Raw genomic sequence first — 72,089 nt, forward strand, 5'->3', positions numbered from 1 at the left:
CATCCAGTTCTTACTAGGCCTAGGTGGTAAAATCTGCTCCACTCGTGGAATTTGCGGAATTATGGCAATTCCGTGTTCCGCGGAGAACGCGGAATTACCAAAACTTCCGCGATCCTCGGCGTAGCGAAATTTTTTCCTTGTTTGCGCTTTAAAAATGCATTTTCACACGCTCGGTAGCGACTTAATGGGATCCCTGCATTCGCCAACTAGTTTTTCTATCCGTTCGCTTGCGTCACGAGATTTTGGTAGCCTGCCACGCGATCCCATGACAGTGTGCGATCGCAAACACGTCATTCGGACGTGCCATCAGACACCGCAAGAGTGTGCAATCGCGAACACGTCTTTCAGACGCGCCATCGGACATCCGGCGGTAGTTTTGTGAAGCTCGCGATGCCGAACACACAAAATTTGCTATCTGGAGACTAATAATATCTCGAGCAGCATAAAACCTCCTCGAAAATGATGATTTGGATGAAAAAAACTCCTCAGATTGACATTTGGCTGTACTTTTTGGTGCAAGGAGTTGTGTTTTTAAAAAAACTTTTTGGGGGAGAGGAAGGAAGTGCCCCAGAGTCTGCAACTTCCTGTTCCTGTCCAGCAGGCTCCTCCCAGTGCTTTGTCCATGTCCTGTTCACTTTTCATTTGGATTTGGAGCTGACACGATCACTCTTTGTGTCTGCTGCATCATATATCATTGCATTTGAGGACTTTTGGATTAGAGATTTTACAAGTAAGTTGGTGTTGTTTGTTTGATTGAGCCATTGCAGTTGCTGCAACTACAATTTTTTCACTTTTCATCACTTTTTTGGTGTGTGTTAAATAATTGCTTCTGTTGTGTGTGTGTGTGTGTGTGTGTGGTGTGGTTGTTGTGAAACTTGCTCACCTTTTTTTAGCCCTGAGGATTTTCGTTTTTGATTTTATTGCATTAAAGCTGCGTTGTTTAGCATGCCTCCTTTGCCTGGCTATTATAGGCTAGTTTCAGTTCATTGTTTTCCAGGCCTCCTGCTTGTTGCTTGTGACTGTGAGTGTCCATGTGGCTGGTGGCCATTTCTGGTGGTAGTTATGAGTGAGCTGCTTTGGCCATATAGGCCTGCATGTGTTTCCGTTGTTCCTCTTGGCTTACTGCTTCCATCCCCTTTGCCAGCTGCAGCTCCCTGAATGATGTCATGAGCAAATTAATGCCAAACAGGTTCCACTTCCATTCCATTAGTATTTTTGTTTTTGTTCTTCTTCTTTCCTATCCTTCCTGACTGTACACAGTATACCATCAAAGCCCTTGTTGTCAAAGTCTCACAAATGGCTACACTGTTAAAAAATTTTTTATAACTTAAACTGAGTTAAAAAATGCGTTTATTTGTACTAGTATTAATTGAACCACAATAACAAATGCAACATTTCACAGATGTTCCTCTGGCTTCTTTGTTTTTAGGTGCACAAAAGACTGAGGAGGAGGTGTCACTGCCATCATCATCACCCGTTGCACTGCCAGACAGAAGTCCTGCTGAGCACAACATCACATGATGTGTGGCCACAGACATCTCTGCAACTTGTGCAACTGCGTCCTGCTGACATCTGAAGAAGATGGCCCCAAAGAAAGTTACCTGGTCCTCCAGTACCAAGAAAGTTGCCAGTGAGAAGAAAGAACAGAATAAGGAAGTGGCACTTTCCAAGACTGGTGTGCCGCCCAAGATGTTTTTTGGGAAACAAAAAATTATGCCTGCATCAGCAGTGTCTGGGGACCAAGCTGGGAGCAGCACCTCCGCATCAGTGGGCCCACCCCACCAACCTAGGCCCAAGCCCATGAGTGTCGCAGAGGTAGCCAGTCTACTTGTGCAAACGCCAACGAGCAGTGATGTTGAAATATCATTATCGCAAAGTTGTACCCAATCAACGCAGGTGGAAACTCAGCAAATAAGTGGGCAACAAAAGCTGGAACAACAGCCGGAACAACAGCCGCAACAACAGCCGGAACAACAGCCGCAACAACAGTCGCAACAACAGCCCACAATAGCAGTTGTTCTCCCGAAGTAGGGGCAGTTCAGGAAGTCGAGCTTTGTGCAGAGGAAGAAGAGCAAGCCACTCTTTCAGAAGATCCATTGTCTTCCAGATCCCCAGCAAGGAAAAGGAGAGTTAGTCCATCAACTTTTTCTTCAAGCCTCCCTTCTGATGATCTAGATACCACTTGGAAGCCACCAGCTCAGTCTGAGGGTGAGGCACACTACGCGGCAAGGCTAAGGAAAAGGAAGGTTCCAGAAAACCTTAGAGTTATGGAGGAAGATGTAGAAGAGGAGGATGATGACGAGCCAGTCATCATGAAGATCACTCCCGCCAGAGTGGAGATGGAGACTGACATTATTATTACCCCATCCCAAATTGCAGTGAGGGATGTTGCACGGATACCACCAACACATGTAACACCAACACAACCTCCAGCTTCCATATTTGCATTTGCTAAGGCCCGGCAGGGACCTACATCCAGCTCAACCACCACCTCAGTAGGTAGTGGTGCTGTAAGTGCACAGAGTTAAATTTCACGCGCACCCTCCAGTTCATCTGAAATTGAAAGTGGCACCTCTTGCAGCGTCAGAAAGTTCACCTCCCCAGTTTGGGTCTTCTTTTCGGTTAGCAGTAAGGAGGAGAACGTTGCTATACACTCAAGTTGTCGACATGCTGTTAGTTGGGGTAAGCTTGGTACAACCTATGGTACCGGAGGCCAAACAAGTAGTCTAAAAAAACACCACATGATTCAGTGGGAGGCGCACCTACATAGTGTACAAAAAAGTAAAACTGCACCCATTGCTGTTGGAGGGGATGAAGAAGTAGAAGGAGATATGATCGCGAAGGAAGGTGAACAACAGGGAGACATTTCTAGCCCTGTCCCCAGCAGTGTAGTTGTACCGCCCACATCCTCAGCATCATCTCAGTGGCACCGTAGTAAGAAGACTCAGAGTCAGACTGAGACACCAAAGCAACAGAGTACTGCAATGAAAAAGTGCGTTGTCGAGCCTAACTGGGTTCAAGAAGTCACCTGCATCAGCTGCATCACAAAGGAAAATAATCCAGCCTACCATTGACAGCATGCTTAGGTCGAAGGGGCAGTATGAACGCAACCACCCAACGGCACGTTTGTACAATGCGAAGCTGGCTAAAATGTTAGCGCTGGACCTTCTCCCTTTTTCTTTTGTGGAAGGGATGGCTTTCTTAGAATTTGTGTCAGCAATCTTCCCTAAATGGAAGGTTCCCAACCTGTCCTATTTTTCCAGAATTGCTGGTCCAGCACTACATCACGATGTGCTGGAATTGCTTGGACAAGCTTTGCAGCAGAGTGCTGTTCACACTATTCACCTGACAACAGACATGTGAACCATTTGCCAAGCCACTGATTACATGTGCATCACTGCACACTGGACCTCTTTTGTGGGGGTTAGAGGAAAGATATCTGAAGCAGGTGTTGTTGACACTGCTGAGATTTTCCATGCTGCTCGGAAACATGCAACTGTAGCTATGTTCGCCATGGAGAAATCTCATACTGCTGCAAATATTTTGGAAGAGTTTAACAGCAAGGTCTTTGAATGGCTGTGCACAAGAGGGCTTAAGATTGGTTTCATTGCCACGGATAATGGCAATAATGTACTTAAGGCCATGGAGGATGGTGCCTGTTTCAGGGTCCCGTGTTTGGCTCACTGCATTAACATTATTGTTCAAGACTTTCTTAAAAAAGAAGCCATAGTCAGCAACTTACTGACCACCTGCAGAAGAATATGCACACATTTCAGCCATTCTTTTAAAGCCCGGAAGCAGCTGAGGATCATTCAACGTGAGTATAGAATGCCAGTCAAAGCACTCATCCAGGAGGTAGCAACACGCTGGAACTCAGCTTATTACATGCTTGACCGTCTGTTTGAGCAGTACAGACCAATCAATGAATATGTCATGCAAAGAGGGGATGCTACTGTGAAAGACATGACCCTTCAGATGGACCAATGAGACCTGGTTAAATGCCTGGCAGAGATGCTTCTTCCTTTCAAGGTCTTCACACGTGAAGTCAGCAAGGAGGACTGTACTATGGGCCAAGCTATCCCATTGTTGCACATGCTAGAGCAACAGCTGAAGGAGGTGTCTGAAGCGTACATAGGTGTGGAGGAAAAAAATGAAGCATATGAGTTGGTGGAGAGCTTATCCAGTTGCTTAACTGATAATACAAGGGTACAAACTCGCATTGTTTCAGAAAAATATTACATGTGTGCCACAACTCTGGATCCACGGTACAAAGTGGCATAGAACAGTAAGACATTAATTCCTTTTTCAGAAGTGAATGTTGCGCGGTACAAAACTTGGATAGCTGAGGCAGCCATTGACTTTGAAAATGAACAACTGGTAATTAAAGGTCTGCTACTCAAACCCATAACAAGTACTGCAGCAGGGCCTCCGGCGTCAAGTTCCACTTCAGAGCCTGAGGACAGTGCGTTTGGCTCAGAGCGGTCACCAACACTATCGACAACAGCAAGAAACGGATCATCAGCCCCAGTAAAATCGGCACAGGATTGGTATTTACAGCAAGGGCTTGCCAGGTCCAGTGTTGATGCAAAGACAAAAGAGGCCAAGCAAAGTGTAGCACCCCTGAACATTAAGCGGATGGTCCAGACCTATCTGGATGACCCAACAGAGGTCTACATTGATCAAAACCCATTGCGGTATTGGTATGGGAAATGGGGCCAATGGCCAGTGCTCAGGAGGCTGGCGATAAACTATCTGGCTTGCCCTGTCACAAGTTTCTCTTCTGAACGTGTTTTAAGTGCTGCTGGTGCCATTGTAACAGTGAAAAGGACAAGTCTCTTGCCCAAAAACGTGGAGAGGTTAACCATGATCAAAATGAATCAGCACTTTAAACCACCGAATTACACAATACATGAATCAATGCAGGAAGATGAGGACAGCGACTTAAGTGACGGAAGTAGTGTGTTAGATGATTACCTACTTCTGGTTGAACCCCCAGAGTTTGAAGACGAGCTATACTTCCCTGACAACTAGGCTCGAACTTCTTACTTTCTTCCTTCCTTATTTACTTTTATTTGTGTGTGTGTCTGTCTTTCTGGTTCGAAACTTCAAATCACAACAAATCCATCACCACCGTCTTCTAGTCTTTTTATTGCAATATTACAGGTGCAGCTCTCTGCATATTGAAGTTCACTAATCCGAGTCCTGCTCCTCCATCCTCCTGACTCGCCCTAAATCCATTTCCCTCAAGCCAGATGATGATTGGATGTAGAATAATAGGAGTACAAGCAAGAAAATGTTGCCTCGTCGATTCCCTCCAAAAGAAGTGGAACATTATGACTACTATGGCTTTCCTCCTTTCTGAGCCGAGAGAGGCTGCCCCTTAACTTAAGATGAAAAGGAACAGGTAATGAATGATTGCATGCATTGGACGCTGACTTTGAGAGGGATTGGTGTTTGTGTTGTTGTTTGTTGTGCATAAAGTGAATTCATTGTGTACTATTATTATTTAATATACACACTAAAAGTAACTCAAGTCAATGTTTCCCTTCTTGTAGTTTAATAACAAAATTGTACTTCTACTGCAGGCCGATCCATTGCATTTTTCAATATGGAATCTGGACTCACTATGTACACTGCACACTGAGTTGAACAACACCATGATGATGACCACAGTGACATAATATCTTCACAGTCACTCAGTAGGATCAGAGATGATTGATGGAATAACTCAGGGCGTTTCATGACTGGCAGAAAATGTAAACAAGTCAACACTAACCACAGCAGACCTACATGTCTGTATAGTGGTGGAGTCAATTCACGAGTGTAGTAGTGGTGGTATGACTGACAGCTGTGCATGCCATTGATTTAGTTAACTACTTTGGAAAATGCTATGTTGCTGTATATGTGACATGTGTGCTCTGTCTGGCTCAGTCAAAATCTAAGCTAAGTGGATGTTGGGTGGGCGCCGTGGGCCTGTTCTGTCCTGTTGCTGTTATAGGATAATGCTGTAAACAGACAACAGAGTAGACATGATTTAGCCATGCTGCTCTGAAAGTGTTTGCACTCCTCCGTAATTTATGCTTTTTTTCTCCTTGATTTTTAAATACCCCTTTTGTTTTTCCATCTACACTTACAGGCCGGCCTTTACCCTGTGCTATACTGGGAAAAACAACTCACACTCACCTACGAATCCACATCCGCCAGGCAGGCAGTGGCACCCAAGATTGACTGGCGCAGCATGGACAGGAGGACCAAGAAGAACGCCGAGTTGCAACTCCCCAATTTGACCAAGATAACATACAGTAATACTTTAGTATCAACATTCATAATCTTTTAAATAATTTGATTCATGTTTTCTCTTCAATCATTAATACTGTGTGTTCTTGTTGTTTGCTCTCTGCTTATAATTGATCTCTACAACTATTTTTTAATTTTCTTTGCTATCTCTAACAATTAACCCCGGTACAACAGAAGATAAAAATGTATGTAATTTGGGTCTCTCTGAGGGCAGAGAGTCTAGGCAAATTGCATAATAAATAATATTATACTGCTGCCCTGTACTGAGTTTCTACTAATCTAGTTAGTAAGTACTCCTTCTCATTAACCATCAAGTCATCATCATCATGCATGCATTTCTTTTATCTCCCTTAACAGATTTATGGATATGATGGTCGTCTGCCAAGATTGTGTTTTGTTGTTTGTCAATGCGTAGTGTTTTTCTTTGTTAAACCGTTCCCCAAACCCCCCTTCCCCACCATTCATCAAACCCTAACCCTCTTCCCCCGGGCTGTGTGATTTATTGAGGTGTGACTAAATTGAATGTACACCAATAATTGATCACACACTTGCTGGGGCGAATGTGGCAAAAGCAACACTAATTTAATTTCAAGGCAGGGCGAGGAACTTCTTCTGCTTGCCCACCCTTGATCAGTATATTTGCAAGGTAATTTTTTTTCCAAAGAAACCTAATCCATCATCATTAATTGCCGGCATCGATTGGATTAGTCATCCTCCAACACAGCACTAAAGGTTATGCTTGTGTCGAGTGTAGGCCTAGTCAAGTGACTCAACACAACTACAGTGTGTAACTTGTTGTACTAGGCTATTATTATTATTATTATTATTGTTTGGCAGTCTTCTTGTGTACTGTACTTTGTTCTACTACTCCTCCCACAGTCTCTTTCAGGCTACTGACTGTCTCATTTTCTGTTTTTGCAAATGCTACTGCCAGTGTCTACTACTACCAACACAACCGTGGCATGTTGGCAAACCAAACCATCATCACCATGCAGCCATCGCTGTACCTAAGTTAAACATCAAGCACAGGTACGAGAAGACGTTTGGGAGAGGCATAATTAATAATGGAAATTAATTCATTAATTCACACACCCCTTGAGCCCAGTTGCAGAATGCACAGACTAGGAGGAGAGACTGACAGTAGTACTAGTAGGACAAGTCACTCAGTGAGGGGTACCACATCTATCTGTTTGTGTCTTACAAAATCAGCCGACTATTTAAATCAAACACTGGCTGTGGCCCTGCAGCAGCAAGGAAACAGTGTGACATAAAACAGTAACCCCCCCACCAAACAACATTCGCCCAGTGCCGAGGATTCTGGGGTTTGTAGTCTCAATAGCCGTTCCCCCCACGGCGTCGGCGATGCTGACCTGCAACAGAGCGTCTCCCCCTCGCTGGCCGTTGCCCTCACGGCAGGTGAACAATGCAGGGATCAGAGGTAAGTAACACCCAAGTGTTCGGTGCGCGTCCCGCGCTGCGGGGCACCTGATGGGCTTATCAAGGGCCTAGGCACTTCCAGATGACATCATCAACATTCGCCCAGTGCCGAGGATTCTGGGGTTTTTAGTCTCAATAGCCATTCCCCTCACGGCGTCGGCGATGCTGACCTGCAACAGAGCGTCTCCCCCTCGCTGGCCGTTGCTCTCACGGCAGGTGAAGAATGCAGGGATCAGAGGTAAGTAACACCCAAGTGTTCGGTGCGCGTCCCACGCTGCGGGGCACCTGATGGGCTTATCAAGGGCCTAGGCACTTCCAGATGACATCATCAACATTCGCCCAGTGCCGAGGATTCTGGTGTTTGTAGTCTCAATAGCCGTTCCCCTCACGGCGTTGGCAATGCTGACCTGCAACAGAGCGTCTCCCCCTCGCTGGCCGTTGCCCTCACGGCAGGTGAAGAATGCAGGGATCAGAGGTAAGTAACACCCAAGTGTTCGGTGCGCGTCCCGCGCTGCGGGGCACCTGAAGGGCTTATCAAGGGCCTAGGCACTTCCAGATGACATCATCAACATTCGCCCAGTGCCGAGGATTCTGGGGTTTGTAGTCTCAATAGCCGTTCCCCTCACGGCGTCGGCGATGCTGACCTGCAACAGAGCGTCTCCCCCTCGCTGGCCGTTGCCTTCACGGCAGGTGAAGAATGCAGGGATCAGAGGTAAGTAACACCCAAGTGTTCGGTGCGCGTCCCCCACCAAACATTACCAACATTTTATGTAAAGTATAAATATAATTTAATCCCCTAACAAAAATAAACTATGTAAAAAATCCCTCAACAGCACCTGACCCACCCCTCTCCCTAACCCCAACCAATGTCCAAAACGAAAAATTCCAACCAATTGTTCATGTCCATAAACCCAACGCCCAATTCCCACCCACCAAAAGAAGCAATAAATAAGGGACAATCCAACAGGGTCTTAAGTTCAACTCTCATCGGCAGGCTCGCTTTTCCAGGACATTTATACGCTCCTCTAGGCTGGCCATGCGGCACTTCAACGCCCGACAATTGCACCTACAGGGGGGGCAGCAGTGCTGGATCAAGTGCGGCGGCATGCGGCTGCCAGACGGCGGCACCGTAACGACTGAGGGGCCTGGGCCTGGCTGGGGCCCGGGGCATTGGAGGAGGCTGCAGCTGCTGCCGCCTCCTCCTCCTCCGCCAGAACCACCAGCCACCAGTATTCAGTTTGTATGGCCTCCAGCTTCCGGTGCCAGGCCCTGGCTGCCAACTCCTTCGTGCCTGGATTCCCTTAGAAAAGAGTAGCTATATCAAGAAGAAAAAAGACTATTGTAACAATATACTCTTAGCAAAACAGTAAGACAAATTAATTCTACACATAGCGGCACAGTAGCACTAGCAAGCACAGTACATAACATTTGTGTTATGTATCTATCCTCCCTCTTCCGCGGCCTCTATCATTTGTGGGAGTTTCAGGCATTCAACTACCCATGCATCTGATTCCTATCAGCCACCCATGCATGCATCCCATGTTTCCTTCTCTGCCAGTCATAAATATTACATCTCGCCTGTCCTTCCTCCTTCCACCCTTCTTTCCCTTTTCGTTCAACCCATCCATCAAGGTCATCTAATCTGATCTCATCCATAAAACTTTCACAGCTGAGTTGAAGTCAGATAGAAGAGGCTATTGGTTACCCAACAACACTCCCGCCGCTAATGCTATTGCTAATGCTAAGTAAAGGGTGTCTTCTTCAACCGTTGTTCACAACAACTTCTTACTTACTACGGGCCCGGTTCACAGAACTAATCTGAGACAAAATACTAAACTTACTACTTTTGGTATGCACAAAAGACACTTACTACTTTTGGTATTCTCAGAATGCACTTACTACTTTTGGTTAAACTTACTACTTTTGGTTAAATTTACTACTTTTGGTATTCACAGAAGGCATTTAGTAAGAGTAAAGTTAGGACTCCTAACTTTACAACTAGGATTGCAAAGATAGAGGGAGGATAGAAAAGCAGGCCCAGAACCATAGCAATAGAGTGAAAAACAAGATGGCCATTTGCCCATTGCGACAGCATGGGCAATGCGACAGCATGGGCAAATTCCCGCGATATTCCCACCTGAGCACGCAAAAAGCTTCGCGAACAGGTAATACGCGTTCCCGAACAGGAAATACTCATCGCGAACGGGCGGGAGCACACAATATGCGACCCATAACAGGAAATAAGCATCGCGAATGGGCGAGACAAGTGAAAAACAAGATGGCCGGGCCCATTAGCAACCGCAAGGGCAAGTTCGCGAGATATTTCCTCACGAGCACGCAAACAGCGTCTCCCAAACAGTAAAAACACATTGCGAAAGGGTGGAACAAACAATTACGCGCGCTCGCGGAATTCTGCGTAGCTCGCGGAGATTTTTTACTGTACTTTGCGTAATGCAAATTCCTCCCGCTCCTATAACTTCTTACGGCCAGCGACTTTCACTGCAATGCTTGATAGCAACAGGACTTGCTCTGGCCTCTTCCACCGCGGCTCCAAGCTCTTCTTCCGCTGAAAATTCCTGATTGATATAAAATCTCCAGGCTGAATGTCATGGCTGGGTCCCTCCGGGATAGGAGGCAGGGAATCCCGGACCTGTTGGTGAATAGAATGTAAACTTTTGGTTAACTGGCCAATATAATCCAGCAACACAGGATACTCAATATCAGAGAACCAACGAGGACGTGAGACGCCCCAGACATTTGCTGGGCGTCCAAACATGTCCTCATACGGTGACAATCCTGTTTTGGAATGAGATGTTCTTGTTGACAAAAGTGCTAATGGTAAAGCATCTGGCCTTTAACCCTGTAGTCTCCTGTATTTTCGCCAGTTTGAGCTTGAGAGTACCATTGTATTTCTCAACCAAACCTGCTGACTGTGGATGATTGGCAGCATGAAATGTTTGCTTTATGTGCAAACCTTCACAAATCAATTGAATCACTTTTGCATTAAAATTAATCCCTTGTCACTCCAGATAACTTAGGGCATGCCAAAAAAGGAAACTCTTTCAGGAGTACCTATGCAGTCGTAATGGCCGTATTGTCTTTAGGGGGGTAAGCCTCGACTCATTTACTGAATGCAAAAACAACCATCAAAACATACCTCAAATTTTTGCATCTTTTCAACTCTATATAGTCCATTTGAAGGGCCTCAAACGTGGAAGGTGCAAAGTTACCAGGGGGAGTAGGGGTGCCTTTCCCAGGATTATGCATCATGCATACCATGCAGTACATCACTAAGTATGTGACTGTCTTAGCGATATTATCATTCTGCCATTCGGGATCTAAGAATTTACAAATGCCTTTGGCACTAATATGAGCTGGACCATGGGCCATAGTAACCACAGGAAGAACATATGCATCTGCAACTTCCATCTATGTTTCCCTGATTTATCGATCCAACATCCTTCATCATTGAATTTTAATGTACTTTCCTGCCACACTGGTAATTCTTCTATTGTGGCTTCACTTTGTATCTCCTATACACTTTCAAGAGTGTCTTCAAACATAACATCTTCAGGAACCCACCTAGCTGGACCTGCTACAAACATTCTTTTCATTTTTTTTGGGCTCTTTCCTTAGCTGTCTGATCAGCAAAAGCATTTCCCCAAACCACATCATCAATGACCTTCCGGTGGAAGCTACACTTCACTATTGCTGATTTCTTAGGAAGTGACAAAGCAAACAAAAGCCTCAATATAAGGTGTCCATGTTGAATCTTTGTGCCATGGGATGTAGGAAACCCTCTCTCAGCCCAGAGTCCCCCAAAATTATGTGCGACCCCAAAGGCATACTAGCTGTCAATATAGATATTGACAACCATTCCCTCACTCAATTCACAAGATTGAATAAGGGCTGCAAGCTTAGCAGCTTGAGCCGATTGATTAGGGACCCGTAATGTCTCTTCTACTGTTCGCAGTGTGGTAAAAGAATACGCTGCAGTTTTAGTGACATCTGGTAATTTAAAACAAGAGCCATCGACATATAATTCCCCTTGCGAGTCAGATAAGGGAACATCAGTCAAGTCTACCCGTCCTTTTGTCACTTCTTCCGTCCGGAAAATACAGCCATGTTTGTCGACCTCTTCACTCTCAGAAGGGATGGGTAGTAACGTGGCTGGATTCAGAGTAGCACATCTTTTGATCGTGATATGTTTAGCAAACAATGTCAATTCATAGCCAGTAAAACGTGCACTGGTAAGGTGCTGTGTCTTTGTCTAATTCAAAAGCGTGTCCAGAGCATGGGGTACCATGACTCTGAGATCAGTATCCAGTACAAGTCCAGCCGATTGTCTGATCGAGGTGGCCACAGCTGCGACCACTTTTAGACAACTTGGGAGGGCTCTCGCGAAGGGATCAAGCACTACAGAGAAATAAGCACAGGGCAGTTGCTTATCCCCAGATTTTTGTGAACAGAAAGTGCGCAACCAGCCATCTCATGGACACACAACACAGACAGTTTCCCATAATTAGGTGAGAAACAGAACTCTTTGTTGCACCTGTATCCACCAAAAATTCCTTAGTCGAGCCATGCAAATCTACAGTGACATAAGGACCACTCTGATTTACAGGTAACAGAACTGGTCGCTCAAGCTGTCCTAGCTGTAAGACATCCCTGTGACCTCATCTGTATCATAATCATCACGATAATACTATCCATCATGAGGGTCATCAAAGTAATTGTTATCAGAATAACCCTGTGAGACTGCAGCGGCCTGAACCCTATCAGCCCCTTGACCTTGTAACCGAAAACCTCACCCTCTAGGAAACGCCACCTTCTGCAAAAGCACAGGACACTCTCTCCACCAATGGCTTACAATATGCACACTGATTGGGCCTCAAAGGTATCTTGGTGGGCAACCTACTAACGCAAGGAAGCTGCCTGGCAAGACCACAACGTCCTCTACCATTTCCTCTAAACGCTTGCAGCAACAGCACCATTGTCTTTAAATCCTTATTCTTTTATCTGTCTTTTCTTTCTATTCCTGATCATGATGTTCATAATATTGAGCCATATTCAAAATAACAGAGGGGGAAGAGGTAGTCCAGGCACCTTTAAATGAGTCGCAATTTCAGGATGCAAATTAGAAACAAACCTGTCGACAAACAATCAAACACCTCCCTCAATAGACATATCCTGCCCACTATAATCAAAAAACGTATCTTCAAAACGAGAAAAAAAATCAGACACACTTTCATCCTGTCATGAGCGCGATTCAGGTAGCGCACTGTCAATAGATTGGAACGCTTCGTTGGGCAATTCCGTTTCGATTCACAGAAACTACATTACCCATGAACCCTCGCGCGTCACGTATGACATCGCAAGAAGACGGCATAAGGAGGAAGTGGTTCCCCGAGCCATTGTCGGAAATTCCTCATCCACACCGGGTCTCCTGCAGCAGTTCCTGGTTTCAGCAGTGGCTGTCTGGTAAGGTTGCTCTGCACCAATCTTTGTTCTTCCCTACCATCCTCCGTTGGTGAGCGTTCTGCTCGTGCGGAGGCTGGCTAGTTCCTTGGATATATTACTCGGCCGGCATTTTTGTCTGACGGCGAGGGAATTAGCATTTCCTTGAGGTGCTCGGCCTGCATTATTGGCCGGCGGGGGGATTTGTGTAGAGCGGTTCTGTTACGCTCTTATCTGGGAAATTACTTGGTTCCTTGCTGCCATATTCTTCAAAGGCACAACCCCTTACGATCTCTGTACTTTTGCATTACCGCATTACTTCGTATACTTCTATGTAAGACGTATTACACAGGAAGTAATTTTCTTATACTTTCTAATGGATCAACAAAGCTTTACAAAAGGATAAAGTTTCACATGTCGAATTACCTGTCCTGTGGGTGAGGTTACACAGGAGTGTGTGTTGTGATATTACGTGGAGGATTGATAAGTCTTGTAACAAGTGTTATTCTGGCTCTATTTTAACAGGGGTTTATACGAGTGGTAGAGGACTGCGCTCTATCCCTGTGAAGTATAGTGGAGTCTAGATACAGGTAGGTTCATGGTGTATGTCTGGTGTACGGTTGCTGTTATGTTTTGTTCCTATAGAAAAAGAGTGAGCTCATGAGTATGTGGCTATATGTTCTTTTTCATTCCTGCAGATATAACATGACAAGTACCATCCACACAGAAGGTACCACCTTCTATCCAAGCGACAACCTCTACAAGGGTCATTTATTTTGTTTTACTTCTATGTATTCCATGATTTGACAGTAAGGAATAGGAGGTGTTCATCTGTGTGTTTTTTCTTTTTACAGATCTCCCTCCCTGCTGTTCCCTTCCTTTCCTTCCCCCACTTGATTCTTCCGATGACCTGTGCCGTAACGGCTTTTAGGCTTGGGTAGATCAAGAGGTGGACCACTCCTGGCTACAAACCAATCCTGAGGACTGACCACTGTTACACATCCTTCTTCTGTCGATAAGCCGTCAACTTGTCCCAACTTACTTTCTTTGGCGAAATTAGAGAATGCATATATGTAATAATGCGGCCCGGTAAAGCAAGTATCTTGGCTTATCATCTGGCTTTCTGATCCTATCCTTTAATTACATCCCATGTACCACCCAGCTCCGCAACATGGTCTTGAGTATGAACTTGTATCCAAATATCAACCAGAATAAGAAGACCAAAGATTAAGAACAGTTCAATATCAGCAAGAGTCATTACAGTAGAAGAGGCAGCTTCAGTCAGTTCTTTATAATAAGCAGTAGGGGCCCGATTCACAGAACTAACTTAAGACAAAATCCTAAACTTACTACCATTTTCGTATTCACAGAAGGCACTTACTCATTTTGGTATTCACAGAAGACACTTACTCACCTCGGTATTCACAGAAGTTAGGAGTCCTAACTTTAGGACTCCTAAATGCCTTCTGTGAATACCGAAAGTCTTAAAATTAGGATTTTTCTCAGTTTAGGAGTCCTAAAGTTAGGACTCCTAACTTTACTACTACTAAACTGAGAAAAATCCAAATTTTAAGGCTTTCGGTATTCACAGAAGGCATTTAGGAGTCCTAAAGTTAGGAGTCCTAACTGTACTACTACTAAATTGTGAAAAATCCTAATTTTAAGATTTCGGTATTCATAGAAGGCATTTAGGAGTCCTAAAGTTAGGAGTCCTAACTATACTACTACTAAACTGAGAAAAATCCTAATTTTAAGGCTTTCGGTATTCACAGAAGGCATTTAGGAGTCCTAAAGTTAGGAATCCTAACTTTACTACTACTAAATTGAGAAAAATCATAATTTTAAGACATTCGGTATTCACAGAAGGCATTTAGGAGTCCGAAAGTTAGGAGTCCTAACTATACTACTACTAAACTGAGAAAAATCCTAATTTTAAAGCTTTCGGTATTCACAGAAGGCATTTAGGAGTCCTAAAGTTATGACTCCTAACTTCTGTGAATACCGAAATGAGTAAGTGCCTTCTGTGAATACCAAAATGAGTAAGTGCCTTCTGTGAATACCAAAATGGTAGTAAGTTTAGGATTTTGTCTTAAGTTAGTTCTGTGAATCGGGCCCTAGGATTTTTTCTAGGGTCAGACAAATGCGCTTTAAGGGATACAACCTCACTCCTCTTCAACGGAGTATACATTCATTGTCCCTGAAAATGGACCGCTACACCCGGTCTGGTAACATTACCGCGCTGGTCCGTTAACTCTGGTATTTCTGGGTGATATATGGGATGGACCTCCCGCATCGGAAACTGAGATACAGAGGTAGGACTCTTCTCATGCAACCTACCCCTATAAGCAATAAATGTCGTAATATTCCCAAAGACTTAGCCAGGCTCCTTACTGCTAGTATATACGTGACCACTGATATCAAATAAAATTTGGCGTGCATCATCCCTAAAATGTTGCTGCCAGAGATTAATTAACGTAGCAGACAGATGATTAAGGGCGTGCTGCTGTACAAAGGGCTCATAATCTCTCATTACTCCCCAAACATCCTCTACACTGTAAATGGGATTACAACCCCACTGCACAGCCTGATTGGCTATTAATTTCTTTTCCTCATCCCACACCTCAGATCGAACAAATGGGCCCATATGCTCCTTAAATTTTGTCAAATCTCTATCCTCAAATCCACTAACTGGCGTTTCACTACTTAAAAATGTTGGGGGATGAAAAACCATAGATGGAGAAACAGCAGAAGTACCAGGTAGAATCGTCACTGGCGGTGTTGCCAGGGGCGAGAGAGCAGGAGGTTTAGGAGTTGAGACAGTTGGTGTGCTAACAGTCACAGTTGCCACAAATGGCAAAGACAAAGAGGGGTCAGGGGTGCTGAAGCCAACACCATCGAATCAACAACAGTAGATACAGGGACAGTTGAAACAGTAGTAGCAGGCTGTGGTGACTATGAGGGAACAACGGGATATATCCTCTGTAAGGTATACAGAGGTGGGGGTCGAGTATATATTAATTCTTCCACAAAAGTGTCATTTTCTTCTTGAGCCAAATACGATTTATCAATTTGCAACAGAAACCTCCAATCTGCACATTCAACTCCTGTCTCCTGTTTTTCTTTGTCATATGCTATAGCTTTCTGAGTCAGCGTCTGCATCATTCCCTTTCGTGCATCTTTTTCCATTTTGAATCTTCTCTGCCTAGCTGCTTTCTGCCACATTCTGAGAGAATCAAAATAGACTGTCTACTTCGTCTCTTAAATAACTGTTCCTGTAAGAACACAATCAACGGCCACTGTAGCTCAGCATTGCCTCTCCTATATTTGTGCCATAATGTACTAAACATAATAGGGCCAAGACCATGCTTCACATACTTATCAAAATTAGGAGTGCCTTCTGGAGGCGCTGGCTGTGCTTCTTCTAATCGAGCATCTGTAGAACAACAGCGATAACAAAAAGAGAAAATCTTACTGATGCCAGGCATTTTCAAAAGGAAAACAAGTTCATTATTTTTGCCTGGCAAAGCAATTGCAAATGCTTTTATCCAAAAACGGTCCTACGACCGGACCAAATTCAAACCACAATGGTACCATATCTACAAAGAATCAAAACAAACTCACCTGATATGAGTAGATCAAATGAACCATTTCTCCACTGCCGGCTCTTCAAATCCAAGGGTTTCACCGTTCAGGACTCCAGTCAAGATGACCACTGGGTGAGTCACCGTTCAGCGGGACAGTAGGTGCAACTGTGAGTATCATGAACTCTTCGCACAAGGATCCCTGATCCGTCAGTCCGTGTCATGGTTCTCAAGGCTCAGGAACGCTTTGCTGACATTCACAAACCCCTGACATTAGCCCCACTCACATACTCACAAATGAATGGTATGAGAGTATGAATGTGGAGGGAAACACGAGGTTACAGTGAAGCCCACAACTCCCACAAGCCACCACGCTGGTATATCGTCAGCACGAGCGGGAGGGAGGAGCATGAACCATATAAGCTGCTCCCTTTCCTGAAGCCGGTGCCTGTCAATCTGTATCCTGTCGAGGTAGAAAAGCAGCCGGAAGATTGTTTTCCATGTACTTGTGTTATCCAGGAGAGGAGCTGAGAAGAAGCCATTCACACTCCCTCCCGCTTTCATCAGACCGTGAAGCCGCGTTCTGAGTCCTGCAGCCATTTTGCTGAGAGCGCTACGATTGCCCATGCATCTTCCACCATCTTCCACCAGTTCGGATGCCGGCTTCGGTATGGAATCAGTAAGTTCCAAAGAGGTGGGGCGGTTGGCGTGGGAGTAACTGGCAATAAGGAAATACAACGGAAGTGTTCTGGTACGAAACTCATTTTTTTTTTATAAATACTTGGAAACTCGTGTGTTGCGGTGGTAGCGACCGTGTTTGAAGGAACCAGTTGGTGAGTCTTGACACTTGTGCTTTAACAAGGATTACCTGAAGGCTCTGGGTTTCCGATCTGCTTCGCTGTGGAGTAACAGCAGGAGCTGCATAACCCCAGGATCAAACTCTTTCTTGCTGCTTCTGTTATAGCTTGGTTAATTTTTAGTATCAGTTCATTACTTTTGACAGCCTCCTGAGGGGTACTTCCTCTTCCAGTTACATTTGCAGAATAGCTCTGAGTATGGTCTTATGAAGAAGAGCTGATGTGAGTGAGGTATATGGGGTGGATGACCTACATTTGTTACCTGTAATGCTATACCTATGTTTGCCTGATAATTTGCCCCTCCTCTCTCATTCTCACTACCACAGATATTTTGTTCCCAGTGAAGAGGCATACACACCGGAGAGACCAGAGTGGAGAGGTCTCCTCAATTGTTTATTATTTTGTCCCTTTTCCCCCTTTCCCCTGAGGGCAGCCTTGCAGGGGGAGTTATACTCTCTTCTCTCTTCTGGTCTGTGTAGGAGGGAGTGGGGAAACTAGTCATCGACCCTGGTGGTTTGTTCAAGAAGTTTTGTGTCTTGTATGGTCTTATGATCTGACAGTCTGAGCAGATGATAGCCTCAACCTCCCTCCCGTCCGTGGAAAGGGGATGGGTCACTCACCCGAAGGAGTACCTATTCGGGCTGCAAATAAAGGAAGTGGCCCGATTAGGGTCACCCGGGTCACTGATGACCACCTCTCAGCCTTCCATACCAAATGTCTGACAGTAGAGAATACAAACCAATAATTGTTTATTCAAAGTACACTCGGAGCGGAGCTCTGTCTGCCCAGTCACTAGGAGTGCTGCAAAGGGACTGACATCAGCAAGCATTGAGTTACATTATGTACATTTCATAACCAATGAAGGCACGCCCACATTGGAATTTTCCAAGCATATGCAGCTAAACAATGAAGTACAGAGAATAAGTTTTGATTCTGAGGCCGGGCACACACTATCTACTACCCAAGGTCACTCTGCCCGTGCCCACCACTGGACTAGTGGGAGAAGGCCTCTATCTAGTGGGAACACCAGGGCATGTCCCAGCTTTCACATACACTGCACCCTGCCCATAGGGGTACCTTGGGCATACCTGAGGGGTGTCCGGCATGTAAGAAAAGGGAAGGTTAGGGACCGGCCAGTGTGTGCACTGGTCAAGTCGACAGGGCAGTTACAAACTGTGCGCAGACTCTGCAGTGGCAGGTTTGAGTTACCGTTTTCAGGGCTACTCACGGGGGTGGCACAAATAGTGCTGCAGGGCTCCGAGTAGCATTCGATTCACCGGCCCAAATAGAAAATTGTGCCACTAATGCTACTTTACATATGATAACACACAAACAAAATTATTTCTATTCTAACACCAGTTATCAAAGCAATGTCATTGTCAGTGAAACACATCATTACAGGGAGTCATTTTCCTGTTTACTTCAGACATTTTCCCCCCAAACTGCAGCTGGGTAGGTCTGATCAGGCAGAGCCTTGGAACATAGATGTCATTTAGGGGTTGCCAGGGGTCGCAGCTGAGACCCCTGACTTGACCCTTGTGACCCCTGGCCTCCAAGATGGCAAAATAGGTGCTTGGAACGCAGAGTCAGTTCATCCTTACAAACATTGATTGGGACTCCACTTTCCTTGGATTTGCTCATTTTTGAATCTCATTATCAGTAAATAATGTTATATTATTCACTATTAATGTAATAAAAATCAAGAAATAGGTTTAGTCTCCGTAAAATATACTGTCATTGTCAATTGTATTAAAGACATGTTGCACAGTGGCACTGACTGCTGTACAACATGGCTTAAATTTGTTTTTTATAAAGAGCAGTGCCGCAGACAGTGTTGACCCCGCCACAGTCCTTTTTTTTAACTTTAAAGCATGTGGCACAGCGCTGCTGTGTAACATGCTGAAAAAACATTAACATTGCCAATGCTTGTTCTCCATGTAGCCAAGCTGGGCATATTTCTTTTTTTCTGTGTTGAAAGGAAACAGTGGTTCAGAGTGGACAACGAGAAGGAGTGGGGGAGGAGTGAGGGAGCTGAACAGTGCATGAAGTGAATGAGATAGGATATGGCGTATGGGCTAGTCCGGCTAACTCTGAAGTGGGGGACCCAGGTCTGAGTGCCTCAGAAGGGTCAACATCCATTGATTTTGGGCAAATCACTTAATCCCTCCATGCCTAAAAAGGAATGTGTCCTCTGTAATACAACAGGGACTGTATTACACATTATCACTGTTTGCACCTGGCAAACCCTTCAAAAGGTGCGCCGGGCGCAAAGAGTGATAATGCGCCCCATTATGGTGTATGCGCTGCCCCCAGGGCAGCCACGGACTCGCACTGTCCTGTGCGCAGTTCATTTATGTGAAAACATGGAGCAGCTGCTCCGTGTTTTCACAGTGCAGGCGGCACACACCTGCACCTGCAAAGGGGTATAGAGATCCCCATGCAGGTGGGTGTACTCAGTGACTACAGCTGCCTGCAAGGGGATGTCTGGGGGTTTCATGGGACCCACTTGACCCCATGCAGAGGGCTGCTCTCAGGAAGCGCTTTCACAGTTCGCCACCTTTTAAATGGCACACTGTCAGCGCGCATCCTGAGGGCTTCTTTGACTCTGGCCAGGGTGCACAGTCAAAGGATTTTTATGTCAAGACAGGAGGCTAGCATTATGCATAATTAACTTTATTTGCTGCTTCTGAGCAGCAATAATTAAAAGCTTAATAGAACCCAAAAAACATCACAGTAACAAAACATATAGTTCAGTCCCATCAATAGTCTGTGCCCTCCATTTTCCTCATCTTTTGTTTGCTGCTTCTGAGCAGATAAGTATTTGGACATTGTTGTGTGAATTTTTTACACAGATAGTATTTTAGGTTTGAATGTTTGCTTAAGATTGACTGGTAATACCCAATTTATGGGTGTATGCGGTATTTAATTGGTTAATAACGGATTGTTTCAAATTTAAATGACGCTTTATTCATAATGACACTGCATCATCGAGCACACAGTAACATTGCAACAGAGTTAATATTAGAAATGTGTATATAGAGCACTGTACCATAAAATTGTGTCACTGTATCAAGCACACAGTAACATCGCTACAGAGTTACTATTAGAAATGCAGATCCAGAGCACTGTAACAAAACATAATGACACTGTATCATCGAGCACACAGTAACATTGCTACAGAGTTAATGTTAGAATTGTGTATACAGAGCACTGTAACATAACATTGTGTCACTGTATCATTGAGCACACAATAACAGTGCTACAGTGCTACTGTTAGAAATTTATATACAGAGCACTGTAACATAACATTGTGCCACTGTATCTTCGAGCACACAGTAACATCGCTACAGAGTTACTATTAGAAATGTGTATATAGAGCACTGTACCATAAAATTGTGTCACTGTATCAAGCACACAGTAACATCGCTACAGAGTTACTATTAGAAATGCAGATCCAGAGCACTGTAGCAAAACATAATGACACTGTATCATCGAGCACACAGTAACATTGCTACAGAGTTAATGTTAGAATTGTGTATACAGAGCACTGTAACATAACATTGTGTCACTGTATCATTGAGCACACAATAACAGCGCTACAGTGCTACTGTTAGAAATGTATATTCAGAGCACTGTAAAATAACATTGTGTCACTGTATCATCGAGCACACAGTAACAATCCTATAGAGTTACTATTACACATGTGTATTCAGAGCACTGTAACATAAAATTGTGTCACTGTATCATCAAAAAATGCAGATCCAGAGCACTGTAACAAAACATAATGACACTGTATCATCGAGCACACAGTAACATTGCTACAGAGTTAATGTTAGAATTTTGTAGTAACATAACATTGTGTCACTGTATCATTGAGCACACAATAACAGCACTACAGTGCTACTGTTAGAAATGTATATTCAGAGCACTGTAAAATAACATTGTGTCACTGTATCATCAAGCACACAGTAACATCGCTACAGAGTTACTATTAGAAATGCAGATCCAAAGCACTGTAACAAAACATATTGACACTGTATAATCGAGCACACAGTAACATTGCTACAGAGTTAATGTTAGAATTGTGTATACAGAGCACTGTAACAAAACATTGTGTCACTGTATCATTGAGCACACAATAACAGCGCTACAGTGCCACTGTTAGAAATGTATATTCAGAGCACTATAAAATAACATTGTGTCACTGTATCATCGAGCACACAGTAACATCGCTACAGAGTTACTGTTAGAAATGTGTATACAGAGCACTGTAACATAACTTTGTATATCTGAATCATCGAGCACACAGTAACATCGCTACAGAGTTACTGTTAAAAATGTGTATACAGAGTACTGTAACATAACACTATGTCACTGTGTCATCGAGCAAACAGTAACATCGTGAAAGAGGTACTGTTAGAAATGTGTATACAGAGTGCTGTAACATAACATTGTGTCACTGTATTGAGCACACAGTAACATTGCTACAGAGTTACTGTTAGAAAGGTGTATAGAGAGCATTGTAACATAATATTGTGCCACTGTATCATCGAGCAGACAGTAACATTACTACAGAGTAACTGTTAGGAATGTGCTTTCAGAGCACTGGAACATAACAATGTGTCACTGAATCATCGAGCACATAAGAACATCAATACAGAGTTACTACTAGAAATGTGTATACAGAGCACTGGAAGATGACATTGTGTCACTGTATCGAACACACAGTAACACCGCTACAGAGTTACAATTAGAAACATGGATACAGAGCACTGTAATATAACATTGTGTCACTGTATCATCGAGGACACGGTAACATTGCTACAGAGTTACTGTTAGGAATGTGCTTTCAGAGCACTGTAACATAACATAATGTCACTGTATTGAGCACACAGTAACATTGGTACAGCGTTGCTGTTAGAACTGTGTATACAGAGCACTGTAACATAACATTGTATCACTGTATCATCGAGCACACAGTAACATTGCTACAGAGTTACTATTAGAAATGTGTATACAGAGCACGATAACATAACATTGTATCACTGTATCATTGAGCAAATAGTAACATCGCTACAGAGTTACTGTTACAAATGTGTATACAGAGTACTGTAACATATTGTTGTGTCACAGTATTGAGCACACAGAAACATCGCTACAGAGTTAGTGTTAGAAATGTGTATTCAGAGCACTGTAACATAACATTGCGTCACTGTATCAAGCAATAAGTAACATTGCTACAGATTTACTGTTAGAAATGTGTATTCAGAGCATTGTAAAATAACATATTGTCACTGTATAGAGCACACTGTAACATCGCTACAGAGTTACTGTTAGCAATGTTTAAACAGAGCACTAAATCATAACATTGTGTCACTGTATCATCGAGCACGCAGTAATATCCCTAGAGAGATACTACTAGAACTGTATATACAGAGCACTGTAACATAACATTGTGTCACTCTATCATCGAGCACATAGTAAAATTGGTACAGAGTTGCTGTTAGAAATGTGTATACAGAGCAGTGTAACATAACATTATGTCACTGTATCATTGAGCACACTGTAACATTGCTACAGAGTTACTGTTAGGAATGTGTATTCAGAGCACTGTAACATAACATTTTGTCATTGTATTGAGCACACAGTAACATCAGTACAGAGTTACTGTTGCAAATGTGTATACAGAGCACTGTAATATACAATGGTGTTATTGTATCGAGAACACTGCAACATTGCTACAGAGTTAGTATTCAAAATATTTATTCAGAGCACTGTAACATAATAATGTGTCACTGTATCGAGCACACAGTAACATTGCTACAGAGCTACTATTAGAAATCTATATACACAGCACAGTAACATAACACTGTGTCAATGTATCGAGCACACAGTAACATTGCTACAGAGTTACTGTTAGGAATGTGTATTCAGAGCACTGTAACGTAACATAATGTCACTGTATTGAGCACACAGTAACATCGGTACAGAGTTACTGTTGCAAATGTGCATACAGAGCACTGCAAGATAAAATGTTGTCACGGTATCGAGCACACAGTAACATCGCTACAGAGTTATTGTTAGAAATGTATATTCAGTAGGCCTGGGCCAAAATTCCGTTCCGTTCGCGGAAATTGCGATATTTTGGCATTCTCGCGTTCCGCGGAAAGCGTGAAAATGTCAAAATTTCCGCATTCCGCAGCTTAGCGATCATTTTTTTCTTGCTCGCGCTGTAAAACAATACATTCTCGCGCGCGCGCGATCGCCTTACCTGAATCCCTGCGTTCTCCGACAAGTTTTCTTGACCCGGTCGCGTTCTCCACGAGATGTTGGATTTTGGTAGCCATTTTGCGCTGTCTCGCGAGAGTTCGCGGCCGCATTCAAGTCATTTTTCACGCGATCACGTCATTTGTCGCGCGATCACGTCTTTCTTCTCGCGATCATGCACCGCGCGAGTATGAGAAGATTGAGATCTCGAACATGTCATTCTACATCGCGAGCCAGAGAATGAGGACGCGGGCACATGAAATCGAACGCGAACAGGAGAAAGAGACCGCGAACACGTCATATCCAGCGACAGGGACAAAGAAGAGAACGCGATCATATCGTTTTCGACACGCCGGCGGAAGTAATGTGAAGCTGGAGAACTCAACAACGTAAAATTTACAATTTGGAGAGGAATATCGGCTCTAGCAGCATGAAACCATCTGCAAATACTGATTTTGGATGAAAAGAACTCCTTACATTCACATTTGGCTTTCCTTTTTTGTGCAAGGAGTCATTTTTTTTTTACAAGGTGGAGAGAGGGAGGAAGTGACACAGATTCTCCAACTTCCTGTTTCTGTCCAGCAGGCTCCTCCCAGGGCTTTGTCCATCTCCTGCTCATTCTGCCTTTGGATTTGGAGCTGGAAAGATCACTCTTTTTGTCTGCTGCATCATTGCAATTGGATTTCAGGATTTTTGGAATAGGATATTTTACAAGTAAGTGGTTGTTGTGTTTGATTGTGGGCATTGCAGTTGTTGTGTAACTACAATTTATTTTTGATAATTAATTATCATCATTCCTTTTTTTTTTTTAATTTATTTTAATTTTGTGGGTTGTAGTAGTAGGCCCGAGCTAGCCATGGGCATGGCCTCATGGGTGTGTGTGTGCATGATGAAGCAACTGTTCCTTTTGTTTTTTGAATATATTTCATTTTCAATCACATTTAGGGCATGGATGGCATTGGATTGAGTTGGGGAAGTGTGTTTTTTGGGGTGGCCTTGCTGATGTTGTTGGGCCTGGACATGTGGCTGGTGGCCATTTTGAGGCCTAGGCCTGCAAGCTTGCCTGGCCTTGTCTGCCAGCAGGCCTGCTTTCATCCACTGCTACCAGAGCAGGTAGCCACAGCTTTAGTAATCTACTGTTTTCTGTGTGCTCTGTTGAATTTAGACATCATTTTGGGCATGGATGGCATTGGATTGAGTTGGGGAAGTGTGTTTTTTGGGGTGGCCTTGCTGATGTTGTTGGGCCTGGCCATGTGGCTGGTGGCCATTTTGAGGCCTAGGCCTGCAAGCTTGCCTGGCCTTGTCTGCCAGCAGGCCTGCTTTCATCCACTGCTACCAGAGCAGGTAGCCACAGCTTTAGTAATCTACTGTTTTCTGTGTGCTCTGTTGAATTTAGACATCATTTAGGGCATGGATGGCATTGGATTGAGTTGGGGAAGTGTGTTTTTTGGGGTGGCCTTGCTGATGTTGTTGGGGCTCCCCATGTGGCTGGTGGCCATTTTGAGGCCTAGGCCTGCAAGCTTGCCTGGCCTTGTCTGCCAACAGGCCTGCTTTCATCCACTGCTACCAGAGCAGGTAGCCACAGCTTTAGTAATCTACTGTTTTCTGTGTGCTCTGTTGAATTTAGACATCATTTAGGGCATGGATGGCATTGGATTGAGTTGGGGAAGAGTGTATTTTGGGGTGGCCTTGCTGATGTTGTTGGGGCTCGCCATGTGGCTGGTGGCCATTTTGAGGCCTAGGCCTGCAAGCTTGCCTGGCCTTGTCTGCCAGCAGGCCTGCTTTCATCCACTGCTACCAGAGCAGGTAGCCACAGCTTTAGTAATCTACTGTTTTCTGTGTGCTCTGTTGAATTTAGACATCATTTTGGGCATGGATGGCATTGGATTGAGTTGGGGAAGTGTGTTTTTTGGGGTGGCCTTGCTGATGTTGTTGGGCCTGGCCATGTGGCTGGTGGCCATTTTGAGGCCTAGGCCTGCAAGCTTGCCTGGCCTTGTCTGCCAGCAGGCCTGCTTTCATCCACTGCTACCAGAGCAGGTAGCCACAGCTTTAGTAATCTACTGTTTTCTGTGTGCTCTGTTGAATTTAGACATCATTTAAGGCATGGATGGCATTGGATTGAGTTGGGGAAGTGTGTTTTTTGGGGTGGCCTTGCTGATGTTGTTGGGGCTCGCCATGTGGCTGGTGGCCATTTTGAGGCCTAGGCCTGCAAGCTTGCCTGGCCTTGTCTGCCAACAGGCCTGCTTTCATCCACTGCTACCAGAGCAGGTAGCCACAGCTTTAGTAATCTTAATCTACTGTTTTCTGTGTGCTCTGTTGAATTTAGACATCATTTTGGGCATGGATGGCATTGGATTGAGTTGGGGAAGTGTGTTTTTTGGGGTGGCCTTGCTGATGTTGTTGGGCCTGGCCATGTGGCTGGTGGCCATTTTGAGGCCTAGGCCTGCAAGCTTGCCTGGCCTTGTCTGCCAGCAGGCCTGCTTTCATCCACTGCTACCAGAGCAGGTAGCCACAGCTTTAGTAATCTACTGTTTTCTGTGTGCTCTGTTGAATTTAGACATCATTTAGGGCATGGATGGCATTGGATTGAGTTGGGGAAGTGTGTTTTTTGGGGTGGCCTTGCTGATGTTGTTGGGCCTGGCCATGTGGCTGGTGGCCATTTTGAGGCCTAGGCCTGCAAGCTTGCCTGGCCTTGTCTGCCAGCAGGCCTGCTTTCATCCACTGCTACCAGAGCAGGTAGCCACAGCTTTAGTAATCTACTGTTTTCTGTGTGCTCTGTTGAATTTAGGCATCATTTTGGGCATGGATGGCATTGGATTGAGTTGGGGAAGTGTGTTTTTTGGGGTGGCCTTGCTGATGTTGTTGGGCCTGGCCATGTGGCTGGTGGCCATTTTGAGGCCTAGGCCTGCAAGCTTGCCTGGCCTTGTCTGCCAACAGGCCTGCTTTCATCCACTGCTACCAGAGCAGGTAGCCACAGCTTTAGTAATCTACTGTTTTCTGTGTGCTCTGTTGAATTTAGACATCATTTAGGGCATGGATGGCATTGGATTGAGTTGGGGAAGTGTGTTTTTTGGGGTGGCCTTGCTGATGTTGTTGGGGCTCGCCATGTGGCTGGTGGCCATTTTGAGGCCTAGGCCTGCAAGCTTGCCTGGCCTTGTCTGCCAGCAGGCCTGCTTTCATCCACTGCTACCAGAGCAGGTAGCCACAGCTTTATTGATGAAGTGTTTTCTATGTGATCTGTTGAATTTTTAGACATCACCTTCCTGAGAGTGTAGTGTGGCTGTACACAGTACTAGTAGTATAACATAGCTCTAGTTAAAAAAAATTCATAAATGGCTAGACTATCTTTTGTTTGCACTAGTACAGTACTAAGCAACTGAACCACAAAAACAAATGCAACATTTCACTGATGTTCTTCTCCTGTCTTCTTTGCTTTTAGGTGCACAAAAGACAGAGTAGGAGGTGTCATCGGCATCACCTGGCTACCCGTTGTACTGCCAGCCAGACAGAAGTCCTGCTGCGCATCACGCCCACGTGTGACCAGAACTTGTTGTGCATCTGCCTCCTGCCAGACGTCGGAATAAGATGGCCCCAAAGAAAGGTACCAGGTCCAGTACCAAGAAAGTTGCTGGTGAGAAGAAGGAACAGAAAAAGGAAGTGCCATTAACCACGACTGGTGGTGTGCCGGCCAAGGTTTTTTTTGGCACCAAAGCGTTGTCCGGGAACCAAGCTGGGAGCAGCACAGCGGTCCAGCAACCCCACCAACCTAGGCCCAAGGGCTTTACTGTCGCAGAGGTAGCCAGTCTACTAACGGGCAGCGATGTTGAAGAAATGTCATTACCGCAAAGTAGTACACAATCAAGTTCAACGCAGGCGCAAACTCAGCAGATCAGTGTGCAGCCGCCGCAACAAGAACAGCAGCAGCAGCCGCCGCAACAAGAACAGCAGCAGCAGCCGCCGCAACAAGAACAGCAGCAGCAGCCGCCGCAACCAGAACAGCAGCCGCCGCAACCAGAACAGCAGCCGCCGCAACCAGAACAGCAGCAGCAGCCGCCGCAACCAGAACAGCAGCAGCAGCCGCCGCAACCAGAACAGCAGCAGCAGCCGCCGTAACCAGAACAGCAGCAGCAGCCGCCGCAACCAGAACAGCAGCAGCAGCCGCCGCAACCAGAACAGCAGCAGCCGCCACAACAGCCCACCATAGTAGTTGTTGCTCCTGACGTAGGGGCATTTCAGGAAATCGAGCTTCCTGCAGACAAAGCGGAGCGAAGTCAAACCACTGTTTCAGAACATCTATTGTCTTCCAGACCACCAGCAAGGAAAAGGAGGCTTAGTCCATCATCTTCTTCTTCAAGCCCCGCTTCTGATGATCGTGATGACACTTGGGTCCCACCAGCTCGGTCTGAGAGTGAAGTACGCCACAAGACATTGCTTCTGAAAAGGAAGGTCCCAGAAAAACTTAGAGTTATGGAGGTAGATGTAGAAGAGGGGGGTGATGATGTTGATGAAGACGAGCCAGTCATCACGCACATTACTCCCGCCCCAAAGGGATTCGAGACCGACATTCTAACCCTATCCAGAAAGGCTGCTACTGAGCGGGATGTAGCACGGATCTCACCAACACAGGTTACACCACCACTACCTCCAGCTGCCATATTTTCCAAGGCCCGGCAGGGACCTACATCCAGCTCAACCACCTCAGTAGGAAGTGGTAGTAAAAGTCACAGTGTAGGTGGACAGGGTCACATATTTTCAAGCACCCCCTCAAGTTCATCTGGTGTTGAAAGTGGCACATCCAGCAGTGCCAGAAAGTTCTCCTCCCCAGTTTGGGACTTCTTTTCTGTTAGCGCCAAGGAGGAGAACGTTGCTATATGCGCAATTTGTCGGCAAGGTGTTCGGCGTGGTAAGCTTGGTACAAACTATGGTACCGGAGGACAAACAAGTCATCTCAGAATACACCACACTATTGTGTGGGAGGATCACCTACTTAAGTTAAAAGAAAGTAGGAAAACTAAACCCTTTGAAGTTGGTCAGGAATCAGGGAGCGATATTATTGTGGTGGCAGGTGAAGAACAGGGAGGCATTTCTAGCCTTGTCTCCAGTAGTGCAGTCACTGCAGTGGTAACGCCCACATCCTCCTCAGTAACATCAGAGTGGCACTGCAGTAAGAGCCATACTCAGAGTGTGGGTGAGACACCAAGGCGACCGGCGAGTACCTCAATGAGACAATCTGTGTCGTTGAGCCTTAGTGGGTTAATGGCACCACTAAGGAAAGTAAGCCAGCCTACCATTGACAGCATGTTTAGGTTGGAGGGGCAGTTACAACGCAACCACCCAACGGCACGATTGTACAATGCGAAGCTGGCTAAAATGTTAGCGCTGGACCTTCTTCCTTTTTCATTTGTGGAAGGGGTGGGTTTCCTTGAATTTGTGTCTGCCATCTGCCCGAAATGGAAAGTTCCAAGCCGGTCCTATTTTGCAAGAATTGCTGTTCCGGCACTACATCATGATGTGCTGGAATTGGTTGGACAAGCTTTGCAGAAGAGTGCTGTGCACAATATCCACCTGACAACATACATGTGGACCAGTTGCCAAGCCACAGATTACATGTGTATCACTGCACACTGGATCTCTTTTGTGGGGGTTAAAGATCAACTATCTGCACGAGGTGTTGTTGACACAGCTGCGATTTTTGAAGGTACTCGGAAACATGCAACTGTAGCCATGTTCGCCATGGAGAAATCTCATACGGCTGAAAACATTTTAGAAGAGTTTCGCACCAAGGTTTTGGAATGGCTGCAGCCCAGAGGGCTTGGTATTGGTTTTGTTGCCACAGACAATGGCAGTAATGTACTTAAGGCCATGGAACTTGGTTCCTATTTCAGGGTTCCGTGTTTGGCACACTGCATAAACATTATAGTGCAAGACTTTCTGAAAAAAGAACCCATAGTAAGCAATTTACTGTCCATCTGCCGAAGAATATGCACTCATTTCAGCCATTCTTTTAAAGCTCGGAAGCAGCTGAGGATCCTCCAACGTGAGCGTAGGGTGCCAGTCAAGGCACTCATCCAGGAGGTGGCAACACGTTGGAACTCAACGTATTACATGCTTGATCGTCTGTACGAACAGCACAGGTCACTCAATGATTATGTCTGGTACAGAAGCAGTGATGCTAGTGTTAAAGGCAGGACCCTTCAGAGGGAGCAATGGACCCTAATTCAATGCCTCACTGAGATGCTGTCTCCTTTTGAGGTCTTCACACGTGAAGTCAGCAAGGAGGACTGTACAATGGGCCAAGCTATCCCATTGTTGCAAATGCTAGAGCATGAGCTGAATAATGTGTCTGAATCCTACAAAGGTGTAGAGGACAGAAGGCAAGCCCATGACTTGGTGGAGAGCTTATCCAGGCGCTTATCAGAAAATTTAAGGATACAAAATAAAATTTTGTCACAAGAACATTACATTTGTGCCACAATTCTGGATCCACGTGCAAAATTAGGACTATTCCATTCTTTTTCCGACACTGATGTTGCCCGCTACAAAAGTTGTATAGCTGAAGCAGCCATCAAGTTTGAAAACGAAGGGCTGCTAATTAAAAGCCCGCCACATCAACCCACAACAAGTACTGATACTGAAGCAGGCCATGCAGAATCAAGTGCAACTTCGTCGGCTGAGGGCAGTGCGGTTGGCTCACAATCGCAACACTCACCATCACCATCGACTACAAAAACAATAACTGGATCATTCTGCCGAGTACAATCATTATCAGATTGGTATGTAAAGATGGGCCTTAAGCACAGTGCTGATGCACAGAAAAAACAGCACAAAAGCTTACCAGCAGCAACCCTGAACATTGAGCGGATGGTCCAGGCCTATCTGGACGACCCAACAGAGGTGTACGTTGATCAAAACCCAGTGCAGTATTGGCATAGGAAAAGGTCTGAATGGCCACAGCTCAGCAGGCTGGCGATAAGCTATCTGGCTTGCCCTGTCGCAAGTGTCTCTTCCGAACGTGTTTTCAGTGCTGCAGGTTCCATTGTAACCTTGAGAAGGACCAGTCTATCTCCCAAAAACGTGGAGAGGTTAACAATGATCAAAATGAATCAGCACTTCATACCACCGAATTACACAATGCATGAATCAACAGAGGAAGATGAGGGCAGCGGCTCAGGTGACGGAAGTATTGTGTCAGATGATTACCTACTACTGGAAGATCCCCCAGAGTTTGAGGATGAGCTATACTTCCCTGACAATTAGGCTCGCACTTACTGTCTTCCTCCCTTTTTTCCCCCTTTGTTTGTGTCTGTTGTTCCGGTTATAAACTTGTGAATCGCAACCAATGCATTATCACCGTCTTCTAATCTTCTAATTTAAGATACAAGTTTCAGGTGTCTGCCATTTGACACTACAGTCCTCAGAATCCAGCTCCTCCGCTCGATCATACTGCATCTCCTGGTCATTTCCATTTCCCTCATGAATGATGATTGGATGATGGTAACAACAAATTCAAACTTTCCTCGTCCTTCCAAAACAAGTGGACCATGAATCTGATGACTTCTATAGCTATCCTCCTTCAGAGCCGAGAGAGACTGGCCATTAACTGAAAATAAGATGCAACAGGTAATGATTGATGCCATGCATTGTCCGCAGAAAAGCAGACTGAGTGATGTAGATTTTGTTGTGTGTGTTGCGCATGAATGAATTGATGTAATTGTGCACTGCCACTAATCAACATTCTACAGAACACACTAATTTTCCTCTTCTGGCAAACAAGAAATGTGTACTTCTCCTGCATCTTGGTGATACATTGCTTTTAATTCAATACAGGAAGGGGACTCACTCAATCGGCGCAATGCAAATGACTGTGACTTAACAGCACCGTCCATCATGATGATGGCGAAAGAGACGGCCTGCAGCGTTAACGAGATGAGATGCGACAGGTAATGATTGATGCCATGCATTGGCCGCAGAATAGCAGACTGAATGATGTAGATTTTGTGGTGTGTTGCGCATGAATTGATGTAATTGTGCACTGCCACTAATCAACTTTCTACAGAACACACTAGTAATTACTAATTTTCCTCTTCTGGCAAACAAGAAATGTGTACTTCTCCTGCATCTTGGTGATACATTGCTTTTAATTCAATACAGGAAGGGGACTCACTACATCTGCGCAATGCAAATGACTGTGACTTAACAGCACCGTCCATCATGATGATGGCGAAAGAGACGGCCTGCAGCGTTAACGAGATGAGATGCAACAGGTAATGATTGATGCCATGCATTGGCCGCAGAATAGCAGACTGAATGATGTAGATTTTGTGGTGTGTTGCGCATGAATTGATGTAATTGTGCACTGCCACTAATCAACTTTCTACAGAACACACTAGTAATTACTAATTTTCCCCTTCTGGCAAACAAGAAATGTGTACTTCTCTCCTGCATCTTGGTGATACATTGCTTTTAATTCAATACAGGAAGGGGACTCACTCAATCTGCGCAATGCAAATGACTGTGACTTAACAGCACCGTCCATCATGATGATGGCGAAAGAGACGGCCTGCAGCGTTAACGAGATGAGATGCAACAGGTAATGATTGATGCCATGCATTGGCCGCAGAATAGCAGACTGAATGATGTAGATTTTGTGGTGTGTTGCGCATGAATTGATGTAATTGTGCACTGCCACTAATCAACTTTCTACAGAACACACTAGTAATTACTAATTTTCCTCTTCTGGCAAACAAGAAATGTGTACTTCTCCTGCATCTTGGTGATACATTGCTTTTAATTCAATACAGGAAGGGGACTCACTCAATCTGCGCAATGCAAATGACTGTGACTTAACAGCACCGTCCGTCATGATGATGGCGAAAGAGACGGCCCGTTAACTTAAGATGAGAAGTAACAGGTAATAAATGATGATAATTAATGGCATGCATTGGACACCTGACTCTGAGCTATTGGTCTTTGTGTTTGCTTTGTTTGTTGTGCACAAAGTGATGTCAAAGTGTACTAGTGTTAATCTATCTTTCTGTACACAATAAAGAATGACTCAAGTCAGTAATATTTATATTTCTACTCTTGTTGTGTTATAAAAATTACACTTGTACTGCAGGCCGATCTTCAGTCAGTAGAAGTATCAGAGCTGATGATGAAGTCAGGAGGATGTTTCATGAGTGGCATAAAACGGAAAAGCCTAAAGGTAAACACGTGAACCACAACCACAGCACACCCAAATGTCTGTGTAGAAGTTGAATAGAGTGTAGCGGTGGGATGACTGCAGTGCATTGATTTTACTAACTTTAACTGTAAAATGCTATGTCTGGAATGGATAATGTGCTTTGCGTTTGTCCAACTCTTTGAGAGAAAAAAAAAAAGGACTCTAAAGTGTTAACGTAGGATGTGCTAATGGTAAGCACTGTGGGCCTGATCTCTCCTGTTACTGTTGAAGGTCTATGCTGGAAACAGACTACAGTAGAGATGATGCATATGCATACATGCCACCTCGGAAAGTGTTCTTGTTGCACTACACCATCACTTGTGCATTTGTTTTCACTTTCTTTCTGAATATCCCCTTTGGTTTTCAATCTAAAATTACAGGCCGGGCCTTGTCCAAAACTTTGTAAAACATTACAATGCATATTAATTACCTTACCAATCAATCACCTTTTTATTCCAGCCGGGCAGTGGCGAGTGGTGAGGCGACACACCCAAGATTGATGGACGAGAGGAGCAAGAGGAATGCCGAGATGCAAAAAACCAGTCCACATTTTTGACCAGGATAAGACAGTAACAGTATCCACTTTTCACTTCTTTTAAATAATTTGATTAATATCTTGTATACATTCTTTACAACAGTGTGTTCTTGGAGTTGTTGTTATCAATCATCATTACGCTTGCTCTGTGTTTACGATTCTTCACTACCAATATTTTAAATTTCTATTTGCTATCTGTTAAAGTATTAAGGCCGGAACAGAACAAGAAATAGAAGTGTATGTAATCCGGGTCTCATCATGCATGCATTTCCTTTTTTATACCTTAACATATGGAATGGATATGGTATGGTAGTCTTCAATGATTGTCGTTTGTTTGTCTATGTATGCATACTGTTTTTCTATGTCAAACCTTTCCCAAAATCCCCCTTCCCATCCAATCAACGGACCCTAACCCTCTTCCCCCGGGCTGTGTGACTTATTGTCGAGGTGTAACTAAATTAAATGTACACCAATACTTAATCACACACTTGCTGGGGCGGATGTGGTGAAAGCAACACTACTTCAATTTCAATGCAGAGCGATGATCTTCTTCTGCTTGCCCACCCATGAGTAGGATATTTCACAGGTTATTTTATTTAACAAAGGAACATATACCTCAGCATGAATTGCCGGCATTGATTGGATTTGTTTGTTGTCATTCCTCATATACAGCACTAACTGTTAGACTGTAGGCATAGCCAAGTCGACAAAACTATAGTTTGTAACTCTGTCTAGTAGGCTATCCTCATAATAACCAGCATTCAGTTTTTTTGTCAAATATTTGAGCATATAATTGTTGCTCGGTAAATTCTGTGATGTACTTCATTCAACTACTCCTCTAACAGTCTCTCAAAGGCGATTGACTATCTCCTTTTCTTTTTTTGGAAATGCTGCCACCCTGCCAGTGTATACTACTACTACTATACTACCACCACCACCCCAATCATGGCATGTATTAAAAAGGAAACCATCTTCACCATGCAGCCAGTGCTGTGCCACAGTTGGACATAAACATCAAGCACCGGTAAGAGAGAAGTTTGGGGGAGGCAGAATCAATAATGGACATGTTGTCAATGATGTCAGTTTCAAACACCACTCCAAAGAATGCATAGTAGGACCAGTCAATGAGTGAGGTGTGTCGCATCTATCTGTTTGTGTCTTATACAGTCAGCAAATTATTGAAATCAAACACACGCTATGGGCGGCCATGCACCAGCAAAGAAACAGTGTGATGTAAAACAGTTACCCCACCTACAAAACATTAACAACATTGCATGTAACATAGAAAAATATATTTAATTGACCCTAACAAATAAACTAAACCCACAAAAGCTAACCCACCCACCTCCCTAACCCCAACGACTGTCCATAGAAATAGAGAACGCCCAAACGAGTGAAGAACGAACAGGAATTAAAAAAGGGGCAGTGACAGGGACTAACTGGTGGGGCGGGACTGGAGGAGGACACGAATCTTGTCCTCTAAATGGGCGACGCGGCGTCTAAGGCCGCGGCAGTTGCAGCCACAGTGGGGGGGGGCACCGGATATGGCACGGTGGCGGCGGGCAGCCGCCAGACGGTGGCGCCGTACCGCTGGAGGGCGGTGGCTGGGGCCCGGGGCACTGGAGGAGGCTTGAATTGCTGCTGCAGTCTCCTCCTCCTCCTCGGCTAGGACCACCAGCCGCCGGTATTCATGCTGGATTGCCTCCAGCTTCCGGCGCCGTGCCTTGGCGGCCAACTCCTTCCGGTTGATTTTTGGAGTAGCTGTGTATCAAAAAGAAAAAGCAAGACAATTGTAAAATATAGTCTTAATAAAACAGTAGGACAAGGTAATTATTTACACACATAGTGGCATGGTAGAGTAGCCCTATAAAATAAAGCACAGTAGTACATAACATTTTAAATGTCGCCCGTCCTTCTTCCTTCCACCTGTCTTACACTTTTTAGTTGAACAGTGCACCAGGTGCTCTTCTCCATAAAACTTTCAAAGCGGAGTTGAAATCAGATAGATGAGGCCATTGGTTACTCAATACTCTGGCTCCTAGTCCTATACCAATTAAAGGAAATTCTAGTCTTCTAGTTCACTCTTCAAACGTCCCCAAGAACTCATACTTACTTACGACATCGGATAGCGGGCGGACTTTGTCCGCCCGCCATCCGACTGCTAAAAAAGGGTGGGGGTCCCGTGGGGACAATTAATTAGGATGATGCGCCCGGCACAGTGGCGGGCGCACCCTGTTATTTTAAATTTAAATTCTGGTTGGCTTTGCTGAAAGCAATGCTAAAATGTTGTGCTGCTTTTCCAAGCACAACATGACGGGCCTCGCACGGAGCCTGTCACGTTTTGCTTTGAAAGTCGGGGGGGTACCATAGCATCGGTAGGTACCCTCCATGGGGGCCCCCAAGCATACTCTGCAATGTGTGCATGCCTTTCCGTGGCGGACGGTAATGCCGCCACGCAAAGGCATTCCAAAATGCAGATTATATGGCTGCCGGTGTGGTGAGAGAGACACCACCGCCATATTGAACCCTTTTCCGCCTAGACATGTCTGAATATTTTCTACAGGGATGGCAGGAGGTTTGCCCTTGCTGTGACGGCAGTGAATTCCAGCCAGCCCGGCGGGGGCAATACGCCCACCATCCTAATGGGGCCCTAATTCACAACTTTACAGTATACATATACATACAGTACACCTTTGCAGTGAGTGTGCTGTCAAGTTCAACAATAGTTAAAGATTATGAATCTAACTTACCACCGCCTGCCACTGGTGCTGCCACTCCCCCTCCGTTGCTATCTGCAACTGCCGCATCCTCGCCCTCTGCGTCGCCTTCGCTGGCCCCAGCAATGGTGGTCGGTAGTGCGCCTAGAAAACATTACACATTTATTAGGCAACATATACACCTCCCCCCTATTGATCAGTAGCAAGGTTGAAAAATGAGTTAATACTAACATAAATCACTAGTACAAATCAGGTAGTAGTAGAGTAGACACTAAGTTATATGATCATTGTAGCATTTGCTTGATTAGCCCTAGCCATGCACATGTGACGTTACCTTTACCTTGCAGCTTCTTAAGACACCTTTGAGCCCACATGACCTGCCTCACACTGCTACTGTCTAGTCTACGCGCTGCGTACAGGCGGTCAACAAACATTAACAAGCCACTTTTTTAGGAAGAACTGGTGTACTACTGTTACTGTTAGTCCATATTGCTTATCCATAGATGCTACACTTTTTGGCACGGCTGAGAAATGCTTGCAAGTTGCAATATACTAACGCACACCATTTCTTTTTTCGCATTACAGACGCAAGATTCGCTTCTACGAACCAGAGCTTCTGAACGATGCACCAACTACCAGTACTAGGTTCTTCTGAGGTGAGGGGTCCCTTCACTCACATCTTCATTTATAAATGTATATAAACTAAATTGCTATGGGATGGTGGTGCTGCCTTCCACCACTTCAGTTATCATGATTTAATTCCCAACTGTATAAGTGTAACAATGTATATTGTTTTAATGTTATTGATTTGCCGGTTGGTGCTGCTAAGAAAACAGTGTACAGACCTTCTCAAATCGAAATAAAAATTTGAAACTTACATAGACTTTGTGGTATTTGGTGTGGAGTGGACTAACTTACACGATTGAGCAAATTAAAGTAAGGGTGTGCATGTGAATAGCTTCCACGACAGAGGTTGCGTGTGTTAATGTTCTGGGTTGTCTACTTGTTGGTTATCTTGGGGGGAGGGTTCCGAGACCTAATAGGTATGACAAGACAGTACTATAGTCAAGCAGTGGAATTGTGGTGGGTGCGGAATTTCTGATTGAGGTGTGCAAGGAAGGTCCAACCTACCATCACCAACATCCTATTTTCTGGTGCAAATGTATGTGCAAGATCCCTACAACAGTTGTATGTCCTATAGGGTATCATATCAACATATTAAGAAATCTGGTAGGGCTGTTGCTGTGAATTTTCAAAGCCTAAACATCAACAAGAGTAAAAAGTAGTACAAGACAACAACCCAACGGATTGTATGAGCTACTGGTGAATATGAGTTTTATATTACAACCTTTCACAAAGAGTGGCACTGGCCAACTGGGCAAGACTAGCTACTACAGTACAGACAGACAGACTGATAGTATGTAGTAGTACTCAGTCATCATAGCGGAGGCAGGGATAAGCTTTTTGAAACCGTACAGATCGAAGGATAATTGGTGGTAAAAAAATAGCATTTGGAAACACACTATAGTTCGGGAGAAATGGGGCAGTAAAAGTTATGGAATAAGAAATATTATTAAAAACAAGAAGACTTACTGGGGCCAGCAGAGGAGCCCTCAGCGGTGTCCTCCTCGTGGTGTTCCTGTCCCGCCGACTGCCCAGTCCCTGCCCGTCTGCCCCTGGGTGCTGATGAACAGGAAAGATATAAGAAAGAGACAAACATTGATGGATGGTGTCAACTTAAGCAAATACAATATTTTTCAACAACGGTCAAAAAACACTTATGTAAACAATTGCAATAACTACATTGACCGATCTCATCTGGTCAACATGTAATATCGGGGGATTCGCAGTTCGACTACTTAAGTTACTATTTATCAACAGTAATCCATTCTTCCATTCTGATTCCAGAAAACTAAGTTACAAGTAAGCCTAAGAATTAGTACAACGTACCACCCAACCTAGCCCACCTATTCCAGGCATGCCAATTGTACATTAAGTATGCATTTCGACTGTATTCCTCAACAATGTGTATGATCCAATCATGGAGGACACATGAACATGACTACATTTTTTGTATACACCAAATTTTGGTTTGATTGATGCTGATCTGCTACTGCTAAGTAACTGCAAAGCCTACCTCCACTCATTGAACAAACTAGAAAGGTTCTAAAGACTGGCGTACTAGCAGCACGTCACGTAACTGAGTGAGGGGGGCATCACGCATACCACTAACCAATTAGAAGCTCATACAAAGTACCTAAACCTATGTATCAATCCGCCCCTATCTATTAGTGACAGGACAAAGTAAGGAGTGGACGTGAGTCACTGTAGCATTACGTAACTTAATTTCTCTAAAATAAACTCGTAAAGAATCACGCTAAGCAAGCGCAAACGGAAAGCTGCAAACAAGTAAGATTAGTAGTAGCGCAGAAGAGCACCTGTGTCATAATCACAGAAGACTTTTAAACATTATTAACCTGGAATGTATTGCAAGCAGCAACATTCTAGCTGGTTGGAAGGAAAAAAAGTTATTCGCAATATATAACATAGAGCAGAAGAACAGACACAAAGTTGTAATAATTAAATAGGTACTCACCAAGCCCCGGGACCTCCACTCCTAGCAGGTCCAGCAGGTCCTGCTCACGGTCCAGGATGTCAGACCACCGGTGCGTCAGCTGTGCCTGGGTGCGCCGGACCCCAGAGATGCGCGACACTGCCCGGCGCACCTTCCCCCACCACTGCCGACGCTCCCGGAGGCCGTACCCGGACCCAGGCCTGCCACCTGCTGCCAGGGTTGAGGGGAGGTGGCGCTGCACAAAGAAAATTAGTGCAGCCAACTCCGCCTCCCCAAATAAGGCCCGTGCATGCACCCCTTGTGGGCGCCGCCTTCCGCAAGGAAGGCGGTCGCGGCTCTGGCTGCGCCGGCGAACAGCCCTGCCCTTGGACATGGTTCTGGGGACGGGGCGGGAAAGAAAAGGTAAAATAAATAAAGGAGTAAAGGAAATAAATAGCGGGCAATACAAAGAGAAAAAGTAGCTAAAAAACAAAAAAAAAGTACACAAAAACCAAAAATATAGAGGCAGGAAAATAGTTAGAGAAATAATAAGTAATAAAGATCCAAAAAAAGTGGCTATAAACAAAGGATTGAAAAGATTTAGGGAGGATTGAAAATCAGGCCCCAGAACCATGCAATAGAGTGGAAAACAAGATGGCCGCGCCCGTTGCGACCACGTGCGCAAGTTCGCGCGATATTTTCTCCCTGAGCAAGCAAAAAGCAACGCGATCAAGTAAAAGCGATCGCGAACAGGAAATATCGACCGCGAACATGCATTGCGCGACCCGGAACAGGAAGTAAACAACGCCAGAGGGCGGGACAAGTGAAAACAAGATGGCCGCGCCCGTGAGCGACCGCATGGGTAAGTTGGCGACCCGCGAACACGCAAAAAATACCGCGAACAGGCGGCAAAAAAACTTCCGCATCTTCGCGATATTTCCGGCGTGTTTGCGGAGATTTTCTGCATTCTCGCGATAATTTGCGGAGGTTAATTCCGCAAATTCCGCCCACCCCTAATATTCAGAGCAATGTAACATAACATTGTGTCACTGTATAGAGCAAACAGTAAGATCGCTACAGAGTTACTGTTAAGAATGTGTATTCAGAGCACTGTAACATAATATTGAGTCACTGCATCATCGAGCACACAAGAACATCAATACAGAGATACTGCTAGAAATGTATATACAGAGCACTGTAAGATGACATTGTGTCACTGTCTTGAGCACACAGTAACACCGCTACAGAGTTACAATTAGAATTATGGATACAGAACACTGTAACATAACATTGTGTCACTCTATCATCGAGCACATAGTAACATCGGTACAGAGTTGCTGTTAGAAATTTGTATACGGAGCAGTGTAACATAACATTGTGTCATTGTATCATCGAGCACATGGTAACATTGCTACAGAGTTTTTGTTAGGAATGTGTCTTCAGAGCACAGTAATATAATATAATGTCACTGTATTGAGCATACAGTAACATCGGTACAGAGTTACTGTTAGAAATGTATATACAGAGCACTGAAACATAATATTATGTCACTGTATTGAGCACAAGTTGCATCGCTACAGAATTAATGTTAGTAATGTGCATACAAAGCACTGTAAGATAACATTTTGTCACTGTATCGAGCACAAAGGAACAACGGTACAGAGTGACTGTTAGAAATGTGTATATAGAGCACTGTAACCTAGCATTGAGTCACTGTATCATTGAGCACACAGTAACATCGCTGGAGAGATACTGTTAGAAATATATATTCAGAGCACTGTTACATAACATTGTGTCACTGTCTCATTGAGCACAAAGTAACATCACTACAGTGTTACTGTTAGAAAAGTGTATTCAGAGCACTGTAACATAACATTGTTTATCTGAATCATCGAGAACACAGTAACATCGCTACAGAGTTACTATTAGAAATGTTGATCCAGAGCACTGTAACAAAACATATTGACACTGCATCATCGAGCACACAAAAATATCAATACAGAGATACTACTAGAAATGTATATACAGAGCACTGTAAGATGACATCGTGTCACTGTCTTGAGCACACAGTAACACCGCTATAGAGTTACAATTAGAAATATGGATACAGAATACTGTAACATAACATTGTGCCACTCGATCATCGAGCACATAGTAACATTTAAGGGTGGGCGTAATGTGCGTAAGGGACCTACGTGGAGAGGCACGGAGATGGAACCAATCTCTGCACTCTCTGCATAGTTCCGTTATGCACATCCCACCTCCCGCCTGTCTCCCGCCCGCCTCCCGCCCGCTGTATTAAATACATTAAAAAAGCAATTTTTAAATAACCTTACCTTATTGGCGGCGTCCCCGGGCTTCCATCCTCCTACAGCGCGTCTTCTTCTGGGAACTGCGCATGTGCGGGCTCCCATGCATGTGCAGTTCCCAGAAGAAGACGCGCTGGAGGAGGATGGAAGCCCGGGGATGCCGCCGATAAGGTAAGGTCATTTAAAAATTGCTTTTTTAATGTATTTAATACTGTGGGCGGGAGGCGGACGGGAGGCGGGTGGGCAACTTCCGTTATACCCGAGTGTGCGGAGATTTGCCTTGTTTCTCCGCCTATTATCGCGGAAGGCAGAAGGGCGAATCTTCGCACATTCCGTGGGCGGAACGGAGTTGTCCGCCCACCCTTAGTAACATTGCTACAGAGTTTCTGTTAGGAATGTGTGTTCAGAGCACTGTAACATAACATAATGTCACTGTATTGAGCACACAGTAACATCGGTACAGAGTTACTGTTAGAAATGTGTATATAGAACACTGTAACCTAACATTGAGTCACTGTATCATTGAGCACACAGTAACGTCGCTTGAGAGATACTGTTAGAAATATATATTCAGAGCACTATTACATAACATTGTGTCACTGTCTCATTGAGCACAAAGTAACATCACTACAGTGTTACTGTTAGAAATGTGTATTCAGAGCACAGTAACATAACATTGTGCCACTGTATCATCGAGCACACAGAAACATCGCTATAGAGTTACTATTAGAAATGTGGCTCCAGAGCACTGTAACAAAGCATATTGACACTGTATCATCGAGCACACAGTAACATTGCTACAGAGTTAATCTTAGAATTGTGTACACAGAGCACTGTAACATAACATTGTGTCACTGTACAATTGAGCGCACAATAACACCGATACAGTGTTACTGATAAAAATGTATATTCAGAGCACTGTAACATAACATTGTGTCACTGTATCATCGAGAATACAGTAACATTGCTATAGAGTTACTCTTAGAAATGTGTATGAAGAGCACTGTGACATAACATTTTGTATCTGAATCATCAAGTACACAGTAACATCGCTACAGAGTTACTGTTAAAAATGTGTATACAGAGCACTGTAACATAACACTATATCACTGTATCATGGAGCAAACAGTAAGATCGCGAAAGAGGTACTGTTAGAAATGTGTATACAAAGTGTTGTAACATAACATTGTGTCACTGTATTGAGCACACAGTAACATCCCTACAGAGTTACTGTTAGCAATGTTTAAACAGAGCACTGAATCATAATATTGTGTCACTGTATCATCGAGCACACAATAAGATCGCTAGAGAGATACTACTAGAATTGTATATACAGAGTACTGTACAACAGAGCAGTGTAACACAACATTGTGTCATTGTATCATCGAGCACACGGTAACATTGCTGCAGAGTTACTGTTAAGAATGTGTATTCAGAACACTGTAACATAACATTGTGTCACTCTATCATCGAGCACATAGTAACATCGGTACAGAGTTACTGTTAGAAATTCGTATCAAGAGCAGTGTAACATAACATTGTGTCATTGTATCATCGAGCACACGGTAACATTGCTACAGAGTTGCTGTTAATATGGTCCGGTACGGCCTACCGCCCCCTCCTCCCTTCTTTTGTGACAGACATCAATACAACCAATTTGTTTGGAATAGGGGGTCGTTGACCCCCGATCGTATTTATTAACAAACACACATATTTGCACACAAATATATAATTACGCAGAAATGAAATGATAAGACAGGATTCGGTACATTTGATTCATTCCTAGCTTTAACCAATTTCTAATACATAATGTTCCTATCCTAGTCTAAATATATTGCTGAGCACATTTCTGCATATTACTTTTGGGCCTACGGCAAGGTCAACACGCTGGCCCCTCCCCCTTTAATCCAAATTGTCCAGCGCACCCTAACCAGAGTGCGCATGCGCAGGAGGCCCAGCTGACCCGGAAGTGGTTCTCTCCATATTTGTCCCGCGCCCCCCAACCAGGGTGCGCATGCGCAGGGGGCCCAGCTGACCCGGAAGTAGTTCCTTCCAGGCAACCCCCATGCGTTCAAGACTTACTCCATAAAGGGGCCATGCAGACAGCGCAGCTTACTTACGCCCGCGTGCGGGGTGGCCAACCAGCCAATGGAAAGCGTAACCCCCGTTTGTCCCCACACCGTTGCAACCAACCGGTTGTAACTGCCCCTGGAGTCAGGTGAGAGCCACATGTCCCTCCCCTCTGGGCGCCCCATTTAAGAAGGCGCCCCAAAAGATTAGTCAATTTAGTCTGTCCAACCGATGACCTTACCGCCTGACCAGAAATACCGCCTAAAGCACGACAAAAAGGCATTTACATACACATTGTTTTCGTAATTGACATCCTGTGGAAAAACACACTAACATAGTTCACTTCAACAAACATTTATCTCAGGGATGGTGGGTGGGGAAAAAACGTTAAAGGTCCTCCCGAGGGAGGAGGCACACGCGTCGGGTGTGCTGCCGAGGGGAGCGGAGAGCAAAGAGACTGCTCTTCGCGCTCCCCCCGGCTTTAATACTAAAGCACCTCCACCAGTTGGAACTGGTTCTTGCTGAGGGGATCACCCACGCCCTGGAAGTGATCCGATCACTTCCGGGGCGCGGTGGAGTCTCCCATGACCCGGAAGCGATCCGATCGCTTCCGGGGCACGGCCCCCAGCCAATGCGGGGGCCAACGGAACGGGAAACGATACGGGGGCACGGCCGACCACCATAATGGCGGCGGGGCCGATGCTGGCCCCGCCTTCCTCTATGGTCCGGTACGGCCTACCGCTCCCTCCTCCCTTCTTTTGTGACAGACATCAATACAACCAATTTGTTTGGAATAGGGGGTCATTGACCCCCGATCGTATTTATTAACAAACACACATATTTGCACACAAATATATAATTACGCAGAAATTAAATGATAAGACAGGATTCGGTACATTTGATTTATTCCTAGCTTTAACCAAGTTCTAATACATAATGTTCCTATCCTAGTCTAAACATATTGCTGAGCACATTTCTGCGTATTACTTTTGGGCCTACGGCAAGGTCAACACGCTAGCCCCTCCCCCTTTAATCCAAATTGTCCCACGCACCCTAACCAGAGTGCGCATGCGCAGGAGGCCCAGCTGACCCGGAAGTGGTTCTCTCCATATTTGTCCCGCGCCCCCCAACCAGGGTGCGCATGCGCAGGGGGCCCAGCTGACCCGGAAGTAGTTCCTTCCAGGCAACCCCCATGCGTTCAAGACTTACTCCATAAAGGGGCCATGCAGACAGTGCAGCTTACTTACGCCCGCGTGCGGGGTGGCCAACCAGCCAATGGAAAGCGTATCCCCCGTTTGTCCCCGCACCGTTGCAACCAACCGGTTGTAACTGCCCCTGGAGTCAGGTGAGAGCCACATGTCCCTCCCCTCTGGGCGCCCCCTTTAAGAAGGCGCCCCAAAAGATTAGTCAATTTAGTCTGTCCAACCGATGACCTTACCGCACAGTCCTGCATAGTCGACCGATTATCAGGCCCCCCACAACAACCCAAGGTCATACTCACCATTGAAAATTGGTCCAGCCAAGCTAACATGTCGTCCAGGAATATCCCGCTCTCCCACCTAGAGAGGTGAACCCCGTCCCGCAAATAGCAGACATCCCCTTTTATGCACCCATGAGCAATAACTCTTAATCTGGAGAGACCTAAACCTGTCTACTTTACTCTTGATCCTCCGAACCGAGTGACTGCGAGCCCTCACTGATTCCCCTCCCTGCCACTGAACCCTTTGGCAGCATGTGCAACCGCACAATAATCACACCTGGGCAGCGCCTGGCCAGCCATGCTGACTCTAACAGCACTGATCCACTCAGGATCCTCCGATTTAGGTGCACCAAGTTGTTACCACCAAGATGTGACATGATAGCGTCCGGTGGTCGGGTGAACTTGTCGAAACGTCACCCCCCGTGCCCCAAAAGGAGACCCCGCAACCTAACCGCTTTCCGCACGCTGCCCCATTTCCTGCAATAAAAGTTACTTGGACAGGAGACATACGAATGGCCGCAGATACACGCATGACACTCCACCTTGGCGTCCAGACAAAAATGACTTTCTTCGCGGTTGTATCTTCTTCTTGGTGAGGTGTCGCTGTCTCTTCCTGCGTGACAGGCCGAGGGAACTTATGAGCTTTTCCGTTGATCGCCCAACAGCCTTGACTCCGCTGCTTACGATTGCCGTCCTGGACCCACCGGTCCCCTTGCCTGCCCACATCTCGCAGAACTCACGGTGTGAAGCGCTTCCTCACGCAGCAGTCATGGATCCAGTCATACATAAATGAGAATGAAAACAGATGATTAGTGTTGTCTCTTGGTAAAAGATAGTATGCGTGACACCAAACCAATAAGCACGATATCATATGTACCAAATGCACTATAAATGCACACACTTGCCCAGGCCATGAGCGGTCGGTAGAGTGCATCGCAGGAAACGAGTGCAGAGATACCGCGTGACAAACAATAAGTCTCTAATGGTTGATCTGTTATATAGGGCGGACCGGTAGCGAGTGCCCCCACACCACTACCCCATGAACCAGTGTGCTGGCACCTGGGCAGAGAGCTATCGTATAACACCATGACCTAGCAGTATGCATACCTACAGGTAGCGCACATGGGTGCCCCGGTACCATGGTGACCAATGGCGTATATTACTGCACCGTCCTTGTGACCTAACAGGTTTAGACTTTATAGTGAGGCTTAGCATAGCACCAAGTGGAATAACATAGCACTGTACGTGGCGAGTGCATAGCATAGCACCAGTTGTATTAAAGGATGTGCTCAGGTAAAGTTTTGCATGACTACAGCCCATGGAATGCCAGAATCTGCGCATAATGCTGCTAAATAAGTAGGACCGTCTGGGAAACCTAAAATGAATAATTGCGTCAAAACGCATTCCCCCTGAAGCGTAACAGTAACATGATAAAGTGATGGATCTAATCCTATCCCTGTGTTTGCAATCCCATGGAATACAGCTAAGGCACAGACCAGAGAATTTCTCAGAGGTAGAGAGTGCGATCGCTGGCCGCATGTAGGCTTCTCACACCAGGCGGCGTGAGATTTAGTCATGGCTGCCTCACTTGTGCAACCAACTAAAAATTATTGTTTATCCTAGTTATGGATTGCTACCCAACTCCATGGTACTCATTTTCTCCATCTCTGAATGAGACACGGCTAGATGGGCTCACGGGGATCTGAAACTGTGGCCATGAGGTCACACACAGGACACTATAGTGGCCCCCACTCTACCATTCGCAACGCTTATGGCACCCTTTGTTGTACACGCTAAACAAATCTAATTGGTATGTAACGTGGGGGCACTCAGCATAGAGCCAGTTCAATAACATGAGGAACGATGGACCCTGGAGAAAACCCTTGTGGCAGCCCAGGTGAAAACTTTATTTCCACTATGTGATGCATGCGAATGCGTAGGTGCCATAACCGTTTTCCCAAGACAGTTCACTCAAGTAGGAAAGAGGTGTAGGCAAGTGCTTATATAAGACTGGACGTTCCTCTTACCCCCCCAGTTGCAGCTCTTGTACACGTGTAACTTATTAACATCAGGCTTTCGTTTAATTGAAAAGCTACACTTATAAGCAGCTCGCAATCCTTCTTACAATCTAGTAAAGATACCTTATTTTTCTAAAAACGGTGTGGAGTAAATCTGCGGCGTTTTCACTGTGTTACTGTGAGTGTTGATACAAATACTGTACCCCATGCCTTTGATAGACTAGACTGCTCAGGCCAAGCTACCTAGAGGGTGAGCAGGGGTTATCTTAACAGTGCATCCCCCTTACCCTGACTATAATCGAGGGTCCCTACCTGGACAGTGGGCCCTTCATAGACAATAATAAGTGTACTGCATAGCTGCAGATACTTTAAATTTTTATATACATTTAAGGAATGCCCCAGTATCAATGCCCATGTAATATAGTGCTATAACTACCCGCACCAACGAGCTACAGACCCCAAAACCCGTTTGATCGTTTCTGGATCATCTACCTCACCTGCAAGAAATCGCCTGAAGCGAGCCATGCCGAGACTCTGACCCAGCTCCAGAATAGCGATAGCCATTCAGTATCATCGTTGGGGGAGACTTGTTCTATCCTCACATGAATCTACTTTACATTGAAGGACTAGTAACTTTTACTGGCCTTCATTCAATCCCTGTTGTTACTAAGCCCTGGGCATCTCATCTAATCAGCCTAACTGACGTTTGTATTGTTTGCACTAGACCTGAAGGATAGTCCAACATCCAGCTGAAAGCATTAAACAGAGCATAGTGCATAATGTTTAACAGGGCCTAGATAAGCCTTATTGTAAGCTCTCATTTAGTTACGAAGGCAGTTGGTATTAGGATATGGCTTATTATAGTGCTACTCAATCCACTAGCCGCTATGCGACAGCACCCAAGCACCTTCAACACATTAAACAAAATGTTCCACGCAATCTAATAGTTACCCCTCTAAAGTAATCCCTATTACAATGATGCGATTAAACCTTCCTTTCATCTAAGCACAAACCAGGAGAGAAAAAGCCCGTCTATTCTTCTATCACTATACCTATATCACGGTCTTATCAAGTTCAGCCTAGGCTTGATTACACCAATGCAATTGATCTGTTGTCCCAGAGCAAAGACTTAAAACATTTCTAACTATGTACCCCTTCTTTACTCGCCAAGTCTAATCTCTGACATCTTTCGTCAACACTTGTCTTTGGTTTGCATTGCCAGGCGTCACCAAGCATGCACTTTACCTTGCCATTCTGCACTCTACTAAGGCATGAACATGACATAACAGTGAAGATTCCTGGGGAGATCTGAATTTACCGAAGACCTCGCATTGCAACAACCACTGATGGCATAGCTTTTTATATAGGCCAGCAAAATCACCATGCCTTTATTAATGTCGTCAACATTCTAAATCAATAACGGTGAACATCACAATGAATGATAGCACTGCTTTAATACTAATGTCACAATACAATGACCAATAACTTCTCACCCGTTCCTATTAAAGAAACGCCCTTCACTACGCTTGGCTACTGTATTCCAAGCCTGGACTCGAGTAGCCTCTAAGTATAAGTGAAGTCTGCCGTCAGGGCAGGCAGTTTACACCAGAGGCACGGCGAGCCTGCAAGCAATTAGGAATTCAACTTCCTGCGCTACCAGTTTTTATGAGCAGACGGAAAAAACGAGTTTATTGCGTAAAACCCACATATGGAGGGAGAGAGAGGCTCGTTCTCTTTTGTACCTTGCAACAATCTCGTTGAGCTTCAGACGAGTGAAAGTTCACATGCTTCTAAGGACAACAGCGGCTGTAAAGCCCGCGCACTGATGGCACACACGTGTGCAGATTCTTCCAGATACTATAGCTAAGACATTACACGGTTTTTACGAACTATGTACTTCCTGCCTCGCAGTTAAAATAGAAATCCAACAGCTTCTAAGGACAACAGAGGCTGTAAAGTCCGCGCGCTGATTGCACACACGTGTGCAGATTCTTCCAGCCACTTTAGCTAAGGCATTACACGGATTTAGCAAAACTATGTACTTCCTGCCTCGCAGTTACAATAGAAATCAGAAAGCTTTTAAGGACAACAGAGGCTGTAAAGTCCGCGCGCTGATTGCACACACGTGTGCAGATTCTCCCAGCCACATTAGCTAAGGCATTACACGGATTTACGAAACTATGTACCCCCCGCCTTGCGCTTAAAATAGAAACCAGAATGTTGCTAAGGACAACAGAGGCTGTAAAGTTCGCGCGCCGGTTGCACATACGTGTGCAGATTCTTCCAGCCACATTAGCTAAGGCATTACACAGATTTACGAAACTACGTACTTCCTGCCTCGCAGTTAAAATAGAAATCAGAAAGCTGTAAAGTCCGCGCGCTGATTGCACACACGTGTGCAGATTCTTCCAGCCATTTTAGCTAAGGCATTACACGGATTTAGCGAAACTATGTACTTCCTGCCTCGCAGTTACAATAGAAATCAGAAAGCTTCTAAGGACAACAGAGGCCGTAAAGTCCGCGCGCTGATTGCACACATGTGTGCAGATTCTCCCAGCCACATTAGCTAAGGCATTACATAGATTTACGAAACTATGTACCCCCGCCTTGCGCTTAAAATAGAAACCAGAATGTTGCTAAGGACAACAGAGGCTGTAAAGTCCGCGCGCTGGTTGCACATACGTGTGCAGATTCTTCCAGCCACATTAGCTAAGGCATTACACAGATTTACGAAACTACGTACTTCCTGCCTCGCAGTTAAAATAGAAATCAGAAAGCTGTAAAGTCCGCGCGCTGATTGCACACACGTGTGCAGATTCTTCCAGCCATTTTAGCTAAGGCATTACACGGATTTAGCGAAACTATGTACTTCCTGCCTCGCAGTTACAATTGAAATCAGAAAGCTTCTAAGGACAACAGAGGCCGTAAAGTCCGCGCGCTGATTGCACACACGTGTGCAGATTCTCTCAGCCACATTAGCTCAGGCATTACACGGATTTACGAAACTATGTACCCCCTGCCTCGCGCTTAAAATTAGGGACCAGAACCAACCTGTGCACGCGGGAAACGGCAGGCACCGTGGCTTTAGGACCAGGGCGATGGGTCTAATCATTCAGGGATTGGGCTTTCTTTGAATGTCCATTGCTCAGGCACCATTCACACACAAGACCGCCTGTTTTAATAAGCTTCCAAGTCCGAATTGGACGGAACCCTCAACAGGAAATTTGCCACGTGCATGGAAATTGTATGCTCCCGCGTATAACTACCAAACTTTTTAAACCTGTATTAGCTTCAGGGAGGGGGCACATTAGTACTGCTCACATGCTTACTGACCGAGACCAGCGCCTCGAGTAATAACACCCCTCCTGCTTTAATCGTTTATATAAGCCAAGCAGGCTGCACTGTACCAAAGAGCGTAATCGCACGACTTAACTTAGCCTGGAAAAACCACTGATGCTCTCCAGGGCTCCGCAGCTCCAAAACCGGCTGGCACACGTCCATCGACGAAGACAGAAATTCCTCTGGTGCTCTCCCAGGCTCCGCAGCTCCCCACCGATGATGACGCTTCTCTCCCGACGAAGGCGCAAACGCGGATCCTCGGCTTCGGACTCCGGTCCTAAAAGGCAAAGCAGAGAAGGAAAAAACGTTAAAGGTCCTCCCGAGGGAGGAGGCACACGCGCCGGGTGTGCTGCCGAGGGGAGCGGAGAGTAAAAGAGACTGCACTTCGCGCTCCCCCGGCTTTAATACTAAAGCACCTCCACCAGTTGGAACTGGTTCTTGCTGAGGGGATCACCCGCGCCCCGGAAGTGATCCGATCACTTCCGGGGCGCGGTGGAGTCTCCCATGACCTGGAAGCGATCCGATCGCTTCCGGGGCACGGCCGCCAGCCAATGCGGGGGCCAACGGAATGGGAAACGATACGGGGGCACGGCCGACCACCATAATGGCGCGGGCCGATGCTGGCCCCGCCTTCCTCGAATGTGTATTCAGAACACTGTAACATAACATTGTGTCACTCTATCATCGAGCACATAGTAACATCGGTACAGAGTTACTGTTAGAAATTTGTATAAAGAGCAGTGTACCATAACATTGTGTCATTGTACCATCGAGCACACAGTAACATCGCTACAGAGTTTCTGTTAAGAATGTGTATTCAGAACACTGTAACATAACATTGTGTCACTCTATCATCGAGCACATATTAACATCGGTACAGAGTTACTGTTAGAAATTTGTATAAAGAGCAGTGTAACATAACATTGTGTCATTGTATCATCGAGCACACGGTAACATTGCTACAGAGTTACTGTTAGGAATGTGTATTCAGAGCACTGTAACATAACATAATATCACTGAATTGAGCACACAGTAACATCGGTACAGAGTTACTGTTAGAAATGTATATACAGAGCACTGAAACATAATATTATGTCACTGTATCGCGCACAAAGTTACATCACTACAGAATTAAGGTTAGTGACGTGTATACAAAGCACTGTAACATAACATTTTGTCACTGTATCAAGCACAAAGGAACAACGGTACAGAGTGACTGTTAGAAATGTGTATATAGAGCACTGTAACCTAACATTGAGTCACTGTATCATGGAGCACACAGTAACATAGCTGGAGAGATACTGTTAGAAATGTGTATTCAGAGCACTGTAACATAACATTGTGTCACTGTATTGAGCACACAGTAACATCGCTACAGAGTTTCTGTTAAGAATGTGTATTCAGAACACTGTAACATAACATTGTGTCACTCTATCATCGAGCACATAGTAACATCGGTACAGAGTTACTGTTAGAAATTTGTATAAAGAGCAGTGTAACATAGCATTGTGTCATTGTATCATCGAACACACGGTAACATTGCTGCAGAGTTACTGTTAAGAATGTGTATTCAGAACACTGTAACATAACATTGTGTCACTCTATCATCTAGCACATAGTAACATCGGTACAGAGTTACTGTTAGAAATGTGTATAAAGAGCAGTGTAACATAACATTGTGTCATTGTATCATCGAGCACACGGTAACATTTCTACAGAGTTACTGTTAAGAATGTGTATTCAGAACACTGTAACATAACATTGTGTCACTCTATCATCGAGCACATATTAACATCGTACAGAGTTACTGTTAGAAATTTGTATAAAGAGCAGTGTAACATAACATTGTGTCATTGTATCATCGAGCACACAGTAACATCGCTACAGAGTTTCTGTTAAGAATGTGTATTCAGAACACTGTAACATAACATTGTGTCACTCTATCATCGAGCACATAGTAACATCGGTACAGAGTTACTGTTAGAAATTTGTATAAAGAGCAGTGTAACATAACATTGTGTCATTGTATCATCGAGCACACGGTAACATTGCTACAGAGTTACTGTTAGGAATGTGTATTCAGAGCACTGGAACATAACATAATATCACTGAATTGAGCACACAGTAACATCGGTACAGAGTTACTGTTAGAAATGTATATACAGAGCACTGAAACATAATATTATGTCACTGTATCGCGCACAAAGTTACATCACTACAGAATTAAGGTTAGTGACGTGTATACAAAGCACTGTAACATAACATTTTGTCACTGTATCAAGCACAAAGGAACAACGGTACAGAGTGACTGTTAGAAATGTGTACATAGAGCACTGTAACCTAACATTGAGTCACTGTATCATGGAGCACACAGTAACATAGCTGGAGAGATACTGTTAGAAATATATATTCAGAGCACTGTTACATAACATTGTGTCACTGTCTCATTGAGCACACAGTAACATCACTACAGAGTTACTACTAGAAATGTGTCTGTAGAGCACTGTAACATAACATTGTTTATCTGAATCATCGAGCACACAGTAACATCACTTCAGAGTTACTATTAGAAATGTGGATCCAGAGCACTGTAACAAAACATATTGACACTGTATCATCGAGCACACATTAACATTGCTACAGAGTTAATGTTAGAATTGTGTATACAGAGCACTGCAATATAACGTTGTCACTGTATCATCGAACATACAGTAACATCGCTATAGAGTTACTGTTAGAAACGTGTATACAGAGCACTGTAACATAACATTGTGTATCTGAATCATCAAGCACACAGTAACATTGCTACAGAGTTACTGTTAAAAAAGTGTATAGAGAGCACTGTAAGATAACATTGTGTCACTGCATCATCGAGCACACAGTAACACCACTACAGAGTTACAATTAGGAATATGGATACAGAGCACTGTAACATAATATTGTGTCACTCTGTCATCGACTACATAGTATCATCGGTACAGAGTTGCTGTTAGAAATGAGTATACAGAGCAGTGTAACATAACATTGCGTCACTGTATCATTGAGCACACGGTAACATTGCTAGAGTTACTGATAGGAACATTGATTCAGAGCACTGTAACATAATATAATGTCACAGTATTGAGCACACAGTAACATTGGTTTAGAGTTACTTTTAGAAATTTATATACAGAGCACTGAAAATAATATTATCACTGTATCGAGTAAGCCTGGGCAAAGCACTACGCTATGCTCGCGTAGTTTGCGAAGTTCGCGCTACTTCGCACTACGCGAATTGCACGTAGCACAGTGCGAATACGCGTAGCGTGGTGTTGCGTAGTGCTGCGGTAAATTTTTGCTTGCTCGCGGGCCTCAACGTCAAGTTGGCGACCGCGAGCAAGCAAAATGACATCCCGGCGAGACTTTCTCCTTGTTCGCGATCAGTACCATCAAATTGGCGATCGTAAGCATGGAAAATACACCTCCCGGTGAGATTCTCAACACGAGGAGGTCAGGTTTCTCATTGCGAGTGGTCGCGTATGCTCGCGACTGCTCACGATGAGAAACTACCAGTTCGCGTTGAGAAAGCTGCCGCTCGAGTAAAAATCTACTCGAGCAGCAGAAAACTACAGCTCACACTGTGCAATATGCCATTTTCAATGATTGCACAGTGCTGGCTGCTTGTCCGCACTGTGCAATCATTGAAAACGACATCTGGCACAGTGCGAACAAGGTACTACGCAGTTCGCGAAGTGCTACGCGTAGCTCGTGTAGTGTGAAGTGCACTTTGCGTAGCTTCGCGAAGTGCTACTTCGCAAACTACGCCTAGGGTTAGTATCGAGCACAAGGTTATATTGCAACAGAATTACTGTTAGAAATGTGCATAGAAAGCACTGTAACATAACATTTTGTCACTGTATCGAGCACTAAGGATTAACGGTACAGGGTTACTGTTAGAAATGTGTATACAGAGCACTGTAACCTAACATTGACTCACTGCATCATTGAGCACACAGTAACATCACAACAGAGTTACTACTAGAAATGTGTATTCAGAGCACAGTAACATACAATTGTGTCACTGTATCATCAAGCACAGAGTAATATCGCTATAGAGTTACTGTTAGAAATGTGTATAGCGAGCACTGTAACATAACATTGTGTCACTGTATAGAGCACACAGTAACATTGGTCCAGAGCTATTGTTAGAAGTGTGTATACAGAGCACTGTAACATCACATTGTATCACTGTATCATCGAGCACACAGTAACATTGCTACAGAGTTACTATTAGAAATGTGTCTACAGAGCACAGTAACATAACATTGTATCACTGTATCATTGAGCAAATAGACAACATCGCCACAGAGTTACTTTTAGAAATGTTTATTCAGAGCACTGTAACATAACAGTGTGTCACTGAATCAAGCAAAAAGTAACATTGCTACAGATTTACTATTAGACATGTGTATATAGAGCAATATACCATAATGCTGTGCCACAGTATCAAGCACACAGAAACATCGCTACAGAGTTATTGTGAGAAATGTGTATTGAGAGCATTGTAAAATAACATATTGTCACTGTATAGAACACACTGTAACATCGCTACAGAGATACTGTTAGCAATGTTTAAACAGAGCACTAAATCATAACATTGTGTCACTGTATCATCGAGCACACAGTAACATCGCTAGAGAGATACTACTAGAATTGTATATACAGAGCACTGTAAGATAACATTGTGTCACTCTATCATCGAGCGCATAGTAAAATCGGTACAGAGTTACTGTTAGAAATGTGTATACAGAGCAGTGTAACATACCATTATGTCACTGTATCATTGAGCACACTGTAACATTGCTACAGAGTTACTGTTATTAATGTGTATTCAGAGCACTGTAACATTACATAATGTCACTGTATTGAGCCCACAGTAACATTGCAACAGAGTTACTGTTGCAAATGTGTATACAGAGCACTGTAACATAAAATTGTGTCATTGTATTGAGAACACGGCAACATTGCTACAGAGTTACCATTAGAAATGTGTATCCACAGCACAGTAACATAACATTGTGTCACTGTATCAAGCACATTGCTACAGAGTTACTGTTAGGAATGTGTATACAGAGCACTGCAAGATAACATTTTGTCACGGTATTGAGAACAAAGTAGCATCGCTAGAGAGATACTGTTATAAATGTATATTTCGTGCACTGTTACATAACATTGTGTCACTGTATCATCGAGCACACAGTAACATATCTACAGAGTTACCGTTAGAAATGTGTATAGAGTGCACTGTAACATAACATTGTGTCACTGTATAGAGCACACAGTAACATTGGCCCAGAGCTACTTTTAGAAGTGTGCATACAGAGCACTGTAACATCACATTGTATCACTGTATCATCGAGCACACAGTAACATTGCTACAGAGTTACTATTAGAAATGTGTATACAGAGCACTGTAACATAACATTGTGTAACTCTATCATCGAGCACATAGTGCAATCGGCACAGAGTTACTGTTAGAAATGTGTGTACAGAGCAGTGTAACATACCATTATGTCACTGTATCATTGAGAACACTGTAACATTGCTACAGAGGTACTGTTAGGAATGTGTATTCAGAGCACTGTTACATAACATAATGTCACAGTATCGAGCACACAGAAACATCGGTACATAGTTAATGTTAGAAATGTGTATTCAGAGCATTGTAAAATAACATAATGTCCCTGTATAGAGCACACAGTAACATCGCTACAGGTTACTGTTAAGAATGTGTATTCAGAGCACTGTAACATAATCTTGAGTCACTGCATCATCGAGCACACAAGAACATCAATACAGAGATATTACAAGAAATGCATATACAGAGCACTGTAAGATGACATTGTGTCACAGTCTTGAGAACACAGTAACACCGCTACAAAGTTACAATTAGAAATATGGATAGAGAACACTGTAACATAACAATGTGTCACTCTATCATCGAGCACATAGTAACATCGGTACAGAGTTACTGTTAGAAATTTGTATACAGAGCAGTGTAACATAACATTGTATCATTGTATCATCGAGCACACGGTAACAATGCTACAGAGTTTCTGTTAGGAATGTGTATTACGACCACTATAACAAAACATAATGTCACTGTATTGAGCACACAGTGACATCGGTACAGAGTTACTGTTTGAAATGCATATACAGAGCACTGAAACATAACATTGTGTCACTGTCTCATTGAGCACACAGTAACATCACTATAGAGTTACTACTAGAAATGTGTATTCAGAGCACTGTAACAAAACATATTGACACTGTGTCATCGAGCACACAGTAACATTGCTACAGAGTTAATGTTAGAATTGTGTACACAGAGTACTGTAACATAACATTGTGTCACTGTATTATTGAGCACACAATAACATCGCTACAGTGTTACTGTTAGAAATGTATATTCAGAGCACAGTAACATAACGTTGTGTCACTGTATCATCAAGCATACAGTAACATCGCTATAGAGTTACTGTTAGAAATGTGTATAGAGAGCACTGTAACATAACATTGTGTATCTGAATCATCGAGCACACAATAATATCACTACAGAGTTACTATTAGAAATGTGGATCCAGAGCACTGTAACAAAACATATTGACACTATATCATCGAGCACATATTAACATTGCTACAGAGTTAATGTTAGAATTGTGTATACAGAGCACTGTAACATAACGTTGTGTCACTGTATCATCGAGCATACAGTAACATCGCTATACAGTTACTGTTAGAAATGTGTATACAGAGCACTGTAACATACATTGTGTATCTGAATCATCAAGCACACAGTAAAATCGCAACAGAGTTACTGTTAAAAATATGTATAGAGAGCACTGTAACCTAACATTGTGTCACTGCATCATCGAGCACACAAGAACATCAATACAGAGTTACTACTAGAAATGTGTATACAGAGCACTGTAAGATGACATTGTGTCACTGTATCGAGCACACAGTAACACCATTACAGAGTGACAATTAGAAATATGGATACAGAGCACGTTAACATAACATTGTGTCACTCTATCATCGAGCACATAGTATCATCGGTACAGAGTTACTGTTAGAAATGTGTATACAGAGCAGTGTAAAATAACATTGCGTCACTGTATCATCGAGCACATGGTAACATTGCTAGAGAGTTACTGATAGGAATGTTTATTCAGAGCACTGTAACATAACATTATGTCACAGTATTGAGCACACAGTAACATTGGTTTAGAGTTACTGTTAGAAATGTATATACAGAGCACTGAAACATAATATTATCATTGTATCGAGCACAAAGTTACATTGCAACAAAATTACTGTTAGAAATGTGCATACAAAGCACTGTAACATAACATTTTGTCACTGTATCGAGCACTAAGGATCAGCGGTACAGGTTTACTGTTAAAAATGTGTATACAGAGCACTGTAACCTAATATTGAATCACTGCATCATTGACCACACAGTAACATCACTACAGAGTTACTACTAGAAATGTGTATTCAGAGAACAGTAAAATAACATTGTGTCACTGTATCATCAAGCACACAGTAACATCGCTATAGAGTTACTGTTAGAAATGTGTATAGCAAGCACTGTAACATAACATTGTGTCACTGTATAGAGCACACAGTAACATTGGTCCAGAACTATTGCTAGAAGTGTGTATACAGAGCACTGTAACATCACATTGTATCACTGTATCATCGAGCACACAGTAACGTTGCTACAGAGTTACTATTAGAAATGTGTATACAGAGCACGGTAACATAATATTGTATCACTGTATCATTGAGCAAATAGTAACATCGCCACAGAGTTACTGTTACAAATTTGTATACAGAGTACTTTATCATATTGTTGTGTCACAGTATCGGGCACACAGAAACATCGCTACAGAGTTAGTGTTAGAAATGTGTATTCAGTGCACTGTAACATAACATTGTTTCACCATATCAAGCAATAAGTAACATTGCTACAGATTTACTGTTAGAAATGAGTATATAGAGCACTATACCATAATGCTGTGTCACAGTATCAAGCACACAGAAACATCGCTAGAGTTAATGTGAGAAATGTGTATTGAGAGTATTGTAAAATAACATATTGTCAATGTATAGAGCACACTGTTACATCGCTAAAGAGTTACTGTTAGCAATGTTAAAACAGAGCACTAAATCATAACATTGTGTCACTGTATCATCGAGCACACAGTAACATCGCTAGAGAGATACTACTAGAATTGTATATACAGAGCACTGTTAACATAACATTGTGTCACTCTGTCATCAAGCACATAGTAAAATCGGTACAGAGTTAGTGTTAGAAATGTGTATACAGAGCAGTGTAACATACCAATATGTCAGTGTATCATTGAGCACACAATAACACCGCTACAGTGTTACTGTTAGATATGTATATTCAGAGCACTGTAACATAATGTTGTGTCACTGTATCATCGAGCACACAGTAACATCGCTATAGAGTTACTATTAGAAATGTGCATTCAGAGCACTGTAACATAACATTGTGTCACTGTACCATCGAGCACACAGTAACATCGTTACAGAGTTACTGTTAGAAATGTGTATACAGAGCACTGTAACATAACATTGCATATCTGAATCATCGAGCATACAGTAACATCGCTACAGAGTTACTGTTAAAAATGTGTGTACAAAGCACTGTAACATAACACTATGTCACTGTATCATTGAGCAAACAGTAGGATCGCGAAATAAGTACAGTTAGAAATGGGTATACAGAGCAGTGTAACATAACATTATGTCACTGTATCATTGAGCACACTGTAACATTGCTACAGAGATACTGTTAGGAATGTGTATTCATAGCACTGTAACATAACATGATGTCACTGAATTGAGCACACAGTAACAACGGTACAGAGTGACTGCTGCAAATGTGTATACAGATCACTGTAAAAAAAATTATGTCATTGTATCGAGAACACGGCAACATTGCTACAGCGTTAGTTTTCGAAATGTTTATTGAGAGCACTGTAACATAATAATGTATCACTGTATCAAGCACACAGTACCATTGTTTCAGAGTTACCATTAGAAATGTGTATACACAGCACATTAACATACCATTGTGTCACTGTATCGAGCACACAGTAACCATGCTACAGAGTTACTGTTAGGAATGTGTAAACAGAGCACTGCAAGATAACATTTTGTCATGGTATCGAGCACACAGCAACATCGCTAGAGAGACTGTTATACATGTATATTTAGTGCACAGTTATATAACATTGTGTCATTGTATCATCGAGCACACAGTAACATAGCTACAGAGTAACTGTTAGAAATGTGTAAACAGAGCACTGCAAGATAACATTTTGTCATGGTATCGAGCACACAGTAACATCGCTAGAGAGACTGGTATAAATGTATATTGAGTGCACAGTTATATAACATTGTGTCATTGTATCATCGAGCACACAGTAACATCACTACGGAGTTACTGTTAGAAATGTGTATTCAGAGCACAGTTATATAACATTGTGTCATTGTATCATCGAGCACACAGTAACATAGCTACAGAGTTTCTGTTAGAAATGTGTATAGAGAGCACTGTAACATAACATTGTGTCACTGTATAGAGCACACAGTAACATTGGTCCAGAGCTACTGTTAGTAGTGGGTATACAGAACACTGTAACATCATATTGTATTTCTGTATCATTGAGCACATAGTAACATCGTACAGAGTTACTCTTAGAAATTTGTATACAGAGCAGTGTAACATAACATTGTTTCAGTGTATCATTGAGCACACAATAACACCACTACAGTGTTACTGTTAGAAATTTATATTCAGAGCACTGTAACATAATGTTGTGTCACTGTATCATCATGCACACAGTAACATCGCTATAGAGTTACTATTAGAAATGTGTATTCAGAGCACTGTAACATAAAATTGTGTCACTGTATCATCGAGCACACAATAACATCGTTACAGAGTTACTGTTAGAAATGTGTATACAGAGCACTGTAACATAACATTGCATACCTGAATCATCGAGCACACAGTAACATCGCTACAGAGTTACTGTTAAAAATGTGTGTACAAAGCACTGTAACATAACATTGTGTCACTCTATCATCGAGCACATAGTAACATCGGTACAGAGTTGCTGTTAGAAATTTGTATAAAGAGCAGTGTAACATAACATTGTGTCATTGTATCATCGAGCACACGGTAACATTGCTAAAGAGTTACTGTTAGGAATGTGTATTCAGAGCACTGTAACATAACATAATGTCACGGAATTCAGCACACAGTAACATCGGTACAGAGTTACTGTTAGAAATGTATATACAGAGCACTGAAACATAATATTATGTCACTGTATCGCGCACAAAGTTACATCACTACAGAATTAAGGTTAGTAACGTTTATACAAAGCACTGTAACATAACATTTTGTCACTGTATCGAGCACAAAGGAACAACGGTACAGAGTGACTGTTAGAAATGTGTATATAGAGCACTGTAACCTAACATTGAGTCACTGTATCATGGAGCACACAGTAACATAGCTGGAGAGATACTGTTAGAAATATATATTCAGAGCACTGTTACATAACATTGTGTCACTGTCTCATTGAGCACACAGTAACATCACTACAGGGTTACTTCTAAAAATGTGTCTGTAGAGCACTGTAACATAACATTGTTTATCTGAATCATCGAGCACACAGTAACATTACTACAGAGTTACTATTAGGAATGTGGATCCAGAGCACTGTAGCAAAACATATTGACACTGTATCATAGAGCACACATTAACATCGCTACAGAGTTAATGTTAGAATTGTGTATACAGAGCACTGTAACATAACGTTGTCACTGTATCATCGAACATACAGTAACATCGCTATAGAGTTATCGTTAGAAATGTGTATACAGAGCACTGTAACATAACATTGTGTATCTGAATCATCAAGCACACAGTAACATTGCTACAGAGTTACTGTTAAAAATGTGTATAGAGAGCACTGTAACATAACATTGTGTCACTGCGTCATCGAGCACACTAGAACATCAATACAGAGTTACTACTAGAAATGTGTATACAGAGCACTGTAAGATGACATTGTGTCACTGGGTCGAGCACACAGTAACACCACTACAGAGTTACAATTAGGAATAGGGATACAGAGCACTGTAACATAACATTGTGTCACTCTATCTTCGAGCACATAGTATCATCGGTACAGAGTTACTGTTAGAAATGTGTATACAGAGCAGTGTAACATAACATTGTGTCATTGTATCATCGAGCACACGGTAACATTGCTACAGAGTTACTGTTAGGAATGTGTATTCAGAGCACTGTAACATAACATAATGTCACTGAATTGAGCACACAGTTACATCGGTACAGAGTTACTGTTAGAAATGTATATACAGAGCACTGAAACATAATATTATGTCACTGTATCGCGCACAAAGTTACATCACTACAGAATTAAGGTTAGTGACGTGTATACAAAGCACTGTAACATAACATTTTGTCACTGTATCAAGCACAAAGGAACAACGGTACAGAGTGACTGTTAGAAATGTGTATATAGAGCACTGTAACCTAACATTGAGTCACTGTATCATGGAGCACACAGTAGCATAGCTGGAGAGATACTGTTAGAAATGTGTATTCAGAGCACTGTAACATAACATTGTGTCACTGTATTGAGCACACAGTAACATCGCTATAGAGTTTCTGTTAAGAATGTGTATTCAGAACACTGTAACATAATATTGTGTCACTCTATCATCGAGCACATAGTAACATCGGTACAGAGTTACTGTTAGAAATTTGTATAAAGAGCAGTGTAACATAGCATTGTGTCATTGTATCATCGAACACACGGTAACATTGCTGCAGAGTTACTGTTAAGAATGTGTATTCAGAACACTGTAACATAACATTGTGTCACTCTATCATCGAGCACATAGTAACATCGGTACAGAGTTACTGTTAGAAATTTGTATAAAGAGCAGTGTAACATAACATTGTGTCATTGTATCATCGAGCACACGGTAACATTGCTACAGAGTTACTGTTAAGAATGTGTATTCAGAACACTGTAACATAACATTGTGTCACTCTATCATCGAGCACATATTAACATCGGTACAGAGTTACTGTTAGAAATTTGTATAAAGAGCAGTGTAACATAACATTGTGTCATTGTATCATCGAGCACACAGTAACATCGCTACAGAGTTTCTGTTAAGAATGTGTATTCAGAACACTGTAACATAACATTGTGTCACTCTATCATCGAGCACATAGTAACATCGGTACAGAGTTACTGTTAGAAATTTGTATTCAGAGCACTGTAACAAAACATATTGACACTGTGTCATCGAGCACACAGTAACATTGCTACAGAGTTAATGTTAGAATTGTGTACACAGAGTACTGTAACATAACATTGTGTCACTGTATTATTGAGCACACAATAACACCGCTACAGTGTTACTGTCAGAAATGTATATTCAGAGCACAGTAACATAACGTTGTGTCACTGTATCATCAAGCATACAGTAACATCGCTATAGAGTTACTGTTAGAAATGTGTATAGAGAGCACTGTAACATAACATTGTGTATCTGAATCATCGAGCACACAATAATATCACTACAGAGTTACTATTAGAAATGTGGATCCAGAGCACTGTAACAAAACATATTGACACTGTATCATCGAGCACATATTAACATTGCTACAGAGTTAATGTTAGAATTGTGTATACAGAGCACTGTAACATAACGTTGTGTCACTGTATCATCGAGCATACAGTAACATCGCTATACAGTTACTGTTAGAAATGTGTATACAGAGCACTGTAACATAACATTGTGTATCTGAATCATCAAGCACACAGTAAAATCGCAACAGAGTTACTGTTAAAAATATGTATAGAGAGCACTGTAACCTAACATTGTGTCACTGCATCATCAAGCACACAAGAACATCAATACAGAGTTACTACTAGAAATGTGTATACAGAGCACTGTAAGATGACATTGTGTCACTGTATCGAGCACACAGTAACACCATTACAGAGTGACAATTAGAAATATGGATACAGAGCACGTTAACATAACATTGTGTCACTCTATCATCGAGCACATAGTATCATCGGTACAGAGTTACTGTTAGAAATGTGTATACAGAGCAGTGTAAAATAACATTGCGTCACTGTATCATCGAGCACATGGTAACATTGCTAGAGAGTTACTGATAGGAATGTTTATTCAGAGCACTGTAACATAACATTATGTCACAGTATTGAGCGCACAGTAACATTGGTTTAGAGTTACTGTTAGAAATGTATATACAGAGCACTGAAACATAATAGTATCATTGTATCGAGCACAAAGTTACATTGCAACAAAATTACTGTTAGAAATGTGCATACAAAGCACTGTAACATAACATTTTGTCACTGTATCGAGCACTAAGGATCAGCGGTACAGGTTTACTGTTAAAAATGTGTATACAGAGCACTGTAACCTAATATTGAATCACTGCATCATTGAGCACACAGTAACATCACTACAGAGTTACTACTAGAAATGTGTATTCAGAGAACAGTAAAATAACATTGTGTCACTGTATCATCAAGCACACAGTAACATCGCTATAGAGTTACTGTTAGAAATGTGTATAGCAAGCACTGTAACATAACATTGTGTCACTGTATAGAGCACACAGTAACATTGGTCCAGAGCTATTGCTAGAAGTGTGTATACAGAGCACTGTAACATCACATTGTATCACTGTATCATCGAGCACACAGTAACGTTGCTACAGAGTTACTATTAGAAATGTGTATACAGAGCACGGTAACCTAATATTGTATCACTGTATCATTGAGCAAATAGTAACATCGCTACAGAGTTACTGTTACAAATTTGTATACAGAGTACTTTATCATATTGTTGTGTCACAGTATCGGGCACACAGAAACATCGCTACAGAGTTAGTGTTAGAAATGTGTATTCAGAGCACTGTAACATAACATTGTTTCACCATATCAAGCAATAAGTAACATTGCTACAGATTTACTGTTAGAAATGTGTATATAGAGCACTATACCATAATGCTGTGTCACAGTATCAAGCACACAGAAACATCGCTAGAGTTAATGTGAGAAATGTGTATTGAGAGTATTGTAAAATAACATATTGTCAATGTATAGAGCACACTGTTACATCGCTAAAGAGTTACTGTTAGCAATGTTAAAACAGAGCACTAAATCATAACATTGTGTCACTGTATCATCGAGCACACAGTAACATCGCTAGAGAGATACTACTAGAATTGTATATACAGAGCACTGTTAACATAACATTGTGTCACTCTGTCATCAAGCACATAGTAAAATCGGTACAGAGTTAGTGTTAGAAATGTGTATACAGAGCAGTGTAACATACCATTATGTCAGTGTATCATTGAGCACACAATAACACCGCTACAGTGTTACTGTTAGATATGTATATTCAGAGCACTGTGACATAATGTTGTGTCACTGTATCATCGAGCACACAGTAACATCGTTATAGAGTTACTATTAGAAATGTGCATTCAGAGCACTGTAACATAACATTGTGTCACTGTACCATCGAGCACACAGTAACATCGTTACAGAGTTACTGTTAGAAATGTGTATACAGAGCACTGTAACATAACATTGCATATCTGAATCATCGAGCATACAGTAACATCGCTACAGAGTTACTGTTAAAAATGTGTGTACAAAGCACTGTAACATAACACTATGTCACTGTATCATTGAGCAAACAGTAAGATCGCGAAATAAGTACAGTTAGAAATGGGTATACAGAGCAGTGTAACATAACATTATGTCACTGTATCATTGAGCACACTGTAACATTGCTACAGAGATACTGTTAGGAATGTGTATTCAGAGCACTGTAACATAACATGATGTCACTGAATTGAGCACACAGTAACAACGGTACAGAGTGACTGCTGCAAATGTGTATACAGATCACTGTAAAAAAAATGATGTCATTGTATCGAGAACACGGCAACATTGCTACAGCGTTAGTTTTCGAAATGTTTATTGAGAGCACTGTAACATAATAATGTATCACTGTATCAAGCACACAGTAACATTGTTTCAGAGTTACCATTAGAAATGTGTATACACAGCACAGTAACATACCATTGTGTCACTGTATCGAGCACACAGTAACCATGCTACAGAGTTACTGTTAGGAATGTGTAAACAGAGCACTGCAAGATAACATTTTGTCATGGTATCGAGCACACAGTAACATCGCTAGAGAGACTGTTATAAATGTATATTTAGTGCACAGTTATATAACATTGTGTCATTGTATCATCGAGCACACAGTAACATAGCTACAGAGTAACTGTTAGAAAGGTGTAAACAGAGCACTGCAAGATAACATTTTTTCATGGTATCGAGCACACAGTAACATCGCTAGAGAGACTGTTATAAATGTATATTGAGTGCACAGTTATATAACATTGTGTCATTGTATCATCGAGCACACAGTAACATCACTACGGAGTTACTGTTAGAAATGTGTATTCAGAGCACAGTTATATAACATTGTGTCATTGTATCATCGAGCACACAGTAACATAGCTACAGAGTTTCTGTTAGAAATGTGTATAGAGAGCACTGTAACATAACATTGTGTCACTGTATAGAGCACACAGTAACATTGGTCCAGAGCTACTGTTAGTAGTGGGTATACAGAACACTGTAATATCACATTGTATTTCTGTATCATTGAGCACATAGTAACATCGTACAGAGTTACTCTTAGAAATTTGTAAACAGAGCAGTGTAACATAATATTGTGTCAGTGTATCATTGAGCACACAATAACACCACTACAGTGTTACTGTTAGAAATTTATATTCAGAGCACTGTAACATAATGTTGTGTCACTGTATCATCATGCACACAGTAACATCGCTATAGAGTTACTATTAGAAATGTGTATTCAGAGCACTGTAACATAAAATTGTGTCACTGTATCATCGAGCACACAATAACATCGTTACAGAGTTACTGTTAGAAATGTGTATACAGAGCACTGTAACATAACATTGCATACCTGAATCATCGAGCACACAGTAACATCGCTACAGAGTTACTGTTAAAAATGTGTGTACAAAGCACTGTAACATAACATTGTGTCACTCTATCATCGAGCACATAGTAACATCGGTACAGAGTTGCTGTTAGAAATTTGTATAAAGAGCAGTGTAACATAACATTGTGTCATTGTATCATCGAGCACACGGTAACATTGCTAAAGAGTTACTGTTAGGAATGTGTATTCAGAGCACTGCAACATAACATAATGTCACAGAATTCAGCACACAGTAACATCGGTACAGAGTTACTGTTAGAAATGTATATACAGAGCACTGAAACATAATATTATGTCACTGTATCGCGCACAAAGTTACATCACTACAGAATTAAGGTTAGTAACGTTTATACAAAGCACTGTAACATAACATTTTGTCACTGTATCGAGCACAAAGGAACAACGGTACAGAGTGACTGTTAGAAATGTGTATATAGAGCACTGTAACCTAACATTGAGTCACTGTATCATGGAGCACACAGTAACATAGCTGGAGAGATACTGTTAGAAATATATATTCAGAGCACTGTTACATAACATTGTGTCACTGTCTCATTGAGCACACAGTAACATCACTACAGGGTTACTACTAGAAATGTGTCTGTAGAGCACTGTAACATAACATTGTTTATCTGAATCATCGAGCACACAGTAACATTACTACAGAGTTACTATTAGGAATGTGGATCCAGAGCACTGTAGCAAAACATATTGACACTGTATCATCGAGCACACATTAACATTGCTACAGAGTTAATGTTAGAATTGTGTATACAGAGCACTGTAACATAACGTTGTCACTGTATCATCGAACATACAGTAACATCGCTATAGAGTTATCGTTAGAAATGTGTATACTGAGCACTGTAACATAACATTGTGTATCTGAATCATCAAACACACAGTAACATTGCTACAGAGTTACTGTTAAAAATGTGTATAGAGAGCACTGTAACATAACATTGTGTCACTGCGTCATCGAGCACACTAGAACATCAATACAGAGTTACTACTAGAAATGTGTATACAGAGCACTGTAAGATGACATTGTGTCACTGGGTCGAGCACACAGTAACACCACTACAGAGTTACAATTAGGAAGAGGGATACAGAGCACTGTAACATAACATTGTGTCACTCTATCTTCGAGCACATAGTATCATCGGTACAGAGTTACTGTTAGAAATGTGTATACAGAGCAGTGTAACATAACATTGTATCATTGTATCATCGAGCACACGGTAACAATGCTACAGAGTTTCTGTTAGGAATGTGTATTCCGACCACTATAGCATAACATAATGTCACTGTATTGAGCACACAGTGACATCGGTATAGAGTTACTGTTTGAAATGCATATACAGAGCACTGAAACATAACATTGTGTCACTGTCTCATTGAGCACACAGTAACATCACTATAGAGTTACTACTAGAAATGTGTATTCAGAGCACAGTAACATAACATTGTGCCACTGTATCATCGAGCACACAAAAACATCGCTACAGAGTTACTATTAGAAATGTGTATACAGTGCACTGTAACATAACATTGTTTATCTGAATCATCGAGCACACAGTAACATTGTGTTGGACAGGCCACACGAAGGGCTTGCTCCCTCCCCGCACGACAGGGCCCGAGCTCCGGCCCGCCAGGCATAACCCACGAAAAGCACCTGCACCCCGTCTCCCGACGGATCTTCTGCCCTCGGACCTCTACTCATCACGGGGCCCAGCCCCACCAGCTTCCCCGGCCGGGTCAAGCCGCCATCTTGGGCCCTGCACCACGAGGCCGCGTGGCCTCGCCCCGACCCTAACCCCGGGCCTGGCCGGCCCCGACATCCCGGCACCACCATCCACCCAGGAGGTGAGCGGACCACTTGGCAGGTCAATGGGAGAACGAAGCGTCAAGTGCTCTTCTCCCGCCAGGTGCCGATCGCCTCCAGCTCCCCCAGGTGCTGGCTCCACCCCCTGCTGGGTGTCTGGACACCTTCATCCCGGGCCCTCCGACCTCCAAGTGCGAGGGTCCGGACATCAAAGGGCGCCTGCCCTATAACTGGGGCAACTCCGGAGCAAGAAGGCAGTTGTATCCTGGAGTCGAGAGACACCGAGAGAACTCAGCCTTGAAGGACTACTGGCGCTGCCGTAGCCCTATCCTGTGAACCATCGTCTTGCCTGCTGGCACTGCCGCGGCCTTCTGCAACACCTATCCTCGTCGGGACCTGCTGGCGCTGCCGCGGCCCGTTGTAACGATCATCTTTCCGGGACCTGCTGGCGCTGCCGCGGACCGTGTACTGACCATCTCGACCGGGACCTGCTGGCGCTGCCGCGGCCCGTACCAGCTAAACCACCAAGCTCGAGGATTGTGAGCTAATCATCATCTCATCCGAACTACCTGACTGGTAAACAGACTGTCCCTCTACCCCCTTCCCTACTTTGAGAGACTTGAATCGAGGGGACCCCTGAGTCCAGACCTCCTTGTACCATTCAACCGTACCTTAAGAAGTGCTTATAAAGAACGCTGAATCTTATCCTTGTGTGGTATCTGTCTGTGGGGGGGAAGTTACGTGTCTGTACGATCGCTGGAGACGGCTCTCCCCGGAGACCTCTCCCCCTGACCTCGGCCGACCCTCCCGGTCCGTTTAACCTTTCTAACATTGGTGGCCAGCGGCGCGATCCGAATCAACGCGTAATCGTACAGAGAGTAGCTCACCCCACGACAAAACCACGATGTCAGCCAAAGATAGCGGTTCCGCTGAGAAATTCCAAATGGATAAGTTAGAAGAATACAGCCACCGCGAACTGAAACAATTCTGCATAGAACTTGGCATTGCTACCACCGGCCTGAGTACCAAAGAGGATCTAAAGCACGCCCTTGAGTCGTGGACGGAAACTGGGATCGCCGGACCCTCCGACCAAAACACTGTCGCACCAGAGGGGAACGCCACGGCTCCCGAGGAGCGGGGAACGGGCCTCTCACAGGAGGAGATCCGAGAGAGAGAAAGAACCAGATTGCACGAGTTGGAAATGGCACGACTCAAGATGGATGGGGAACTCAAGTTAGCCGAACAGAAACTCAACCTAGAGCACATGCGGCTCCGAGAGGAGCGAGAAGAAAAGCAGAGACAGAGAGAGCTGGAGGAAAAGAGAATAACACTCGAACACGAGCGCCAACTGGCGGAAATAGAACTTCGGAAACAGAGTAAAGAACTGGGGGTGCCGGAGCGACCGCACACCCCGGGGCCAACCGAGAAAAGAGTCCACATCCCCAAGGATGTTGTCCGCGAGTATGTCCGAGAAGACGACATACAACAGTGGTTTAGAGCCTACGAGATCGCCATGACCTCCCACCGGATCGACCGGAGCGATTGGGGAGCCGGACTATGGGGGAGGTTCGTCAACGAAGGTCGCGATGCCCTGCTGCAGCTCCCAGATCACCAAATGTCGTCCTACGACCACATGAAGGCTGCCCTCCTCACCCGCTACGGCCTCACACCCGAGATGTACCGCCAGAGGTTCAGAGATTGCACCCGGATCCCAGGTACAACTTGGGTAGAATACGTGAACTATTTCAGCCGTGCCTTCGAGGGTTGGATCAAGGGGAGCCATGTCACCACCTACGAACAACTCTTTAACCTTATGGTATGGGAGCACCTGTCGAACAACTGTTTCGTCGAGCTCAGGCAGCACCTCCTCGACAGCAAGCTGACTGACCCCCGGCAGCTCGCCGCCGAAGCTGACCGGTGGGAAAGCACCCGAGTGGGCCGGAAAGGGCCACACGAGCAGAACAGAAGCAACCAAGGCCAGCACCGTCCTCGGGGAGGAGGAGGGGGCCAGGGGCGAGGGAGAGACGCCTTGCCAGCAACACCCGTGGCCAGCACCCCGCCTCCGGCCGGCCGGGGCAACCCCCCGTTGCGTCCTGGGTTCCGAGCCAACGTCACGTGCCACCGATGCCAGCGAGTCGGCCACTACGCCAATGACCCGAGCTGCCCGCAGAACCAAACACCCAAGCCCCGCCAGGTAGCTGCCGCCGCCCTGGGGGAAGAGCGATTATCGGAGGAACCAGAAGAGTATGAGCCGGCCCAGCAAGAGTGGGAACCGGCCGCCATGGTCCTGGCGTGCTTAGGGGGAAGAGACATGGTCCCGCGGGCTCCCCTACCCGCTAACACCAGGAAATACGGTCAGTGGGTGACCATTAATGGACAGCGAGCCGAGGCCTTGCGTGACACCGGCGCCAGTGTGACGGCCGTCCGCTGTCACCTGGTGAAGCCCGAGCAGATCCTGCCGAACATTCTCTGCCCCGTCCGCTCGGCAGACAACTCTGAGAGCATGTGTCAAATGGCCTGCGTCCCCTTCGAATGGGGAGGGGTCTCCGGCCTGTTGAAGGTGACGGTCCGGGACGATGCCCCCGTGGACTGCCTCCTGGGGAATGACCTCGAGAGTTCCCCGTGGGCCACCGTTGAGAGAAGAGAGCACCTGGGGATGCTGGGCCTCCCGGACTGGGCCTGCATAACCACCCGGTCCATGGCCGCCCGTGCCGTCCCCCGATCAGAAGAAATGGAATGGCCAGCACCTCCGCCCCCGGTCGCCCCAGTAGAAGACAACGACGAGGCTGGCCTCCCAGACCCGACGACCGAAGGGGACGCGCAACACCAGGACCTTCCTGACCTGGCTCAGTGGCGTCAAGAAGGTGGGCCCACCCAAGAACAGTTCCGCCAGGAACAAAAGACCTGTCCCTCCCTCGAGGGACTCCGCCAACAAGCCAGCGCCCAGAACGCAGGAGACCCCACCGGAACTCACTGGGTCTACTGGGACAACGACCTGCTATACAGCGAGCAAAGAATCGCCGAGCTGGGGGCCGGTCGAGTACTGGTGGTACCTCTCCGCTTCAGAGACTTTCTGCTCAACCTGGCCCACGATGTCCCCCTGGCTGGACACCTGGGCCAAGACAAAACGTACAGCCGCCTAGTGACCCACTTTTTCTGGCCGAAAATGAGGAACGACGTCCTGAACCACTGCCGATCTTGCCCCACATGCCAAGCCAGCGGGAAGAGTGGTCGGAAGCTGAAAGCCCCTCTGCAACCCTTCCCTGTGGTCACCACCCCGTTCGAGAGGGTGGGGATAGACATTGTGGGGCCTCTGGACCCCCGCACGGCGCAAGGACACAGGTTCATCTTAGTACTGGTGGACCATGCCACCCGCTACCCCGAGGCGGTGCCCCTCCGGACCGTGACAGCTCCGGTGGTTGGCCGGGCCCTAATGGGGATCTTCTCCCGGGTAGGCTTCCCCCGAGAAGTCGTCAGCGACCGGGGCACGAACTTCATCTCCAAATACATGAAGTCCCTCTGGCAACAATGCGGGGTCACCTACAGATTCACGACCCCTTATCACCCCCAAGGGAACGGACTAGTGGAGCGTTTTAACCGCACCCTCAAGGGGATGATTGGGGGATTGGAAGAGCCCCTCCGTCGCCAGTGGGATGTACTACTCCCGTGCCTCCTCTTCGCCTACCGAGAAGTCCCCCAGAAGTCCCTCGGCTTTAGCCCTTTCGAACTCCTGTACGGGCACCCTGTGCGAGGGCCCCTCAGCCTAGTCAAGGAAGGTTGGGAGATGGCCCCCCTAAAGACCCCTCCAGACGTCTTCAAATACATCCTGGCCCTACGCAACCAGACCCGGCGCTTCAGGGAGATGGCCAAGGCGAACCTCGAGGCCA

The 72,089-nt window shown here is 44.2% G+C and overlaps 1 protein-coding gene across 1 annotated transcript; it reads right to left on the reverse strand.

Annotated features, from left to right (window-relative positions):
- Positions 1–10,204: 10,204 nt before the first annotated feature.
- On the reverse strand, positions 10,205–38,415 carry LOC146808471 (uncharacterized). Its single transcript, XM_085623957.1, has 4 exons — positions 37,965–38,415; positions 36,405–36,515; positions 35,194–35,415; positions 10,205–10,530 (listed from the first exon to the last, which is right to left on the reverse strand). The coding sequence occupies exons 1-4, from the start codon at positions 38,089–38,091 to the stop codon at positions 10,205–10,207; spliced, it is 786 nt and encodes a 261-aa protein (XP_085480083.1). The 5' UTR covers positions 38,092–38,415.
- Positions 38,416–72,089: the final 33,674 nt, after the last annotated feature.

This window comes from Triturus cristatus, chromosome 8 (genome assembly GCF_964204655.1).
Source record: "Triturus cristatus chromosome 8, aTriCri1.1, whole genome shotgun sequence".
NCBI lineage: Eukaryota > Metazoa > Chordata > Amphibia > Caudata > Salamandridae > Triturus > Triturus cristatus.

Bases quoted from the DNA above. Each gene is read 5' to 3' on its own strand.
- LOC146808471 (XM_085623957.1), bottom strand. From the start codon at position 38,091: ATGTTTGTCTCTTTCTTATATCTTTCCTGTTCATCAGCACCCAGGGGC. The intron at 36,516-37,964 runs GTAAGTCTTCTT...AATGTTTTCTAG, and splicing joins GGGCTCCTCTGCTGGCCCCA to GCGCACTACCGACCACCATT. The intron at 35,416-36,404 runs GTAAGTTAGATT...TTTGATACACAG, and splicing joins AGCACCAGTGGCAGGCGGTG to CTACTCCAAAAATCAACCGG.